Source organism: Aethalodelphis obliquidens, unplaced genomic scaffold (assembly GCF_003676395.1).
Source record: "Aethalodelphis obliquidens isolate GAN/ISIS:26980383/991018 unplaced genomic scaffold, ASM367639v1 scaffold8, whole genome shotgun sequence".
Taxonomy (NCBI): Eukaryota; Metazoa; Chordata; class Mammalia; order Artiodactyla; family Delphinidae; genus Aethalodelphis; species Aethalodelphis obliquidens.
In genome coordinates, this window is record NW_020837952.1 from 14,080,482 (window position 1) to 14,152,570 (window position 72,089).

Below are 72,089 nucleotides of genomic sequence, written 5' to 3' on the forward strand. Positions count from 1 at the left end.
ACAAACCAAACCCACAAAAACAATTGAAAAAGAAGAAAAAAGATAAAAACAAATAGAACAAAGGAAAGAAAAAAAGGAAAAAACAAAACAGTAACACAGAAATAGAAATATAAAAAAATAAAAAAATATATCTAAAAAATAAATAAAAATAAATAATAATAAAAACAGAACAAAGTAAAACATTAAAAAAATAGTAATAAGTATGTTTTCCTGGGGTCTCAGCTGTCAGTGTCCTTGCCCCCACAGTGAGTCATAGCCAACCCCTGCCTCCCCAGCAGGCCCTGTAAAACCTCTAGGAAGCTCTCTGGGCCCTCTGTGGGCACTGTGCGGGCAGTTCAGAGCCTGACCTAGCCCAACTCCCACATATAATAGTCCCCAAAGTCCACAGCTGCTAGAGCTAGACCGCTGTCCATTCAGATATTCCATAGATGCAGGGTTTACCAAGCCGATTGCACGGATTTAATCTGTGGTTTGTGCAGCTGCATGGAAAGATTTTTGTTCCTCTTCCTTAGTCTCTCTGCCCCTAGGGCTCAGCTGTGGTTTTAGCCCCACCTCTGTCATTCAGCCACCCACAGGAGTCTGCTTCCAAGGATGCCCTGGAGCACTCGCGTCTGCCCCGGTGAGGACAGGGCGTGGAGGTGGCATGACTGCCTGGGTCGAAGGGGCCCTGATGGCCACAGGTGTCCGGGAAAGCTGGCAGCCACAGGCACGAGAGATCCAGCCCCAGTGGGAGCCTTTCCTAGCACCTGGTGGCTGGTGTGAGAAGGTCAGCCCTGGAGGGGGCTTTTCCTAGTGCCTGGCAGGGCAGGGAGCCAGTGTGTGGGGAGAGAGAGGCTGCAATGGCAGCTCCACCCCCTGCGTGCCACTCAACTGTGGCACTTTGCTTCTTTGGCAGTCTGGGTTTCCTCCACAAGCATTCCTGGTTGTGGATTTCCTCCCTCTCGTCCCCTCAGGCTGTCTCCTCACAGCCAACAGCAGTCCTCCCCCCGGTTTTACTCTCCAATCCCCACGTTCCAGCTCTCAGCCCCTGTGTGGACTGGTGGACACACGTCCAGTCTGGGGCATGCAGGGCTGTGGCACGGACCATCTGTGTAGGTCTCACTCTGTCCTGTCTGCCACAGACCAGCCGTTTCACAGTCCTCTGACAGCCTCAGATGCTCCCTTTGTGTCCGAACTGATTTCCCCTTTGGTGATGGGGCTTCCCCGGATGCAGGAACCTCTCCTCTCCTTCAGCTCCCCACCAGGGAGCTTCTTTTTCCCTTCCTTCTTTCGTCCTACCTAGTTATGTGGGGATCTTTCTTGTCCTTTCCGGTGTCCAAGGTCTTCTGCTAGTGTTCAGCTGGTGTTCTGTGAGAATTGTTCCGTCTGTAGATGCATTCTTTTTTTTTTTTTTTTTTTTTTTTGAGGTACGCGGGCCTCTTACTGTTGTGGCGTCTCCCGTTGTGGAGCACAGGCTCTGGACGTGCAGGCTCAGCGGACATGGCTCACAGGCCCAGCCGCTCCGCGGCATGTGGGATCTTCCCAGACCGGGGCACGAACCCGCGTCCCCTGCATCAGCAGGTGGACTCTCAACCACTGCGCCACCAGGGAAGCCCCTGTAGATGTATTCTTGAGGCATTTGTGGAGAGAGATGAACTCTGCATCCTCCCACTCCTCCACCATCTTGGTTTTTTGGACACTGTTTTTAAAAGTACCAAAAATATCCCCAAAGTTAGTTTGCCCAACTGGCTTTGAATGTGCAGTGCTTTCTTCCGCCCTTACCCTGGGACAGAACTTTCTGACTACTGTGGACTGTGGTGTGACCCAGCCTCTTGGACTGGTTTCCCCATTAGCTCATTCAGGTGTTCTTGGGTGGCTGGATAGATGTTTCTGAGAACGTACCATTCTCAGGGCCACAATGATTGAGCTAAAATAAATCTTCCAGTCACCTACAATTCTAGCATAATCTTACAGATACAGCAAATGGCATTGAGAAGATTAAATCACCAAGTCTAGCCACCCCACCCCCACCCCAACCAGTGACTGGAGCAAACTTGTTAGAGCTGCATCAGAAGGAATAGAAGAGCTTTCAGTCTTTCATGGCCCCTAAGCATTTGGTAATAAATAATAAAAAGTATTTATTACATGTTACAGTGACATTGTGGAATTCAAAAAAATAACACTTTCTTCCTCAAATGTTAAAAAGAAAGAAAAAAATATTAGGATTGGGCAGGGACGACAGCAGGAGCAGTGGCTTTAAAACCCAAGGAATGTGGTAAAGAGAGCTTTGTGTGTTTTTAATAGTCATAGAATGGGGGAAGAAAGTGGGGAGCTGACATGGACAGGAAGTCAGAAATTAGAGTTTCGGGCCTGGTGTTGCCACTGTCTGGCCGTGTTACCTTGAATAAAAGTTCTACCCCTCTTGATCTTGGCTTCTCATTTATTACATAAAGGGTTTGAGAGCCTTCCTGTTTTATCAGCTATTTTCAGCTCTCTCATAAAACCACTGGGTCAGTCTTCCCTGAAATTCAGGGACACATGCTTCTGAACCACACTTCCTTCCCCCAAGAGGTGGCCAGGCTCAGGATGGGTGATGGGTAAGGGACAAAACAGCCCTGTGTGTCTCTGGCCCCAGTTTACTGTGCTGTGAACTTGACAGCAAAGTCCCTCAGCTTGCCTCCGTCCAACACCACAGACGGCTTCTGGCACTAGAGGGTAGTGGTTAAAAGCAAAAAACTTCTGACTTGGGTTCTAGCTTCAAGTCACCTGTAACCAACTGTGGGACTTCAGGCAATTTACTTAACTCCTCTGAGCCTCAGGGTCCTCATTTGGGAAGTGGTGGCAACTGTAGGGCTTGTAGGGCTACAAACTTGTAGGGCTATTTTGAGTATTAAATCTGAAAATGAATGAAAGGGCGTAGCGTAGTGCTTGACATGTAAACTCTCAATGAATGGTAGCCAAAGAAATCAACAATAACAAAAATATATTTCCCAGGCCTTAGGTTCTTTATGCCGGTAAATGGTGGCCCAGAGTGGGAAGGAAGAGTGCAGTGATCTGTATGCAGGAGCCTCTGCCGGGCATGTGTTAGTTGCTCTGGGTGCTGGGAGCAAGTCTCAGGATCCACACCCGGATTCAAGGAATGGCGGGAGAGGCTGCAGGAGACAGGAATGAGAGACCCATATGAAAAAGAATGTCAATTTTACATTCATTCATTCATTCATTCAGCACTAAGTACCTATTCCAGTTTTGGTTTTTGCTTATTTGCCATGTGCCACAGCTGTGCTAGGCATGCAGCAGGATTCCAGAGATGAATGACCCTATCCCTGCTTTCAGAGAACTGGCTGTTCTAGGGCTACAAGTAAGCAGGCAGTTACAGTAGAAGACCCCAAGTCTGGGGAAGGTAAGCACAAGGAGCCTGGGAGACAGGGTGACTGTCCTGATTTCAGCGCTAAAATCCTCACATCCCAGGAAGTCCCTCAGTCCCAGGAAAACCAGGATGGTTGTTCACCCTAGTGGGACAAGCCAGAGAAGCAGCACCAAACCTAAACTTCCCAAGTCAGGGAAGGCTTCTTGTCAGAAGGAAGGCCTGCAAGGATAAGGGAGAGTTAGCCAGGCAGGTTGATGACGAGTGGGGAGTGGAAAGGGTCCCAAGCAGAAGGAACCACATGTGCAAAGACCTAGATGCAAGAGAGACCACAAGGAAGTAGGGGGGCCTGAGGAGAGATGCTGCAAGGCCTTCCACGGCCGTGGACAGATGATGCCCTGCAAATGTGCCCCTCATCCCCTGGATCTCCTCTCTGACTCATGTTGCTTGAGACTGTCGATATAGAAAATTATTGGAGATGCTGTCCAGGCACCCCTCATATCAAACAGGAGGGCAGAGAAGAGTAATTCTTCCCAAGGTCTCTTCCAACTCTTCTATCCTAAACCAAGAATTCACACTATCAGGCCATCGGCCAGCGAGGTATCCATTCAGTGTACAAGATAAGTGGCCTGCACCTTCCCTATCTATTTTAGCTGCCTCAGGGAGTCACACAGATCATCACTTAATTGGTTTGCCAGCAAGGATGTGTCCACTTTAAAGTTGGCCAGAATGGATGTGTTGGCTGGGCCACTAGCCTTCTGAGCCACCATGGGGATGCAATTTTGTTAATTTTGTTTTTCTAAATGGAAAAGCCCCTCTCCTGGTGAGGCATCATACCCTTTCCCATACTTGTGAGGGCCCAGAGAACCATTTGGTCTTTTTTTTTTCTTTCTTTCTTCCTTCCTTCCTTTCTTCCTTCCTTCCTTTTCATGATTCCCTAAATGGTAATAGAGGAATTTTCTCTATAGGAATGCTCTTTGCTTTAACTTGCTTCTTCTGCAGAGTCTATTCTATAAGTATAAACAGTATTAAGTCAATGATTCCTGGATTGCTAATCCTCTAGGTATGTGTTTCATCTTCTAATATTGGGCTTGTATGGACTTACTGGGAAAAACAACAACTTAGTGTCTTTTCTAAAGCCTCTCCCAGAACAGAAAAGAACATGAAAAAAAAAAAAAGTCTTGACGTCACTTAATAAAGTTTTATGAGTAACTCCTTTGCTACTATAGATAACATTGCTAATGCATATTGCTCAATGGGAGAAAATGTCCCAGGCCACACTTTACAACTGGCAGAAAACTCTGAGCCGTCTTGCCAATGCTTTATACTAAGTGCCAAATTCTTATGACTTTCTTAGGCATTTATTGTAAGAACATGAATCATGATGCATCACTCTGGTATTTGTGTGGCTGCTCAGTGTTAAGTCCCCAGGACCTCCATGGAGTTGACTTTATTTGGTTTTCCACTTCCGTTTCTGAGTGAGAGCCACATGGACTCAGCCTTGAAGGCTCGCAGGAGCCCGAGTGGGCAGCTCTTTTTGTTGCTGTTTTGGTCTGCCTGTACTCGATGGTTGTGATATGTGCAGATCTGAACCACTTCAGGAGACTCGGCTGGAACTGCCCCCACTGCCTCAAGTTTCCACGGAAACAAGAGTTCTGGGATGATGCTCAGGAGAGCCTGGACAGTTGCAAACCTCAGGGGCACTTGGGAGAAATGTGGCTAGAATTTTGGAGCATTGACCTGTATGTCTTCTAACTTCCTATATGTAATCTTGAGAGTTGGGCTGGATGTTAAACCCCGGAGGTGGTGGGTTTTAGAGAAGAGCTACTGTCCAGAAAACAGTCCAGGGTTCAGTGTCAGGTTTTTGACTTGATGGAGAGTTGGGATGCGTGGCTCCTCTATAAGGAAGGTTAACAGTGCCGGCCTCAAATCCTAGATGAAATGTTATGTTCTTCTCCTGCTTGTGGATATTCAACTGGCACAGTCAGGCTATTTACCTCAAAGGTCTAAATTGTGCTGGTGAATCACCAGGGGTGATGTTGCAAATATTTACCCCAGACAACAATGGAGCAGAATGCACATCCTTAGCGATCAAAGGGATGATGGCTGTGAACAACAGATATGTCCATGTCTGTGTTTCTTAGCTGAATGTCAGCCCAGCAGAGCACCGACCACTTGCAGTGGCAGAGACACTGAAACCGATGGTTCATTCATTGATTTGTTCAAAGAGCACTGTGTGCTTACTATGTGCCACTCACTTTGCTGGTCACTGGGGGTACAATGCTGAACAAATCCAGACTTGTTCCTGTCCTAGAGCTGACAGTTTGTTGTGAGAGATATTAATCGAGTAATCATAAAAATGTAGAAAGTGTCTTCAACTTTAAAAATGGTAAAAAAAAGAATTAAAAATTAGAAAAAAAAATATGTAAAACATTAACCTTGGTAAGAAATTGCACAAGGTTGCATGAGAGGCCTTGACCTAGCTGGGGCTATTAGACCTAGAAGATGAGAAGCAATTAACTAGACTACCCCATGACGGAAAAATGCTTCGGGCAAAGGGAATAGCATGCTCATGTGAACGTGAGTGATTTGCCCAGTCACACTGTTAACTGGTTAAATCTGAGATGGGTATAGAGCTCCAGGAGTCCCAGCTAAGGGTCTATCTATAGCAACCCTATCCAACTGAACTTTCTACAGTGACAGACAGCCCTATAGCTGTGCTGTCCAAGACAGTAGCCTTTAGCCATATGAAGCTATTGAACACTTAATCTGTGGCTAGTGTGACTGAGGAACTGAAATCTAATCTAATTTAAATCAGTGTAAATGTAAATAGCCACATGTGGCTACCATATTGGAAAGTACAGACCTGTGTGAACCAAATCCTGAACTAGCCCAGGTTACATGGGGCAGAGGTTCATGTAAAGGGGATGAAATGTTTTTCTGAGATGATGATAAGTGCATTGACCTCAGGGACTTCATTTATTCACTCAGTCAATCAGAAACAAAAATATACTGGGTACCCATTTTGTGCCAAGCACAATTCTAGACCTGGAGACTGCCTGGTTAACAAGACCCTGCTCTTGAGGCATTCACAGGCTAACAGAGGGAAGAGGCTCGGAGGAGTAGTAGCAATCCACTGTGACTGAGGGGACAGAATCGTGCTCTTTTGGGGTTGCTGTAAATGGGAAAAACTGAGGGATAATTCTCCCGTAACTCAACCTTGGATATGCTTAACTCTATAGGTGAAGGTCATGATTTCTGAATTCCACCATTCCCATACCCCAAGGACTTCAGACAAAGGGAGAGGGCTTTAATATAACACACTGCACACTTTTTTTTAATCCCCCAAATTCAGTATAGCAAGTGTTAGAAAAAGAAGTAAATTTATACTTCCCTAGACTTTGGCTTTTCATATGTAGAGCATCTATTGCTAAGTTTGGGGAATTGGGCCCCACTGATAAATATTCTTCAGAAATAGATCATGGGACCTCAAATCAAGGATTTTGGTAAGTGATATCCTATTTTAGTCATGGTAAGAAGTCACCAGGCTAAAGAAGGTGCTAATAATGTTTACATATTTTTAAAAAGCACTTTCTCACAAGCAGCACTGTTCAGTCACTTCAAACATTTAAAGCTCCCTGCTATTTCGAACAGAATGTGAACAGTTATTACATCATTGTAAAAAACACTTCCTGACACTCAATTAAACTCATTATGCCTAAATAGTCAATTCCTGCCAATATAACAATTTAAATCACTTCAAAATAATTTGTTTCCAATTATCAGGATCTACTAAATTACCTCCTTAAACCAATCACCTGGAAAAACATTACATGCCAGGGAGGATAAAGAGACTTTTCCCATTATAATTCCAGGACACTTTTCAAGTGCTTCTTCTTATGGTGCATCAGTTTTTCCAGTGGGATCTGGCTCATAGCTTGTCACTCCATCTCGGAGATCCAAGGGGCAAGAACCTAGAGGATGTGTCCTACTGAGCTAGTTAGTACCAACTATGATTTCCCAGCAAAATTAGCTGGGACTTTGAAAAAATACAGAAGCAAAGGTCCCCTCCAGATGTGCTGTGCAAAAATAAACAACGGGGCTTGAGAATCTGTACTTTTAGAAAACATCTCAAGGGCTTTAATAATGACTAGTTAACAGACTAGAAAATACCATCTTACTCAATTAGCATACTTTATACTGCTACATTTATGATGTATTTTTCAAAGTGTGAAGGTTATCAATGTCAATTTTTCTCCTGAATTAGACCTCAAAACTCCCTAATTCCAAAGTGACCCTCTTTCTCTGTATTATTGCTGACCAGAGCAATGTATTCCCACTGACAATACTTATTTAAATTTCCTTATATGTTTTGTTTGTTTCTTTGTTCACCAATGCTTCTTGAATCTTACTCTTAAATTTTGTTCCTACTGAGGTATGTCCTTTGGTAATTCTTTCAGTGAAGTCTTAGTAGTAAACCCTTAGTTCGTGGAAGTCTAAAAAGGTATTTATTTTGTTGTCATTTAAGAGTGTTACCTTAACTGGTTGTAAAAAGCTAACGGTTGTGTCCCATCAGTACTTAGAAGATATTAATCCATTGTCTTCTGGAATCCATCATTGATGACGAGAAGTCAGCAGTTAAACTGATGATCATTTCTTTTAAGGTAATATGCCTTTTCCTCAGGAGACTATTTTTATGTGAAGTCATTTCAGTAATATGTTTAAGTATGGATTTTTATTTAATTATCATCTTTGGATTCCATGTTCTTTTTCAATATGAGGATTCATAATTTTCTTTATGTATAAAAACATATTGCCATCATCTCCTCAAGTAATACCTCTCTTCCACATGTTGGGCTTCTCATTCTATCTCCATATCTTTTATTTTCTCTTTTATGAGCCCCATCTCTTTATCTCTTTGAACTGTGTTCTGAGTGATTTCCTCACATCTATCTGTAATTTATTAATTTTCTCCTCAGCTTTACTTTGCTGTTTTACTCGGGTATTAAGGTTTTTAAAGCACTTTGTTTTTCATAACTAGAGTATAAATTTGCCTCTTTTTAGAAATTCTCTTATTATTTATCCAAAATATTTCTTTTTGCATGTTTCTTTCTTGTTCTCTTGAATTTTTTAGAAAAAAATTCTAGTTGAAAACCTCTTTCAGATTGCTCAGTTGTCTCTGTTCTTGTATATCTGCTCACAGTCTTTCATGGGAGTTTGTTTCCTATGTGCTTCTGAGTTCGTGTTCAGGGAGAGTTGTTTCTCATGGGAGACATCTTTTGGGGGAGGCCCAAAGTTTGCTTGCAGACCAGTTTTTATGTTAACTTCTCATTCCCATTTCATGAAGGGAGTGTGAATTCAGAACCCACTCCTGGACAGAGTGGTCCTGGGATCTCTGTTTCTTTCAAGTGACTTTCCCCCTCTTCAGAGCCACATCCCCAACCAGCAGGCAGAGTTTTCCTAGTGCTACATCAAGACAGAATGTCCCAGTGTTTGGCTTTAGGCATAATTTGGGGTTCAGTTTTACAGCACACAGGGGTATGTGATTTCAACACTTGCCCTTCAGAGCTGATACTACCCCGGCCCAGTGTATTTCAGCTCCAACACGCCCATGGGAAATTCCATCTTCAACTTCTACATTGAGTTCTTTTTTTTTAGAATAGTCTAGATTCTGACAACCTAGAATTAAAATAGCTCTGCCATTTACTAGCTGTATGACTCTGGGCAAGTTACTTAACTTCTTTGTGCCTCAGTTTCCTCAACTGTGAAATGGGGATTATAATTGTATCCTCATGGAGTTGCTGTGAAGGTCAAATGAGTTAATATATATGAAATCCTGAGAACAGTGCCTGGCACATGGTAAGCATTAAATGCACATTTACCATCATTATTTCTTGCTTTCAAGCTTGCTTAACTATTAATGCATTATACATATAGGTATATATTAACACATTTTTATTATATATTATCTTGTTAAGTATATTTTGGTTTGTTACATGTGTATTTGTTTTATACATTTTCTTTCATAATTAAAAAAATATATTGTACATAGATAGCATATGATTTTCATTCTGTTGGAGAAACTTGCCTTTCTAAAGTGAGGGCACGGTGGTAGCAAGCAGAATATGGGAAGCTTACATTATGCTCAGTTGCTATATATAGGATTTGGGGCCCCTGAATTCTCAATGGTTGAATTCTTTTTTCCTCATTGAAAGCTCGGCTGGGCTCTGCTATCTTTCTCTACTTCCCATGGCTGTCACTGCTAATCTTCACAAATTCATCTTTATTTTGAAGGTCATGGAACTCTAGAGATATTTAGATGTATTTGAGCTGGCAGAAGAATTATTTTACTTCATTCATTCCTCCCTACAAAAGGTTTTTTGTTTTTTTTTTTGTTTTTTTGCGGTACGCGCGCCTCTCACTGTTGTAGCCTCTCCCGTTGCGGAGCACAGGCTCCAGACGCGCAGGCTCAGTGGCCATGGCTCATGGGCCCAGCCGCTCAGCAGCATGTGGGATCTTCCCGGACCAGGGCACGAACCCATGTCCCCTGCCTCGGCAGGTGAGCTCTCAACCACTGTACCACCAGGGAAGCCCCTACAAAAGGTCTTTTATCTTGCATTTTACCTTTTTTTTTGACCACACCAGCAAGTCTGTTTAACTGAATGTGGTATTTTCACAAAGAATAATGATCTGAGGCAAGGGAACCTGTTCCTGAAAGCAGAATTGTAGCTGCTAGTCTTGGCTCAATTTCTGGGGTTTATTAAAAGAGTGTTTATAAAACCACTCTATTTGTATTTACCAAGAATATTAGTGGGGGAAAGGAGCAAAAAGATGGCCTGGGACTCAGAATTCTCTGAGGATAAATCAGTCATTTATTCAGTCATATATATACAAATAGCCAAGACTTGATGCAACGTGTCAGACAGCTCCCAGCCACAGGTCAGCAAGGATTCAGATGGACAATCAACCTTCTCTCATTCCTCAGAAATAAATGAAAAACTAGTCAACTAACCAGCAGACTGCTCTGAGATTTCTTGAGTAGAAGCATCTGAAAGAATTATTTGACCAACCTTTCCTATTCCTATCCTTTCACATTCCAAGCCAGTTAGAAATTCTAGTGAGCTGCTTGCCATTCTGCTGCAGATGCAATAAAGAGCACCACTTTTCATGACCTTCTGTTTCTCTTTACTTCCTTTCTTACCCTTGGAAGCCCAGCAGTAGCCATGTACCCTGTGGGGGCATACAGCTTATCAGAGGAACTTACTATACATTAAACATCCATTTTGGCAAAGAAGCCCCCAAAGATAGTCTTGAACTTGAGTAGGGAGTTTGTGCACTCCATGAAATGGTGTGCAAAATGTGTATGTATATTTTGGGGGCTGGGGTGGGGGAGGGGTGTGTAGCACCACAAAGGGTCGTAGAGTCAAAGCACAGTGAGAAACCCTAATCTGAGAATTCCTTGCCGCACAGCCTTATTCTGCCCACAATACACCAAATGGATAGACTCATTCATATGGGGCACGACTTTGATATGTGTTACACAAAAATGTTTCTAAGCTACAAGACTGAGTTGAGTAAGTGCTTTCATTTGTTCAGATTTCTGTAGATAAATGCACTGTGCTATCAGAGGGAATCAATTCATAGTGGATAGAAAGGTTGGAATTCAGAATTTTAATCTCAATTTCATTAAGTTACAATTAACTCACTTGTTAATTAATTCAAAAAATACTTATCAGAAATCTAGTCTGTGTCAGGCACTGTGCTAGGCTCTGGAGATTTAATGGAGATTAATGCAGACATTGACTCTACTTTCTTGGAGCTTATAAGTTGGATGCCCATCACCAAATAACTTTACCTCTCCGAGACTCATGTTTTTCACCTGTAAAATAGGGTTGTAGTAAGTACTAAAGGAGAAATATATGGGAAAGTACTTTATAAATTCTACTGTTTCACATTGGAGATTACACACACACACACACACACACACACACACACTCACGGCACAATCATCTTCCAGTCCCTGCAAAGCATAGTGAAGGCCTGATGAAGTTTGGTAAAAGAGATTATGACATAAATCTTCATATTTCTAAAAAGGGGAGGCTGTGCGGAGACTTTCTTAAAGCTGATTAGGACCCTGAGTATGACTGAGGCTTCTCTCAAGAATTTTTGGAAGGAGTCAGGTTATAAATTACAAGCCAATCTGAGCATTTTTTATCTTCTTCCGTGTGCGTGCTCTTCGACTCCTGGAGTGGCAGTAGGTGGATGAACTGACAGACCTCAAAGTCACGGATGGAGACAAGACAATGTAACACAGGTCAGAAAGGTGCCAAGGGTGCCACCTGCAGAAATACTTGCCGCAGGCTGGTCTTGTGAGCATCTTCTCCCCAGACCCTAGGAAGCAAGAAAACACTATGGAAGAACAGGTTTTAATGGATACTTTGTGTTTGGGAGGAGGGAGATTGGCCTCAGCTTCTTTTCTCTATGCCCAGTTCTCTAAAACCAGCCTGAGGTGGGTGCTCTGGACAGGGTTGGCAGAGAAGATAAACAAAGAAGGCCAGAGAAGCTCCCAGAGCCTCGTGGGATGAAAGGCCATTGGACTGGAGTCTTGCTTCTTTTCTAGATCAAGGATGACATGTGTCAAGTACTTTTTACAGTGGAAGGGTAAAGGCAAGTGGTATACTATTCTCAGAGGGCTTAAACTATGACTTCCAAAAAAAGAGAAAGTATTGTGAGACAGGAAAGGGAACTGGAATGACAAATTAATATCATAAATCCATCATTCCTTCCATATGCACTGCTACCACCATTGACAGAGCTGCCATCTTATGGGGCCATGGACAAAGGCTCCCTTATTGACCCCCTAAATTTTACTTTTGACTTTGTTTTTTTTTCCAGCTAAATTCAGATTATGTCTCTCTTTCCTGTTTAAAACTATTCTGTGTCTTCTTGTACCTGGAAGAAACCTCAAACCCTTTGCTTTGACCTAAAAGGCCCTGCATGATCTGGCCCCTCAGATCTTAACAGTTATCTCCTACCCTTCCCTTCTGTCCCTACCTTCCATTCACACTGGCCTTGTTGACTTCCCCAAATTTTCAAGCTTCTTCCTGCCTCAGGACCTTTGCATAGGCTGTGTCCTCAACCTCGAAGGCTCTTCTCCAGATGATTCTCCCTCACAACTCCAAGACTCCTCCCTGGCACCCCATTTAAAGCAAACCTACCCACCTTTCTTTTTCTCTACTATAGAACTCTGGTTGCTTCCTTCAAAGAGCTGCTCTCGTTTGTAATTTACGTGCTTGCTTATTTGCTATCTCCATGACTAAACTATAAGCTCCAGGAGAGCCAAATCCACTTATGTTTACTCACCATACCCTAGTGCTTGAAACATATGATGGCATCCGACAAATATCTATCGAAGGGATAAATAAATGTTTGAATTTCTTTCCCCTTAATTCTTTTTTTAAAAAAAATATTTATTTATTTGGCTGCATCAGGTCTTAGTTGCGGCATGCCGGATCTTCATTGCGGCAAGCCGGATCTTTCGTTGTGGTGTGTGGGCTTCTCTCTAGTTGTGGCACATGGGCTCTCTAGTTGCAGTGCGTGGGCAACAGAGTGCACGGGTTCAGTAGTTGCAGCACGTGGGCTCTCTAGTTGTGGCCCACGGGCTCCAGAGCACACAGGCTCAGAAGTTGCGGCACCTGGGTTTAATTGCCCTGCAGCGTGTGGGATCTTAGTTCCCTGACCAGGCATCAAACCCGTGTCCCTTGCATTGGAAGGCAGATTCTTAACCACTGGACCACCAGGGAAGTCTTTCCTCTTAATTCCTAATTCTTAAGTCTTTCCTCTTAATTCTTACCGAGAACACAGGCAATGATATGGGGCACAATTTCCCAGTGCCTCCTTGCCTTTGCACATGCAGGTCCTTCTATCAGGACTGTATTTTTCCCCTTTGCCTGATCTTTAAACTCACTGCGCATTCTGCTTCAAGACCCAACACCACCCTTTCTTCTTCTGTGAAGCTGTTTCTTGTCTCTCTTTTGTGTCTTCTCACTACCCATATAGATCTTTATTAGTGTTTACGACACCATATTGTGATTGCATGTTTATATTTCTGGACCCCTCTCCCCCCATAGTGAACTGTCTAAGGACAGGAAGCACGACTTATTCCTCTTTGCATCTCCAGCGCCAGCGTCTGGAATGCCATAGTCACATGATACACATTTGCGAGGAGCCTACAGATTTTTATACATTCCACAGAAAAAGACAGAGTGCGGGGAAAGCCGGCCAGTCCCGGTGGCTCCTGCCAAGTGGCAGGGCTGGTGGTGGTGTCCAAACTCTGTTTCTCCTGTTGAACAAAGAGCTGTCTATCAACAGAGAGGATGGGATGGCCCCCTCCCCTCCCTGCAGGCCCCATTCAGGAGTGAAAGCAGCCTGTGTCCATGCCTCACTAGGGTTTTCCTTTCCTTTGAGAGGAGACCATTCTTAAGGCAGATTTTCAAGCTGAAGTCATCCAGAACAAAAGCTGCTTGCCAGCTGGGGCCCAGCAGCCTGGTGCCCCTCCCCCTGCAACCCGGGTGCCATTACCGCCTAATGGGAGAGGTGTGTGAAGGCTTCCGGTGCAACATCTGGCCAGGGCCGCTGTCAGCTGGGGAGACCGAGCCCAGCGACTTCCCAATCTGATTTCTTGAGATTGTTGGAGGTGCCTCTGAACCGCAGAGCAAGTGAGGAGAAGGAGAGGCCAGTCCTGGGGTGAGGCCATTAGGAAGGCTGAGGCCAGCCTCCTTCTTCCCACGCTTGCTTTCCCTGCTGGCCACCAGGAGACTTCTGCTTCCCACAGCTGTGAACTCAGGCCCTTGAGAAGGATGAGAGCCTCTGCTTAGGACCCGAGGGGCTGAAGGGCCGGCTAGACGCCACCTAGGCAGCAAAACTGATTTTGTTCTCATTAACTCAGGTCCATGCCCCGTCAGGATTTCCTAACTCCGAATGCTGTCTCTTCCATGCCTTTCCCAAGGACCCTCACATTCTCCCTTCTATTCATGCCTCCCTTCGATGGTAGAGCTGGGACACTTAGACTCTATTCTGGATCTTTCTTTCTGCGTCTTTGCTCTCTGCTAAAGGCAGCTGTTCTGACAAAGATTTCTGATGGCAGCACCTAGCTATGTTCAGGGAAGGTTTTTTTGTTTTTTAATTTTAACAGTGACTTCTGAAGACCAAGAAAAAACTCAGAGGAACAAGTGGAAATTTCAGGTTCTGTGGTAGGCTTTGGCGGGCAGCCTTGCATTTCAATAATTCCTCAAATCAGTTCCACCTAGGCACTGATTCCAGGTCTGAGTTTTTTTCCTTCTTGAGGCCCAGACGAACATGAGTTTGGATTTTTGGAGGGTCCACGTTGGCTAGTGACGTGTCTGTAAACTAGCTGCAGACCAACACAGCAGACGTTATCTTAATGGTACTGATAGATCGGGAGTGTCATACATCATTAAAATAGCTGATTGATTAGAAGAAAATAATTAGCCTGCCCTGACTTGCTGGAAAGCTTTTTGACATACCAAGAAGGAGATATGGAAGGGACGAGGGGTCATCCATCTTTTGATCATTTGTTTTCCCTCCAAGGTGATGAAAATGGCCCTGATAACCCTTAGGAAAGGGAAGAAATATAAACAAGTCCTAGTTCTTCTTCGCCATTTACTCACAGAGAAGCTATCTGCAGACTTTCTGGAGTGTGGTGTGTTTATTACAGTTACAAAGATACACTCCTTTAAATCAAACACTCTGTTAGTGCCTTGGAGTTGTAAATCAGTGGTTCTTTTCAAGTGACTTGATAGAATGTGATATTCTGCTTTCCCTTGACAGGATATAAACACAGAAACCTAAATATTATAATCAAGGCCAGCCATTGGCAGGCAGGGCTATGCAGAAGGGCACGGAGATTCTAGTGGTTTTTCGATGCCCTTCTTGTCTTCTGTGTATCTGTCTTTCTCTGGGTGTTCATAATCAGCCTCTCGACGACTTGGGAGTCAAGCTGACAAACTTATTTATACTCAGGAGTGATACCGTTTAAGGCAATCTTACGCTCAGAGACGTTTGCATTTTAGCTAAAGGCACAAAGAATCTTAAGCCAAAGGATGTCTCTAGAGAGGTAGTCTGCTGATGTGATGGGCCTTCTCACTGTCCTGGAAATCATGCTGCTGACTCAGTGTCCCCCCCATAATACCGCACCCTTGCACCCTTGGGGGACAGAGGATAGAGTAAGAGCAGATCTGGATCACCTGGCAGCCTTCAGCAGATTCTGAGATCTCCCCCCTGCCTCCCTTCCCATTCTTACTCTCCATCATTGCTTCAAAGAGCTACAGACGAAAGTAGGTTATTAGGCTTGTGTTAGAAAATAAAATGGTGGAACTCCATTGGCCAGGAGAACAATGTGAGTTTGGGAGCCAGCTGGAATGGGGCATTCCGCCCTATAACAATCAAGTGATATTGCTCACATCACTTAATGCCTCTGCAGCAACAGACTACTGACCTTACAAAGCCTTATGAAGCTTGCGTCAGGCAATGTAGGACAAAATGATTAGCAAGTAAATATTAGTTTTTTTCCCTTTTAAAAGATAATTAGGAACTCTGAATTTCATCTGAATATAATATGTTGACTTTCAACTGTTAATCAACTTGTACAGCCTTAAAAATACATTTTTCACTTTTTTTCTGAGAATATAAATAATACACACTCTTTGTGGAAATTTGGGGAACTAAAAGAAAAGAAAATCCCATATAACCTTTCTTTAGGCGGGATAACTAAGTTGTTTGTTTTTCAAAAAAATTTCCAGTATTTTTTCAATGCATATGGCCCCCCCCTTTTTTTTGAAGAATGTTTGCCATCATACCACATACACACATTCTGTTTTGTGGTTTTCTTTTCTCCTCTGACACATCATGAGCACTTTCCCATGTCATTAAAAGTGCATGGTGTGTATGTGTTTTATAGTTGCTGCCATCACTAATGAGAGCCTGTTAGTAAGATGACACTTGTTCCTCTAGTACATATGTCAGTCATTGAAATGACTGCTTCCAAGCAGTAGTGGCTGCTTTGGGGTTATAATTTTTAATACCCTCAATTCCAAAGCTGGCTCTTGGCAAGACCCTGGGTTCTTGCTTGGATTTTTGTCTCTGGTACGACTGGATCTGGGAATAGGGATATAGGATGGCAGTGGATTTCAGCCTACTTCTTCCACTGGCCAGAAGTTCCCTCTGCACTCCATGACAAAAGGCCATGCCTCAAAATCAGTTATCAGAAGAGGTCCTTCAATCCACAACTGGCTCCAGGACAGTTGTGGCAAAATGGTTTTTGAAAGAATAAATGCATGCATGAGGCAAGTGGCCTTCCATTCATTCAGATATAAGGATTCCGTATTGGTTATCCATAGTTATTCTCAGCACGATCTTATGGGTAATTTTTAGCATTCTCTTTTATGTTAATTAACTTCTCTGTGTCTCAGTTTCCTTTCCTGCCAAAAGGGGACAATAACGGTACCTATCTTGTAGGGTTCTTGGGGTGTTGAATGAATGAATACCCGTGAAGTGCTTTCAACAGTGCCCAGCAATCAGCAAGCTCTTATGAACCTTAGCTGTCCTTCTCCTCATCATCATCGTTATTATGATTATGTGCTTTTCTACATCTTATAAAATTTCTGCAGTGAGTCCAGCTACCCATACATACAATATTTTTTAAAAGAAATAACACATATGGAATTCCTTGGCGGTCCAGTGGTTAAGACTCTGTGCTTTCATTGCCGAGAGCCCGGGTTCAATCCCTGGTCGGGGAGCTAAGATCCCACAAGCTGTGTGGCACGGCCAAAAAAAAAGAAAAGAAATAACACATAGCCAGGGGAACATAGCCTCTTAGGCCAGTGAAGTGCAACAGAATTGGAGGATTGATTAGATACCAGGAAAAGGAGGTTACCAATGGGGACAGAGAGGGACAGGCAAGAAAACAAGGGAGGGAAAAAGGAAAAGAGTGAGAAAGGAGAGGACAAATGAAGGGCTGGCCAGAATGCAGGGGTGGGGAGGACCAGGCTTGTGTATTTCAAAGTTGCCGCATGGAACTTGAGCTCACTCCTCTAGCACCCTGAGGAGGGGGCTCGCAGAACTGCTACTGCTCTCCATCCCCTTCCCCAGTTCGTAAAGGGGAAATGGGTGGGCAGGGGGGAGCGACAAGAAAGTAAGTGTAGGAATTGGAAGATGAGAAAATGGAAGCTTGGGAAGATAAATCGACTTGTGAAGGTCTCAGCTAACTGCAGGCAACCCCGGGTCTAGAACTCAGCTTTCAGGATATCCAGACTTGTTCCAATACCTCTCCACCCCACCTCCCAATTTCTGTCTGTACCTGGAGGCCAAAATGTAAAACCTGACCCAAGAATTTGGAATCTGCACCTTGGCCATTAGGGTGGCCATAGATTCAGAGCAGAACAAAGATGCTGGCCAGTCGAAGTTTCCCCCAATGACTTGTGGAGGATTAGAAAAGACCCCTATACCACCACCTGCCCCCCACCGCCCTCTCCGCTAACTCCCAATCCTCCTGGTCGTGTTTTCTAGACCTGTCTGTCCTTGCAGGAAACAGTCAGGGCAGGTGCCAAGCCAACTGCTTCATCAATTAACAGCTCATTGTATTCACTGTGCAAAATGTAAGGGAAAGGATCCATTGGATATTTTAGTTTGATACCCGCCGGTGAATGTGTGCTGTCAAAGTGCCCTGGCTGAGCACGACTCAGAAATCTCTTCCACTTCTAGGCTGATGGGCTTGGCATCTGGAATCACAGGGTCTATGACAATACTATATTTACTATTTTTTTTTTTGCATCTATAGAGTATTTGGTGCTACAACTTGCAAACCATGGTTGGACTTAAGAATATTTTTAATATGTAAGGATAATGGTGTTATTTTTCTGCCACTCATTTGACTGGATTGTTGCCTCAGATATGAATGTGTGGGCTTCCCTGGTGGCGCAGTGGTTGAGAGTCCGCCTGCCGATGCAGGGGACACAGGTTCGTGCCCCGGTCCGGGAAGATCCCACATGCCGCGGAGCGGCTGGGCCCGTGAGCCGTGGCCGCGGAGCCTGTGCTCCGCAACGGGAGAGCCCACAACAGCCAGAGGCCCGCTTACCGAAAAAAAAAAATGAAAAAAAAAAAAGAATGTGTGCCCTGTGAGGGAAACGTGTGTGTGTGTGTGTGTGTGTGTGTTTTGGTTCATAAAAGGTGGGGAGTAAACCCTGAGAGTAAACCTGTCACCATACAAGGTCATTCCAGGGGCCTCCGTACCATGCACACCGTGAGATGGCCAAGTCCTTGTTGCTCAAATAAACTAACTTTGAACAAAGGCAATTTAATACAAGGAAGAGGGAAGAAAGTAAAATTGGCACCCATTAATTAAGGCTATTTAGTGATATTTTCTATGGAAAAGGGTGTGAGTTGTGTGATCTGCTATCTGGCAGCTGTTGAACTCCCCCGCCCCGGCAGTGAACAAGGATTGGAGCTCAGGGAAAATCATCGGGTAGGACACAAGATTGCGTACACTTGGACTGGTACAGAGTCTGAGACAGGGTTCCTTAAGAAGATGCCATATTCTTTGAGAGGAGGATTGTTGTATACATCAGGGCACTCTGAATCAGCCTAATTTATGCCTCTAGAAGTGATATTTTCTTCCCATGTCAAAGCTTCATAACACCTGAGAAAATAAGTAGGAATGTCTTTGTGGTTATGAACTTTATGTGAATGATGACAATTTTGAGATACATGCCAAAATAAAATAGTCCTTATTTTCCTCATTCCTCTCAAGGTCGTGGTCTGGACTTGTTCAGGTCTAAAACCTGTAGCAGAGGGCCCGTGGGAGCCTCCCCCTCCCAAGGAGAGCAGAGTTCCCTTTGTTCCCTCTGGAGTCACTGCCGAGCGATACAGCTTAACACCAGCAGATGGCATGTGGCGTCAGGCTCCTGGGCACTTGAACCTGGGAAAGCCATCTTTTCTCTACCATAAGATTCTAAATTTTAGTTACGAATAAAAATGTGATTGTTTTAGCTATTAGGTATTGCGCTTGCATATACATTACTGACACTGTGTATAAAATAGATAACGAATGAGAACTCTACTCAATGCACTGTAGTGACCCGAATGGGAAGTCCAAAGGGGAGGAGATATGTGTACATATATGGCTGATACATTTTGCTGTACAGTAGAAACTAACACAACATTGTAAAGCAACCATACTCCAATAAAAATTAATTTTAAAAAAAGATACTGTGCTTGATCATCTAGCTGTGTCTTTCTATGATGTCCAGTTCACCCGTGGTAGAAACAGAACCAGATATAACTCAGACACCATCTCAGTCATTTCTTAAACTAGAAATGAATAAGGCTCGCCCTGTTCCTTGACTTGTCCAGGACATTCTTGGGAGCCTGATAAGATGCTGAGGAATGAAATAGCAGGAGTAGCAAACAATAGATTCTGGGGAGAAGAAAAGAGAAAAGAAGAGAACGAGAACACCTTCCCAAACATGTTCTGAGCCTGGAAGCAGATGTTCATCACAACCCCCTCCATTCTCCTTTCCCAGCCCAACAAAGATGGCTGGGACCAGAGTGGAGTTTCCTAGAATGCCTGCTGCTGGGGTATAGTTAGAGATGGTTGAAAGCATCACTTGGGGTTTTGAAAGTAGGTTATTCCCACACTTAGCAAAGAGAATTTAACTTAATCTCTTGTTTTCAGGCCAGCACCTTGGCCCTGAGCTCCTCTAGGCCTGGTATCCCCAGTCTGGAACTTCAACAGAGAAGAAACTTCTAGTCCTCTAAGGGGAGAGGAGGGAGGAAGGGACAAGCGGAAGTATAAATGCCTGGCTGCATGGGTGTGGATGAAGGAACCTAGAGGTCTACCTTCCACAGGTCTTCAACCAAATCATGTTTCAGCTCCCTGCTCCACCCTCACTTTCTATAGTACGTCGTGTCTCTAAGGCCTGAATCTTTCAGGGTCTCTTAGGAGCAAATTGCTCATTAGAAAAAAATCTTCTTTAGCAGGTACCTGTCATTCTATTAACCCCCTGCTCTACATGTTCATAGTTTCCCACATTGTTAGTCTTACTTTCCCAGGGAGGAAATTCCCAGCATCTCACGCTAGGGAGCAGGCATGTGACCTAAGGTCCACCAATCAAGCACATCCACGTGAAACTCTGGTTTGGACGTCGGCGACCCGAGGAAACAGACTGGGTTCTGACCACTGCGCATCCACGTTGCAGGCGAAAGTGGCGGCAAAGAGCAGTGGTGGCAGCAGCGTCCACATCGGGTCATTTCTGTGTGCCTAGGAGCCTAGCCTTGCGCTTCTTTTTCTCCAGACCTCCCGCTGAGTCACGGAGCTATGAATAACTCTTAATAAATGCCGCCTAAACCAGTGTGGATGGATTCTCTAGTTTGCAACTGAAAAGGGAAGGAAATAAAGAAAGAAAGAGAAAAGAAACTAATTTTAAAAATTGGTCCATGAAAGCAGGGTAAATCTAGGATCTATCAGACTCGAAAATGTGGAATTGGGCTTGGGGATGGGGGGCGCAGTTCAGCAAAGGAGGCAAGGTGTCTTTTGTTATGCACCAAGTACTAAAAGTAGCCAGTTCTGTAGGGACCCTCTAACTGTGGCCACAACCTAAGCTAGAGGGAAGCCCCATGGTGTGGAGCTTTGAAAGGCTGACAACGACAACTGCTTCTTTGTCCCCCAAAGAAGTAGTTAGAAACCATGACTTCAAAGTAGTCACCTTAGCTAGTGAGACCCCATGCTTTTCTCCCATTAATTAACAGCTCTCTGTAAGACATCTTGTTCAGACCCACTGGAAAACTTCAAGTTCAGTGGATGTCTCACCATAAGAAGCTATGACTTCAAATTGTTTCGAAGTGGGCATTGAGGAAGGACTAGGAAAGGACAGATGACTAATGTCAGAAGGAACAGGAGGAAATCTTCGGGTTTAAAGGCTGTTCACACAGGATCTTTGGCCATTGTCTACATGTACTTGCCGTTGACAGGAAGCAAGGAGAAGAGAAGCCAACTGAGATTTTTAGGAAACCACATTGTCAAAGATGCCTCAAGTCTGCCTGGTGAACACCTATGATTTTATCCTGAAAACAAGTCTCAGGCCTCTAGGTCCACACCAGCAGGAAGAAGTCTATGAAATCTGTATATCCCCCGCTAAAGCTACGTTCTTTATTACTTACCCAGGATGAATTCATATGGGATAATTTACAAGGAGATTACCCCAGAGGGCAGTTTCTAGAATCACCAACCAAGTAAGTGGACTGGGAGTCATTGCTGTCTCTATTCAGCTGGATTTGTTATTTGCTATTGCTTAATGACTGCTGAGTGTTTCTTAGTCTTCTACTTTTTAACCTGAAAGTTTATAAATCTTGGTTATCCTGTCTCTTCTCCACTGCTGTATAATGAGTGTGTTGGGAAATGACTCATCTTTGAGGTTTGGGCTTTCAGTAAATAACAGTTTAAAAACTAAGTGTTTTTTAAAGTCCTTACTATTTAAAATAGAAGATTATTCTGAAGAAGGAAGACCCTAGAATGAGAAGAAACGTGTTCTGGACTCAAAATATTATTCAGCTATATTAGCAAGGACTGAGGTCTTAAAGGGGCTCCAGATACTAGTAAGAATCATAGTGTTATCCTCTTTCTCATCTGTTGGATGTTTTTCTTTTTGAACATGTGGTTGATGAACTGGGAGAAGGGAAGTGGTCTAGAGAGAATTAGGGTGGGTGTGTAGATAGGATACAGGTGGCCATTCAAGATGGGGAATGGTCACCTGTGAACAGAAACCATGTTGATCTCTCTGTTCTGTTTGCCCCTCTTCACTGCTCCTTATCATGCCCTCCTACTTTGGCTCTATCAAAGTGGCCCCATCCTTCTCCTTCTCAACCCAAATCTACGGCATAGTTAATCCAGAGGACAGTTAAGGTGCAAATGAAAGTGGCTCAAACCCCTTTGCAGGTGTGGGGAAGGAGTTTGGATTAGGCAGTGGATGGGCTGGAGGTGGAGGTGAGAGGAGCTTGTGGCTTCCCTAATGAGCTCCGATTCAGAGCTCATACTTCTGCCAATCATCTCCAACCCAGAAGTGCTGTCTCATCCCTTTGGTTCCCTTAATACCTACTCAACCAACCAACCAACCAAATCAATCAAATCAGTCGATCAATCAGTCAAAACCAAGATCTTTGTGGGTGTAGCAGAAGGCAGAGGGAAGTCAAGGTCTTTTTCAAAGTAATGCAAATAACTTAAAAACCTCAGAATTCTCAAGGCTAGAGAGACTTGGCCATTTCTGCTAACTCAGGTTCTAACACTACCTTCCCCCCTCCCCTCCTATTGTTTCTTCGGTCCCTCGATCCTTCTCTTCCTGCCTACCTCTCAAGAGTAATCATCTCACCCTACTAATTGTGCCCATATTTGAACGCAGAACAATTCAGCCTTCACTCTATTCTCCCCTCTTCTTCCAGACTCTGGGTCTGATTTATCTTTTTACACTCAATAACCTATTAAGAAATTATAATAAAGACTATTCCTCCCTAAGAAGAATTCTGAGGTAGCTGTTAATTATCCTTTAACCCTCTTACACACAGTTAAAAGGGTTGTTGTTGTTTTGATTTTAGCTTTTACTTATTGTTAGAATGGCTATTGTTTTGGTAAATAGTACTCATAAAAATTTGTCCAAAAACTCAGAAAAGTACAAATAAGTGAAAAATTTGTAGCCTCTAAAACTCAGTATCTCTTAAGGACAGTCCCCACTTCTCCCATGTCTCATTCATATCTTTCAACCTCCCCTCTCTAAGCAAAGGATCATTGGCTTGACTTTTTAGGGCTGCCTCACTTAATTTTAGAGAAATATAGATCCTGTTTGAGATCCAAGGAGGCATTTGTCAGCATTAAGGGCCTCCCTTAGCTCCACCTATGCCCCCAATATTTAGCAGGTGTTCTTCATAGTTTGTGGTTTGGGATTGTAGCTGTTTCCTTGCTTCATTCGTGATACGGAGATTTTTTCCTTCTATTTTTGTTCCATGTATTGTTTTCATTGGACTTTTAGGAAGAGGAATGGCATAAGTGTTTTTACTCTGCTGTCTTTAACAAGAAGACCAAGGTTTTAAAGTAATTATGTGTCTGCTTTTAATTTTTTTACTTCAAAAAAACGTTACGAGAAGAAGGTATTCAAAACTCCAGTTAATTTTCAGTTGTTTAGGTGGCTGATAAAGAGGAGCTTCCCTGAACTGCAGTCAGTTCCTTTCTGAAGATGGCCTTCCCATGGCACTGGTACCCTGGTTAGAATTTTCCCAGGGAGAGATGGCCTAGCTCCCTGAGAGCTATCACCATAGATTGCCCATGCGGAGAGAGCAGACCGCAAATTACACCAGCTGCAAACACTTACATAGCACATGTAGGGAGGATACATGCCCAGAGAATCTGATGCCCAGAGACTGAGAGGACTCATACCTCAGCTGCAGAACAGCAGGAGCCTGCAGAGGAAGACAACCTGCGAGTTACACGTTCCTCCCCCTGCTCCATGAGGATCCATAAACTTCTCCATCATCCAGATGCCACCTTGAGAAGAAGGGAGAAGGGAGAGCTTCAGAAGGTAGAGAATTGTCTCTGACAGGGAACTTCAATGGTTGAACTGCATGAATACGCCCCCCCCTTTTTTTCACCCTGAAAGAGGCTGTTTAGCAAATTTATTTCTGCCGTCTGTAGGAATGAGAGCTTCAGAGTGAGATTAAATCAGTTATAGAAAACAAATACATAAGCTACTGTTTTGGTACATCTGATCTGTAAGATGTAAATCTTGACCCTACAACATTTGCGGTGTCATCTCCATCTTTCTTCAGGAAGCAGCCTGCTAGAATGAAAACTGCATGGGACTGGGAGCTGACCTCAGTGTAGTCCTGGCTCTGCCACAAACTAGCTGGCTGATGTTGGTTAAAACAATCTTCTAGTTCTAAATTTCATCAACTCTAAAAATGCAGGGGTTGGAGCAGATCCATGATTTTCAAAGGGTCTTTTTATTTATTTATTTTTTTAGCTGTGCCCTTTTACTTAGATGGACAATGTGTAAAACAGATACAGTTGGAGTTTGCTCTGGCAAGTGGGGAGGAGGTGTCTGGGACCACATGTTATGGGGAGCCCCTTGGGCGCCCCCAGGAGTTTCTAAGTCACTACTGAAGACTATGATCTCTGGTCCTTTTTGATTCTAATCCTCAATGATCCAATATCTGCCCAAGGCCAGAAGTAGCTGGCAGCAGCATGCAATCTGTTCTGTGGTCCACGGGCATCTGAGGAGTTTGGTGCTAACTTGTGTTTTGGGGGAGAAGACAATTATCTTACTGTTAAAACAAAAAAATTCCCGGAACTTCATGATGGGTAGAAGTTCCCCCATTTACAACCAGGGGGAAAAAAGCTTGAGGTAACCCATGAACTAAAAACTGGGTCACCATTGTGTGATTAACATGGCAGAGTCATGTCCAAGACTCAGCAACCATTTAGCATTTCATATACGCTGGGTACTCTCTCTGTCATCTGATTGAGTCCTGATAGCACCCCAAGAGGTAGGTATGATACTCATTTTACAGATAAGAAGAGCAGGTTAAGTAACTTGCTCAAATATCACACATTATTACAGAGAATAACAACTTTTTTAAAAAACATTTACTGTCATAAATAAGATGTTCACATATACTATCAGTGAACCCAAACCATGGAACTTCTCATCCCACAGAACCTACCGTTCAGTGACTCTCAGAGCATTTTTGCACATGAAATGGATAAGGAAAATGTTTGAGACAAACAATCTGAATTTTAAATGCAGACCAAAAATCCTTGCAGTGGTGAAGAAAGCCTGTGGGTATTTCAGGGAGGTTTACCAAGAAAGCAGGCATCTTCCCCTCCACTTTATGGACTTACATTTTAAGAAGCTCAGCCATTCCAGTCCATGCAGAAAAATACTCTCAGAGGAATATTTACAATGTGGATCTTATATTAAACATTTGGTTTTATAAACTTAAATATTTGTAAAAGCATATGTGGAATAAATTTTAGTCCACAAACTGAAGTGTGCAAAACATATCAATTTCTTTCTTTCTTTAAATCAGCTTAGTTTTCTGACTCTCAGGCACCATCCTTCCTCTGAGATGGCAAGAATTGCTATGTCCTCCTTGTTGGGAACCCCTCTCCTTCCGAGACTCACACCAGAACCCAGAAGGTTTACTTGGAATGAAGACAATTGAGGAAGGGCCTCTACTCTCCAGTCTTTTAAGGTACCATTGTTGTTGCTCTGTGGAGCCCACAGTGGGGCCCTGGATTTTGGCGGCACCATTTGGGGTTAGGAGACTTTGCAGAGGGTGCCCCCCTCTAGGCGCATCAAGAAGTCATCTCCTCTGGGCAGGGGTAGCTGCATGGCCATGTGACTGTGTAGTTTCACAGGGCTCCATGCTCAGCAGAGCCCTGAATTTGTTCTAGTGCTCTGCTGTGGCCATCTTGAAATTTGAACAAGGGCCACCATGGTTTCATTTTGCACTGAGTCCCCCAAATTGCATAGCTGATCCAGCTCCAGGTTTAAGTCACCGCCGCCTCTGCTCACCTTCTCTGCAGAGCCTGCAGTCTTGTTCCTCTACCTCCTTAAGATGAAGAGCTTCTCTCTCTGACTCTCTGTCCTCCAAAGCCTCATCCCTCTTCCTTAGAGTCTGGAGCACTTGTTATTTCTTCAGTGGCCATAGGCCTTTGCAACAACGCAAGAAGAACTACAGACTTTTCAGGGGCGTCTGCCTTCCGTCCTGCAAAAATCCCTGAGGCAAGGAAGCACACAAAGGACTGGTTCCTACTTGAAATGAGAAAAGAAGACAAAACAAGTATGTGGGGAGAAAAACAATACCTTATTTGTCAATAACTTATTATGTCACATGTATAGTTGTGTTTTAGTTAACCCTAAGTTATTTTCATGATCAGTTTTGATGATTTTGGCCTATAAAATGGGGTCTCTAGGACCAGAGCCCCAACACATATTGCTGCACCCATAAAAAGCAAGGCACAGAGATCTAAAATGGGTTTCGCTATTAGTAGAGCGATCATATACATTCTAGCTTAAACTGGGACATTTTTGAAAGGGACACTATTAATGGTTACACAGGAGCATTAAGAGTGAACTGGGGCCACTATGGACACACAGGGATACATGGTCCCCCCTGTACAGAGTCAGGATTTGAACAAGTCTGTGTGGAGCCCACTGTCTTTTGATATTAATTAGAATAATCTGTAGCCAGTTCAACCAACTGCCATGAGTGCTTTATCTCACATCCATTCAGTTGTGGTCCTGTTGACATGGCCTGAGAAAGACTAGGTTCACAACCAGAGAATTTTATTCATGAAAAGCCCAAGAGCTGCATTCCTCAGTTGCAATTGGCCAGTGCTCCAGGCATGAATGGGGGAAGTTTCATCTTCAATATTTACTAAAAACAGACGCTGAAGTTTGAGAAGCAAATGTAAAGTGCTCATTCCAAAAGCCTTTTTATATACATGTTAAATCAGTTTGTGGGAAAAAGACCACAGAGATTGTTTAAACATTCATACTGATGACACAACTGTTCGAAAATATGCAGTTCCTTGTAGTTATATGTGGAATTAACTGCATATGGAGGAAGTCATCTTTTGAAACTGGATTAAAAGGAAATAGTTCATAACTCAGTGATATCAACATGCACACCATTGTGCCTGGGACTCAGCTTCACCTAGTCTTTCTTATCTCAGCCACTGTCTGAAGACATTGCTTTCTTGCTTAAGGCATCACAACTGAAGTATGTAGCTCTGTGAAGGAAAAAAAAAAAAAAATTCTGGGTCCAGAATGGAAGCGATGTCACTTCACCCCATGTGGTACTGTTGGGAGTCTCTTTCTGACCTTGGATTCTGGAGTTCAGCTCACGTGTGTCCGCCCCTTTGTGGAGGATGCAAAGAGCTGGTCCCTCTCTACGTTTCAGTTCCTTCAGAGTAATGTAGCCAGTGTTTGGGAGCACAGTTTCCTCCCTCATCACACATCACAGTTCAATATTCAGCCTTAAATGAATTACCCAGAGTTCTTAGCAGGGCATCTTGTTAACCACAAAGCAGTTAGAGGGCTATGTTTAGAGAGAAACGGCTTATCTCTTTCACTCCAAGGCAAATCAGCAGTCATTTCCTAGAGATGGTCTTAGCATGGCTCTGGGGCTCCAGTTTCCCTACGATACAATCAGCCCTCAACCAAGGCTACATAAAGTGGTGGCACTCCCCCGTATGTCTTACTCATGGCAGTAATCACACTTTTAGTACATCTGTTGTTTTTAAATTTCCAGTCCCTATTAATTCTTCCTTTTTTTCTTTTTTAAGATATGAGGAGTTGAGAATACCCATATTCACTTTGAAGTACCCTCACTTAAATGAGAGATTTGGGAAAAAAATCGAGACATGAGGCAACCCTGAAAATATGAATAAAAGAATATAAATATTTCTCTAGCCTCTCTAGTCTTCATTAAAATACACAAGAGGAAGAAACTGGTTTGCCCTTCTATATTTAATTTGGACTCTGACCTCTTTGAAAACTTCAGCAATATGATTAATTTTAGCTTATCTTCTGGAATGTCTCTCTACCTATAAATAAGTCTATTCATCTTCAGAAGAGCATAAATATCCCTCCTGTTTTACAGTTATTTTAAAATATCTCTTACATATAATTGTAATGGGATCTATTTCCAGGACAATAGCTAAGTATCAGTTACATTTCCATCATGCTCTATTAGTTTCATGGTTGGAAAACTTAAGGAAAAATAAGTCTCTTTGGATGAATATGAATCCAGCGTTAATCGGAGTAGCATGAATAATTCAAAGAGCAAAGAGACCCTGATATTCGATCTAACAAGACCAAAAAGAATAAGAAAAGAGAAGAGAAGGAGACAGAGAAGGGAAGGGAGAGAAGAAAAAGAAGAGGAGGAAAAGAAGGAGAGCTTGGGAGCTTTTAACTTCAGGTAAAGGGATAAAAAATTCCTTTATTACATTTTTTATGTTATCCCACATAAGGTTGGAAAATCAGAAGAGCCTTTGCTACACTTCATTAGTGTCTGATTTTCCACTTTTCTATCTCCCAGAGCCTGCAGGTTCATGTGAGGTCCACGTAGCCACATAGGAAAGCGCTTTGCCTACATGAACACACTAAACCCAGCATTGCATTATTTGATGCCTTGAGGCAGGGGATGTTAAAAATTATTTCCAGTGTGAAGTTATCTTCAAATAATTAATAGTACTTACAACAATAATCTATGCTTCAAACTGGTGATAAAAGCAGCCTGTTCAAGGAGAGATGGCATATTCAGCTATTAAAAATCATATTGCTATGGGAAAAAGTTAAGTATCTGATATTTCTAGGGCCACAATTCATTTCCTATATTTGAATTCGAACCTTTAAAATGAAAACTTACACATGGAGAATTACACTTGGGACTCACACATGGGAAATGAATTACCAGTTTTTTTGCTTTCTAGGACAATCCCCCATTGGAAGAACGGACTTTCCATCAGGAGACAAAGGACATGCTTTTCTCCGGAGAAATATCTCCCCATTGATAAATAATGAGCAAACGCAGAACACTTAAGTAGTGTTCCCGCCAGTAGTGCGAGCCGTGTCAGCACTAACCAGCTGGTCCTTGTCTCTTTTGCAGTCAAAGAAAATGGGAACTCAGCATGTATCCGAGTTCCCAAGGATAGGAAGATTCGAGCTGCCAGGTGTGCACGTGGGCAGAATGCCCAACTCCAGGTCATCTTACAAAAAACCTTGCTCAGGCATGGCCAGCAAAGGAAAGCAAGCAAAAGGCCACCGTTGCTATTTCTGCAACATGGTTACTCTCTGCAAGACATCCTTGTGGTGGTTTTTTTTTTTTTTTTTTTTTTTTCCCCCCAGTTGTTAAATAAACGTTCAGGGAGCACATTAGAGTCATGAAAGAAGGTTGGAATGGCGGGCAGTTCAAGTGTCGTGATTTCTACCATTCATGAAATCAACACAATTCTTTCAGTAATCAAAGGTGCGTTCAGAGGAACCAAGAATGTGGCAGGCAGGGGTATTGAGTGAGGAACTGCCAAATAACTGTCACCTTTGGCCCATTTGCTTCTATCTACACCATCTAGGAACGGGGATCGTATTTATTAACACACTTTTCAGGCAGAGCTTTCAAGTATTCGCATGTAATTATTGCGGAGCAAATCTTGGGCAATCCACTTTGCTTTTGTCTAACCCAGAAACGTAAACTGGAATGAGAGTGATTTTCTGCATAATTTGATCCAATGGAAGAATACTCTGGCGTCACGTGGTGATGTCAAGGTTCTTGCAGCTCATGCCTTAGAACCCAGTTACATGGGAGACCATGTTTGAACAATGTCCTTTAAAGAATTCAGTAACTAAAACCCACTGGAAATGAGCCAAGACAAGCCTCTTGAATGCCAAATTCCACTCTAGTGGGTCAAGTTATTGGATGGCTCAAATGAATTTGGGCCAGGAAAAAAAGGGCCTCCTTTCCCTCAATAGTTGGTTTTTTGTCTGAATTATCCAGATAATGGCTTTACTTTTCAACTTTCTTTTGCCTGCATGGAGTAGAAAGGCAACGCTACTTTTTTGTCTTTTGTTGTAATAGAATTATTACCTGTAATTCTCAGAAGTCATTCTCATGAAAATGGGTAACTTTTGTATATATCAAAAAGAGCCACCTAATTTATAATAGTGATTTATGCTTTTATAATTTTTTTATTTGTTCATTGTGATTCATTCAGCAAATATTTACTGGACAAACAAAAGACATATTATCCTTATGTATCATGCCCATTGTTTCAGAAATCTACCAGCTGAAAAATCTCTTAAGGATTATGAAGCACCAGGAAAAGGTGAAAAAATTTTGGAAAAGTTTTCCTGCAGAGGCTATGTTTTTTTAAAAACAAAAAATTCACCTCATAAGGCTCATGTATACTTTGAAGCTGACTTGGCACCTTTTGCTTGAAAAGATTTCAGGTATTAACATTTAATCCTGACTTTAGTCCCCACACCCCAGATACACTGTATCTCTCCTTGAAGACTGGAGAAGTGGAAACCTTTATATTGTGACTTTTCCTTCACTGGATGATCATTTAGATCCAGGACACTTGTCTCTGACCTACTCAACTCACCAGGTCATCCTGTAAAGTCAGAAAATATGAAATAAGGCTACAGGGAAGGTGGAGTTTTCTTTCTGTCTCACCTCTCATTTCCGCTCTCCCAATTCCCCTTCCCAAACTCAGCAGACCATTTGAAAAAGAAAGCAACTCATACTCCAAGGTAACCCATATGTTATGTATCTCTTTTTCTGCTTTGGTACTGATCACTGCTGTCTTGGCTCTTATAATAATAACAACAAATAACAAATAGATATCTCCCTGCTGAATAAAAGAAGCTATGTTACCCAAGGGTCAGAGGGAAGGAAGTTATGTCCTGAGGATGCTAAGTTTTGATGTTAGGTTTGAGGATCCTTTTGAGGGCTTTAAATATGGTCTTCAGTGACCTGGCAGTTGGGAATTGAGGGAAGAGGGTGGACAGTCACAGGTACATGACAATAATGCTTGGAGACTCAACTGTTATTTGCCTGGGTGTGTTACTGCTCTCATGAGCGAGAGCTACGCAACTCCAGCTCTTCAGAAGGGGTCAAGCAGAGGACAGAAAATGTTGTGGGGAGATTCAAGCATCAGATGAGTAGATAGACTGGATGATCGTAAGTTGTATGAATTCCAATTAAAATTTTTGTTTATTGTTGCAATTTTTCATCCTTTGTTTATGGGAGAGAATGTAAAATATAATGCACATATAGAAAAGTACATAAATCAAACCCCTGCAAAATCACCATTTAGGTAAAAAACAGAACATAGCCAGCACCTCAGAAGTCTCTCCATGACCCTTAATGATCACATGCCCACCATTCTGACTTTTATGGTAAACCCCTCTTTCTTTTAATAGATCTATTCCTTAAATATGGATCTCTAAGCAATATGGTTTAATTTGTTTGTTTTCTAAACTTTATATAAGCAGAACTAAATACTTGTGTGTTTTGCTATTTTTATTCAGTTTTCTGTTTCTGATTGGCCCATGCTGTTAGATATAGTTGTCCTTCATTCATTTTTGTGGCCGGATTCAGATTAAGTTTGACAGGTGAAGGCTTAGGCAAGTCCTGAGCCCCCGTGACTTAGTACTTCAGCGGGACTGGTTACTTGTGTCCAGGGTTCTGTTGCAGAGAACAGAATCCTCTCTAGGTAGAGATTTACTGCAGGTTTTTAAGTGGCATGTAGATCGTTGAAAGGGCAGACAGTCTCTAGGGGGACCTTTTGGTAACCTTCCTCCCCTCTCCCCAGTCCCACCACAGTACTTGGCACCCACACATCTCCTGCCACTCAGAACTTGGTCACCGCCTTGACCTTGAAGCCACTGCAATCAGAAGCTTACATGAGTAAGAAGGTACCATGCTTACAAAGCCACGAATGCTGCAGATTCCAGACCATTCTATGATACAAACTTCACCAGCAAAAATGGACACCCCTTGCTTTTCTTCTTGATACCTGTGAAAAGCACCTATGCTAATGACTAAACCTCTGTTGTCATTGCCAAGAAAGACCAAACACTTCCATGACACACTTGCCAGCAGAAATAGCAAAAGCAATACAAGAGCATTGGGTGTGCAGAGCCAAAAACACCTGGAACGTTAGCTGAAGTGGGTGGAAAATGCAGTCTTTAGCTTTCTAGCCTCTGTTATACAGGAAAGCACATTACGGCAATGGCTTTCACTCTGGGGATCAGGACTCATCATTAGTGAATCATGAAAGCACTGAAAGAAATAAAATAGAATAAAAATTTCAGAGGGCATCAGCGTAGTAAGGGTAAGTTATGTTTTGTGCAACACACACATACGCATGTACTGCACTGCAATGTAATATGTTTTTCTTTAAAAAAAAGTTTGAAAGCCGCTACACTGGAAGGGGAGTGGAATAGATGCTAAGTGCCAATCAACCATAACCACCACACTCCTAACTGTTGAACATGGATGTAATAAATGTGTTCAATAATGAGACACTTGGCAAGTCTTGCTGGCCAGTGTAATCTAACAATCCACTCTGGAGCATCTTTGTGTCTGGATTACCCTTTTAGCCCGACCAATTCAGAGGCATGAGGCAATGCTGGCAGCTTGGATCAAGTCCCCTCCACAGATTCCTTAACTTCAGCTAAGATCATCTCCAGAAAAGAGATGATCTTGGCAATCTGTGTGTTGGAAAGAACTGGGAGAGTGCTATGACTACTGCCACAGGTGTTTGTGTCTACCTGCCCCCCTTTTCAAGGCATCCTCTGCGAATCCCAAAGTGATCTTTCTGAAACACAAATCTGATTATTTCACTCTGTTTTAAAGTATTCAGTAGCACCCTCTGACTTATAGCAGTGATCTCCAAACTTGAGGTGTTTGTTAAAATACAGACTCCCAGATTTTCCTCAGAGATTCTAATTTAAATAACATTGTGATGGGGTCTGGGAAACTGCACTATTAGTAGGAACCCCTAGTGAATAAAAAATCCAGACTCCTTAGCATGTTTGGTCCCGTACCACGCTGGTCCCGCCTCAATTTTTCCTGCCTTGCCACCAATCCCCCTTCCCTCCTGCACCCTCCCTTCTTGCGGACAGTGAACTACTTCTGTGTCCTTTGTACTTTATGCTTTTATACCTACATTATCACATGCTGTTTCTTCTAACTGGAACATTCTACTTATCCTCACTCTCATCAAATATCTCCCAAGCTTCCATTCACCTTAAAGGACCCAGCTCCAATATTACCTCTCTAGGAAACCTTCTCTTATATGCAAATAAAGTTTATGTTCCTTTGATACTCCACATATTTAATACTTACCTGCATTATAATACATTGTTGTATTATAATCACCTTGAATTGCAATTACTTGTTGACATTATTTTCCCTATAAAAAGCAGGAGCGTATTAGATATAAGCACTGTCTTATGTCTTTTTTTTTTTTTTTTTTTTTAATCTCCACAGCCTGGCACCATGTAAAAGTACTTTCAATACTTACTCAGTGAATGGATGATAGATGGATTGATAGATGGATTGTTAAATGAAAAGAACTGCTTCTCTAAGGTATGGTTTCTCTTTTGATATTGGTCTTCAACAGAGGTTAGAACTGTTGCTGCTGGAACAGCTGATCTTCTGTCAGGGTAGCTGATGCCTTTGGAAAACAAAATGAACTACATGTTAAGACCGCGTTCTATGGATTCAGCGTGAGTCATCCATAGATGTCAGGCTGGTGGGTGGAGGTTCGATTAGGAGCTAAACATTGGTGCTGTCTCAAAATATCTTCCCACAAAATGCTTATCAGTCACAAGAGGAAAAATGGTGACTTTATAGTGGAGAAACTTGGTGGATATCAACTTGATCCAGTGAACAATAACCTCACTTGTTGTGGGACAGATTAACCTTGTGTGTCTCTTGATGTGATATCCCAAGAAAAGCATATCATAGCCTTTCGCTGCAAAGAAAATATGGCCTGATTCTGGACATGAGACAAACTCAGGTAAAGGAATATCTACAGACTGAAAAGGTGGAAAGACTAAAAAATGATTCCAGATTGAGTGATATTGGAAATCCATTACAATTAAATGCAATGCATGATCTTGGATTGGCTACTGGACCAGAAAAAAAGAGACATTGTTGGGATAGTTGGAAAAACTTGAGAGTGTTCTGTGAACTGGATGGTAGAGTTGTGTTGATATTGTTTTCTGATTTTGGTTGTACTGTGGTTGTGTAGGAGACTGTCTTTGTTTTGGAAAGATAGACACTGGAGGAAGTGAGAGTGATGAATCATTGGGCCTGCAGTTACTGCTTAAATGGTTTAAAAAAGAATTATGATAATATATATGTGTGTCTATCTATCTATCTATCTATCTATATATACATGGAGAGAGAGAGGTAGAACAAATATGGTAAAATGTTAATAATTGAGAAATCTGGGTAAAGAGAATATGGGAGTTCTCTGCACATGTCTTAAAATTTTTCTGTATTTTTGAAATAATTTCAGAATAAATTATTGGCTTCCTCTTGTGGCTGAGATAGAATGACAGGGATCAAATTTACCTTCTTGCCTCAAACAACTGCCAAGGCAACTTGAATTTGTAAGATAGAGTACCTGGGTCAGAGGAGAGAGCTGCATAGCGAACTCTGGAGATCTGCAGAGACCCTAACCCTAACCCTAACCCTAACCTTTGAGCATTTAGCAGGGTACTGATCAGCTTATGTATATGAGAAAACTGTCCAAGATTGGAGAAAACATTAACAAAAATGTATTCAACGCTCATAAAGGACCAGTTACAGTGTCTGTTCCCACCAGCCAGACTGAAAAACCTCATAATTCATGGGATATTGGGTAGAGTAGTTAGAAGGGTCTTGCCTCAGTACTAAGGGACACATTACCAAGATTAAATGCTGCTCTGGTCCAGGCTAACAAGTCTTAAAAAGCAAGACACAAAATGATCAAAATGTTTCCAAGAAACTTAACTGCATACCACAACAAAGCTTAAGACTGTTTATGGGTATACAAAAATATTTAGGAGCCAACAAGGTAAAATTCACAATGTCTGGTATCCAACAAAAGAGTAATAGGCATTCTAAGAAGCAGAAAAATGTGACCTATAATGAGGAGAATAATCAATCAATTAAAACCTACACAGAACTGACACAGATGTTAGAATTAGCAGGTACAGACATTAAGTTATTATAACTATATTCTGAAAGCCCCCCAAATAGAGATACAGAACATATGAAAAACAAATACAAAAAATTGAACAACTAGAGCTAAAAACTACAATGTCTGAGATGTAAAAAAAAATACACTGGATGGAATTAATAGCAAATTAGACATTACAGAAGAAAAAATTAGTGAATTTGAAAACATAGCAATAGAAGCAATCCAAGATGAAATGCAAAATGAAGATGATGAGCTTCAGTAGCTTTGAGACAACTTTTAACATCTGAATATACCTCTAATCAGAGTCCCCAAATGAGAGGTTGGTGAGAGAGAAAAAAAAAATAGTTGAAGAAATGACTGGAAAGTTCCAAATTTGATGGCATCTAAAAACTACATATCTGAGAATCCTAATGAACTTCAGCACAAGAAACATAAAGAAAACTACACCAAGACATATGGCAATCAAATTTCTCAAAAGTAGTGATAAATAGAAAATCTTAAAAAACAGCTCTAGAAAAACTATATCACATACAGAAGAACAAAGATAGGGAACATCACAAACTCCTCATCTGACACAATACCAGCAAGATGACAGTGGAGAAACACCTTTAAAATACTGAAGGAAAAATAACTATCTACCTAGAAGTTTATACCCAGTGAAATAAAGACTTTTTCAAAGGGAACCCTCTTACACTGTTGATGGGAATGTAAATTGGTGCAACCATTATGGAAAACAGTAGGGTGGTTCCTCAAAAAACTAAAAATAGAGTTGCCATATGATACAGCAATCCCACTCCTAGGCATATATCCAGACAAAGCTATCATTCAAAAAGATACATGCACCTCTATGTTCATACCAGCACTATTTACAATAGTCAAGACATGGAAACAACCTAAATGTCCATCAACAGATGAATGGATAAAGAAGATGTGGTATATATATATACAGTGGAATACTACTCAGTCATGAAAAAGAATGAAACAATGCCATTTGCAGGAACATGGATGGACCTAGAGATTATCATACTGAGCAAAGTAAGTCAGAAGGGAAAGACAAATACCATATGATACCACTTATATGTGGAATCTAAAATATGACACAAATGAGTGTATCTACAAAACAAAAACAGACTCACAAATATAGAGAACAGACTTGTGATTGCCAAGGGGGGTGGTGGGGGAGGAGGAGAGGAAAAAAAGACTTTTTCAATCACCTAAGAGCTGAAAGAATTTATCACCAGCAGCATCTCAGTATAAGAAATGTTAAAGGAAGTCCTTCAAGCAGAAGGAAAATGTTACCAGATGAAAATTTGGATTTACTCAAAAGAATGAGGAGAACCATACATGGAAACTCTGGGGAAATAGATTATTTTATTATTATTTAAACTCCTTTAAAATATTCGATTATTTAAACAAAAATTACAGCTATGTGCTATGGGGCATACGTATAAGTAAAATGGATAAAAGCAATATCATAAAGGCTAGGAAGGGAGAAATGGAAGCATACTATATAAATGGATAATATGGGAATATGTTGAACAATTCTATGTCAATAACTTCAACAATGTAGATGAAATAGATAAATTCCTTGAAAGACACAAACTACCAAAGTTCACAAAAGAAGAAATATATAACCTCCTTAGCATTATATGTATTTTAAAAATTGAATTTGTAGTTAAAAACCTTCTCATAAAGAAATTCCAAGTTTAAGTGGCATCACTACCAAATATTTAGGGAATAAATAATACTAATTCTACATAAACTCTTCCAGAAAACTGAAGAGAAGGAAATACTTCCTATCTTGTTCTGTGAGCCCACTACCAAAACCAACCAAAGACATTACAAAATAAGAAAACTACAGATCAAGATTCCTCATGAACATAGATAAAAAATTTGAAACTAAATTTTAGAAAATCAAATCCAAGCATATATGAAAGGCATAGTACATCATGACCAAGTGAGGTTTATTCCAAGAATGCAAATTTGGCTTAACGTTAAAAATCAATCAGCGTAATTCATCATATTAACACAAAAAAAGAAAAACCATATCATCATCTGAATATATGCAGAAATAGCATTTGACAAAATCCAGCATCCATTCCTGATGAAAACTCTAAGCAAACCAGTAATAGAGAGAATTTCTGCTTACTCTGATAAAAGACATCAAAGAAAACCTACAGCCAGCACAATACTTAATGATGAAAGACTGAATGCTTTCCCACTACATTCAGGAAGAATAAAAAGATTTGCCTTCTCATACTCCAATTCAACACTGTACTAGAGGTCTGGTCAGAGCAATAAGGCAAGAAAAAATGCATTTATTTTGGAAGGGAAAAAGCAAAATTGTTTTTAATTCAGAATGCATGATTGTCCATGTAGAAAATCTGATAAAAATCTACAAAAACACTCTTAGAACTAACAAGTAAGTTTAGCAACTTTGAAGGATAAAAGACCAGTACCAAAATCATTTGTATTTCTGAATTTCTATATTAATAACTGGAAACTAAAATTAAAAAATGCTATTTAGAATAGCATTAAAAATATAAAATACCTAGGGATAAATCTGAAAAATATGGTAAGCCTTGTACACTAAAACCTATAAAATATTTCTAAGGGAAATGAACTATGACTTAAATAATTGGAGAGATATACCTTATTAATGGGACTTAAGGTTCAATATTATTAAGATGATAATTCTCCCTAAATTGTAGATTCAGTGCAACACCAATAAAAATCTTAGCAAGCTCTTTTCTTTTGATAGAAATTGGGAAAATGATGCTAAAATTCATATAGAAATGCAAAGAACATAGAAAACCCAAAACATCTTTGAAAAAGAAAAAGAATGTTAGATGTCTTATACGACCTTATTATAAAGACTTACTGTAAAGTCTATATAGACTTACTCTGAAGTTAAAGTAATGAGGGCACTGTGGCATTGGTTCACATATAGACAAATAGGTCAGTGAAACAGATCAGAGAATGCAGAAATAGATCCACATATATAACAACTGATGGATTATGGACAAAACAAATGTGGACAAGTAATATTCAACATAGGTGCAAAGGCAATTCAGTGGAGGAAAAATAGTCTTTTCAACAAATTATGCTGGAAAACATTAAAATAAACCCACGAAAACAAAACTTGGATCCACACCTAAAGCCATATTAAAACATGACTTAAATTCATTAACTCAAAATAGATCATAGATTTAAATGTAAACCTAAAACTATAAAAGTATAAAAACATAGACAGGGCTTCCCTGGTGGCGCAGTGGTTTGGAGTCCACCTGCCGATGCAGGGGACACCGGTTCGTGCCCCGGTCTGGGAGGATCCCGCGTGCCGCGGAGCAGCTGGGCCCGTGAGCCATGGCCGCTGGGCCTGCGTGTCTGGAGGCTGTGCTCGGCACCGCGAGAGGCCACAACGGTGAGAGGCCCGCATACCGCAAGAAAAAAAACCAAAAAACAAAAATAAAAAAAACATAGACAAAGATATTTTAGGTAGATACATTACATACATGATCTATAAAAGAAAAAAAAGGTAGTGATGGGGCTTCCCTGGTGGCGCAGTGGTTGCGAGTCCGTCTGCCGATGCAGGGGACACGGGTTCGTGCCCCGGTCCAGGAAGATCCCACATGCCGCGGAGCGGCTGGGCCCATGAGGCCGCAACAGTGAGAGGCCCGCGTACGGCAAAAAAAAAAAAAGGTAGTGATGAATCAGCAGAACCTTCAACATTAAAGACTTGTGCTGTTTACTCAGCTTTACAAGTAAGTATTAAAGTGTTGGACAAAAAAATCCATCCTATGGAAGGTGTCCTGCCCATGTGCTCCATTCCTTCCTGCTGTTTGGGTCCCTGAAGCTGCCCTGGTTCATGTCCTTTCTGAGTCCTGGTTTACATGTTTCTTCAATCCATTGAACATCCCCAAATCTTTCCATTAAGTTCCTTTCTCTGCTCAGAATCTCTTTCCGTTGATTGCAACCAAAAACCCTTAACTGATAACGTCTTGTTAAATTAGATATTCAAATCTTTCCATTTCCCTGGTTAGAGCAAAAGGTGTATCTTTAGATTTCAGTTGAATGAATACAATAACTAAATCTAGATAAAATGACCATGGTTTCCTCTTATGAAACTCAAGAGGAAACAGGTGGTGGGGGGGGAGATATACTGCAATTCCGTACACCCAGGCTGTATTAATGGGAATAATTTGGGGGGAGGGGGTTCTGACTCTGTAAGGTTTTGTTTATCCCCAGTGCCTATCAGTGTGCCTACCACATTCTAGGCATAAAGTCAAAGAGCACACTCACCATATCCTTCCAGCAGCATCACTGCTGTGAGGGTGCCACAATTTGAAGGCTAAATTCTTCATTGGAAAATACTCGGAAGTTATTTTGCCAATTACAGGGAGGTTTTGTTCTTCCGTATCACCCACAAATCATTATCCTTACCTTGCATTCTTGTTAAGTAAATTAAAGTTCTATTGCATGGACTGCCAATGACCTTGCACTGGACTGTCGTTTTATGACCCAACTCTTGGTTTTACTTTCATATGAAAATAATAACCGAGGTTCCCAAATGCCAGATGATTTGAACTAGTACAGCAGTTTTGGCAATTTCTTTTAAAGAAGCATGAACAACATATGCCTTCAAGATTCAAAGCATCTGCTGAAAGCATTTACACTTTGCATCCTTGATCTGCGAGCAGACTGTAGAATAATCCTCTGCCACCTGAGTAGGGGTGGTGTGTCTGGACGCTCTGCAGGTATTATAGAATCTGCATTTCTTGCCCTTAGAATTAGCAAATGCTCTACCTGTATGTGAAAGAGAGCATTTCTAGCAGAAGTGGTCTCTTTAATGTCCAATACACGTAACAATGTAGTTTCACTGTCTTTTGTGAGACCATTACAAATATGAAATCCCATTCAATCAGTAGGTGCATTTTGCTTCAGGCCAAATGTGGCATTCCATCCAAGAAGCCCCTAAAGTGCAGTGTTCAGATGGCAACAAGCTTTCTACCATGAATATAAATAGCAGCCTGCCAACCAGGCTTTTGATTCCTTTTTGGTGAAGTTGATAGCTCTGAACAATGATGATTTTCAGGTAGTCAGTACACTGCTAATAATCCCATGAGCTCATCAAGTAGTCTAGTCTTATGTGAAGCAGAATACTTCTTACTGTGATAAATTGCTGGAGTCCCATAAATGGTCAGAAATGCAGTACACATATATTGAAGGGGCACTAATTTTGTTTGCTTCAAGAGAGTTGAAATGCCTCCCTTTGTCATAGAAATCCCAGAAAACAGGAGAAATGATATCAAGCTTGTTCATATGCCTCCAAACTGTCATTTAAAAAAAATTCACCAGTTCCAGGGTTTGATTATAAGTATTTTTAATGAATGGAATTAATATTCATTGAAGCATTACCAATCATTCTTGAAAATGGATTTGCATTGTCGGTCTTCTAGTTGTGCTTAAGATGACATTTGTGTCCTCAGAAAAGATATTCAACATCTGCAAGTATTACAGGTAGAACTTGACTTCTTCAAAACTCCTCTGGCTCCCTCCATCCACCCTGTAGCCTAAATTTACTGCATCCTGCAAGGTCAGGAAGACAATTAGACCAAGTTTTCCCTCCTTACCGCCAACCCCACCTTCATCGGCCACTGTACTCACTGGCATACGTAATGATAACAGTTCTTTATTTGCCAAGTGTATTTTAAGCCATCAACATATAGAAGCCACTCTTCTGAACCTCCTGTGGCAGCAGTTCCTTAGAATTGCAAAAAAAGGCCATCTGTTGTCTCAACTATCTGTGGAGCTGGAGTGAAGGCTTAACTTAATGCTCTTCAGCAGAGCAATAGGAAAACATCCATCACGCAGTGACAGGTTAGCTCGTCTGCCCCAATGAACGGATGTCTGCAATTGCACACATTAAGGAAACAGAGTTGATCACCCTAAGGATACAATAAAATCTCAGAACTTCAAGCAACTAAGGACTACTGCAAAGGGGCCAGATTCTTCCAGAACGCAAAAGCTATTTGCTAATTGTATATTTGGTGCATTCCACATTCACTTGAAACTCTCAGGCCTTGGTATTGCTGACTGGGTGGGCGCTCTGGGGTCCTTGATGTGTTGGACTTTTGAGTTTTCCATTCCTGAAGTAGAATTAGCAAAATGACTCTGATTGCTCGCCCTGTGGGGAGGCAAGCTGGTTTTGCCTGCCCACATAGAAGACCTGGGAGAGTGGGGAGAGGCAGGCTCCATGATGGGACGGATGCAGGCAGGGTTTCTGTGCAGTTTAGTTTGTAGCACTTTCCTCTGATCTCTGACACTCAAACTTCCTCTTTTTCTCATTTTCTCACTTGCCCAGAAAATAGAAGTCTTCATACAGGATCTTCTTAAATTTCCCACCACTGAACCTGTAAACCTGTTTTTATTCACACTCATTCTTCTCACCTTGTTATAAAAAATAAGCACTGCCAATATTTATTAAGCAATTATGTACCAGGCAGTGTCTTGAATACTTTCCTGATATAAACTCAATTAATTCTCAAGCAGCTCTGTGAGATAGGCAACTGTATGGTCAACAAAATGTTGGTGAGGCCACTCAAGGGCAGAGTCCCAGCAACTTGTTTAGTCACACAGCTGGGAGGTTGCAGAGCCAGGCTTCAAACACAAGTGTTGTGACTGCAGACCCCGTCTTATCTACCACACTGTCCGGAATGAGGAGACCCACCTGCTGTTGATTAATGCCTCGCGCTCTGCTCTCATGTCATCCTTCTGGAAAGATGATTGAGTGTCCACTCCGTGCCAGGCACTGGGCTAGGTCCTGGGGATAGAATAGTACACAAAAATAGGTATTAAAGAAGTAGACACATTAACTCATATGTAATGAATGACAATGATGTGAGAAAGGAATACAAGACTGGGAGCGCACATAATAAAAGGACCTCGACCTAATCGATGAGGCTTCCCAGAAGAAGGGCTATTTATGCTGGACAGTGGAGGGTGGATAGGAGTTACCTTGGGGAAAAGGAGCAAGAACAGTCATTATGGAGGAAAGCAGATGTCAAAGATGAGCCCCCAGCTCACTCACTATTTTTGGAAGAGGACACGTAAGCAATTTCCTGATATTTTCCCTTGACTGGAAGTAATTTTATTATATAGTATTTAATATATTTTGTATATTTAAATAGTTTAACAAATATATAAAAATACATACTAAAATAAATGTATATACAAATATATAGATGAATAGAGATATATGTGCATACACACATGCATGCGTGTGTATGTGTGTGTGTGCATGTGTGTATCTCTATCCAAAAGCAGGAAACCAGAAAACCAACCCTGAAACGTTAAGAAATGTCATGATAGAGAAAAATGAACTAGGGGCCAGAAGTTCATGATTCTAGTACTGGCTCCGCCATTAACAATCTGGGTGACCCTGGCCCTTGGTTTCATGTCTGTAAGACAGAGATGGACCCGCCTTGGTTTAGTCCCCACAGGCACTGCAAGGATTCAATGATATAACCTACAGAGGGGAACAAGCTTTGTAAACATTTCCATGTTCTGGCTAGGAGCTTTGGAAAATGCTAGTTCAGTGGAGATTCCAGGGAAGTTTGCTTCAGTTTCCTCTGCATTATTGGATTTCTTGTTGGAAAAAAAAAAAAAAAAAAAGTGTGTGCTTTGTGAACCAGGATTTCGGAGCCCCAGACTTCCTTAAGAAGCACAGCATACGTCCCCGAGGGTATACGGTACACACTCCCCTTTTAACAACTTTGCATTTCACTTAAGCTCAGCGTTTCTGCTTCAAAATGAATGCCACCCTGCAGCTGGTGTTGGCTGGTCTTAGTTCATTTTGTGTTAGTGATTAACACAGCTGAAATTGGTTGGAAAAGGAGGAGAATGCTGTTCTGCTTGATAAAAATAAAATACATTCTTTCAATAGAGGAAGTGAACAGAAAGCAAGCAATCGACTGGGGAGCAGGAGGGTGGTCTTACAACTTCAGAAGGGAATTTAAAGTTTGGCATTGGATGCCACTGGCTTCCAGTCCTAAATGGGACATATTGAACTGTGTGTCTTGGATGTATACACACAGACGCACACACACACGCACGCGCACACATGCATACACACATATACATGCTTATGTCTCTGTACAGATATGTAAACATGTGTACTTATATTCGTAACGCACCCCTTATAGAGTTCAATGGTTTCTGAACTGCACTGGTGTACAGTTTTATGCTTTGAGATGATTTTTCTGTTATTTTAAGAAATTGGAACTTTTAGCTATTCTAAATTTATTTCTACTGTTTTAAGTCAGGAGGTTTAGTTGTAAGCAGCAGACAGAAAGCCATTCTAGGAGGAGAATTTATTAAAAGGCTTTTGAGTAGCTCACGGATTTGTCAGATAACTTAGCCTGATTCTCAGCTCCACTACCAGGAACAGTGCCCAGAATCCAACTGTGGAACTGCTCTGGGGAGGATGTCACAGTGACTCCGAGGCCCTGCAGCTGGCACGTCTTGGGCTGCCAGCTCTGAGAACTGGACACTGCCTCTGGCATTACCAGCTCCGCTGGCCCAGGACCTTGATTACCCTGTAGCTACCACCACGGCCAGAGTCTTCCTCACCATCCAAGCTCCTTGTATCACAAATTCCAGATTCTAAGTCTGTGATGGATGCATCTGATTGTGGGAGCCTGGGTCACATGTTTGGGCCCTCACTGTAGAGAAATTTGGAAAACAATGAATATACAGCATTTTCAGCTTCTCTGCTGCTTAATAACCTGGCCTTCCACCAAGAATCCCAAGGCAGAGAAGTTTGCAAATATGGGTAAGGAATTCAGATACTTTCTGGGCAACCAAAAAAGAATGACAAATGTCCACTGTGACAGAGTAGTGCTAACAACTGCCAACTCCAAATTCAGAGGGTTGAGCCTGGCTTCCTTCCCGAAGAAACTCTTTGAGAAAGGAATCTACACACTGAATTCCTGGTCTCAGGAAGAGTTGCAGTCTCCCAGGAATACCCTGATATATCACAACAGGAAGAAAGCAATACAGCACATGCCTAAGAAGCAGCTATTTCCATGAAGGTTTAAACAACAGAAACCCGAATAAAGAACAAAAGCAGAACCATTGATATAAAACATATGATACGTTTCAGCTGAACTATCAAAACATCTCTCACTTTTTTTCCAAAAAACAATGTTTTAGAAATGACCCATCTACTGTCTCCAGAAGGAGATGACTTTTATCCAAAGGCAATTCGGTTTCTTCAGGTTCACGAAACGAGCACTTCCTGCCTTCCGCTGTTCCACTACGGTGACAAATTCATTCGGTGAGTTGTAGAAAGCTCCTGGTCCTTCCATGAAGTTTGCTATGCCATAGGTCAAATAAGAAGGCCTGTTGCCTCTGGAATTGTCATCTCTTAGACCATCTGTAGTAGTTCCTCAGTATTCTTGAGAAAAAAAAGGAGGGGGGGACAACAGCCTCTATAAAGTAGTAGTTATGCTCTACATGGAGCCCCCTCGTTGACGCTGGTGAGGAGCTATGTTTGGGTGAGGGGTCTCAGTTAAACAAACCTCTGTGAAGGCCCGGCTCGGGCATACCCGCTGTATCCTCATGCCAAGATCTTCCCGGAAGGAGTCTTCTGAGGATTTAGGTCTCTGAGTGTGGAAAGCTGGTTGGGAGCCAGCACACCTTCTCCGAAGGCACAGAAACATTAGGGTGCAGTATCAAACAGCCTTTCTTTCTTTACCCAGTCTCCGTTCACCCTTTGGAAAAAATATTTTAATATCAATTTTAACATCCCACGATTGCAGAGTGACCACCTGTCACCTCTCACCACAGATCAACAACCGCAGTCCCCCAGAGTCTCTGGCAGAAGGTCCTGCTTGCAGAGGAAGCAATTCGGCCGGCCTCTGGAAGGCAGCCGAGCAGCAGCAGGAGGCCTGTTAAATCCACAATTGTAGGCTCTCGGGGTGGGCATTTTCTTGTGGCGTATTAAGTAACACACCTACTCAAGTTACTGTGTGAACTCAGTGGACAGCTGCCTTTTCAGTGAGAAGCAGAGGCTTGCACTGCACTCTGCCCACCCCGCCCCCCACGTTCAAGCATAGATTCGTGAGACAGGGATGAACGGGAAAGAACAGTGAAAATGGAAGAACATCTGAATGAAGATTCCACCGGCCAGGAGTTACTCAATAATGGAGACCTGCAAGTGCTTGAGGGTTCACCCCAAAGTCACAACGAAATAAAGACTGCATGAACCGTAAGTCAAGATGGAAGCAGTTAGGAAGATCCAGTCAAAATGAAAATGGTCTCTATCTTCACGTTTGTCCAGGAAGAAACGCCCGAGGCAGGATGGAAAATGGTGGTTCAGAGGAAAGATGTTGAAGTCAGAAATACGTGGGTCCGAATTCCTTAAAGAGTCGGCATGACCTTGCACGTGTCTTGCTTAATCTCTCTAAGCTTCATTTTTCTCTTTCACGATGAAAATAGTATCGTGTCATCTCATAAGGTTGTTGTGGGAGATAAACGAGATAGTAAATATAAAACAGGTGATACCTACTAAGCACACACTTTATGGATCAGCTATTTTAATGTTTTCATGGCTAGTGGTAGACTAGTGTGGTTAAGACAGCCCTTTTTCCCCTGCTTGGTGAATGACATAGATATCTTTTCCTTTAAGGTAGTGTCATGTGCTATTCACATTTAATATTCTATTTCATAACATGTTTCTATTTAATGAAAAACTTAAAAAGAAAACTTCCACTCTGTGCCTCTTGCTTTGTGCTTTGCGAGGTAGATGCTTTCCTCATAAACTTCCTGAAATGAATTCTGATGGATTTAAATAGAAGAATTCCATGTGAGAGGGAAAATATAGTACCCAGAAAGGGAACCCGAGAAGGAAGGCAAGTAAAGAGAAGGAAAATGTGTGGAAATACCATTTACAGGAAGACCCCTTACCCTCCTGTCTAGACTGAGTAATATAACAATGACCAATATAGGGTGTCATAGAAATGCTAATGCATGATGGAAGTAATGATCGGACTTGAAGAGAGTTTACCTCTGCTTTTATTGTGTATTCCCTTCACAGCATAGAGTCCAACTTTCTGTGGTGAGGTAGAAGGGCATGAAATATAGATTGTCAGGCCTTTGGGGATTCTGAGGAATGAAAGGTACTTAACAAGGATAGAATTCATCCTGGGCTTATTATTACCTTGCCCTCTTCCGTCTCAGAGTCTCTTGTATCATGAAGTAAGTTTGGCAAGAAAGTAGGAGAGAGAGAGAGAGTCATTTTAAATGATGGAGCAGGAAGTCTGTTCCTGGGCAATTTTTGGCAAGTTTGAGGATAAACAAGGAGTGAGGTAATGAGACTAGCTCAGCAGTTCTCCAACTCTCTTATTTCCTACCCCTTCAGAGAGCCCGTCTGGTTTCTCCTGTTAAGGAGAGAGCTATAGGAATAGGTTTCCTTTGTTTTACCTCAGAAAGAAAATATGCTATGAGAGGCAAGAACAGGACCTAAGAGGACACAGGAGGTGAAAATGAGGGAGGGGGAGTCAAAAGGAAAGGGGGCCTTTGGCAGATGTGTGATTTGGAAAAAAAAAAACAGGAATCGGGTGATAATGTGGAAGGAAAAGAACTAATATACTTTACCACAAATTTCTGTTCAGAATTTGACAGCTCTGATTTCTTTAAACCTTTTGGAATTTCCCTACAGCCTTTCAACATATTGTGGTTCCCAACTTGAAGACATTTGACAAAAGGGTTATGAATGAACAATGGAAAAACTCCGTGCTCCAAACCTGAGATCAAAAAAGACTTTATTTCTGACATTTCCTACTTTAAAAAAGAAACCCCTTTTTTCATAGGGAGCACTAAACAATGAGAACAAATTTATACTTTCTAAATTTTTCTCATGAAAACCCCTTTCAGATGCATGCTCAGATTTACGGGGGATATGAAATGTCTCCAAATGCCAATTTGGAATTTTATGCAAATCTTAGAATCATAGACATCTAGATATGGGAGGTACCATGTAAGTCAACTCATCTGGAGTCCACCTGCCGCAGGATAGCCTCCTACCTGTATAACATCCCTGGTTTTTTTTTAACATCTTTATTGGGGTATAATTGCTTTACAATGGTGTGTTAGTTTCTGCTTTATAACAAAGTGAATCAGTTATACATATACATATGTTCCCATATCTCTTCCCTCCTGCGTCTCCCTCCCTCCCACCTTCCCTATCCCACCCCTCCAGGTGGTCACAAATCACCGAGCTGATCGTCCCTATTAGATGCTAAATGAGCCTCTGCTTCTATACATGGAGAACTCAATGGTTCCCAAGGCAGATCATCCCTTTGTGAGAAGCTATCATGTCAGAAGATTCTGTATTGAGTCAAATCTACCCGCCTCCCTTCACCCCAATGTTTACCAATTGGATCTAGTTTTGTCCTGTGTAACTTCACATCATAACTCTAAAATTAATAACTCTTCTACAAAATTGCCCTGAAAATATGTGAAGACAGCTCTCATTTCCCCCACTAATTTTCTCTTTTCCAGGTAAAGAGATAGCTCCCCTTTCTGCATCCATTCCTCAGTTGTATAATTTCCAGATAATTCTCCATCCCCATAACACTGTAGTAGTTTCTTTCTTCCTTCACTTTTTTTTTTTTTCCCTCTCTTTTAAAGGGCAAACTTTCCTAGAAGAGCAAACAAAATGTTCTTTTCTAAGATCTGATTGGGCTTAACCATTCCATACGCATTACGGCGTATAATAGTGGACTATAAAATGTTTTATTGCTTTGCATTTGAATAGAGGATGACTGCTTTTGTTAAGCAAGCTCTTTCCAAACAAGTCATAATAAAAACTTTATAGCATCCCACTTCAACACATAACTTTTTAATGCTTCTCCTTTTGTTTGGTTTTGGTTCTGGTTTTCAGTCCTTCTTCACTTTTTTTTTTCCCCCTTGATGTATCAGAGTTATTCTGGAAATTCCCATGGAGAGTTTCAAGTTGGAAACCTGGTCCTAAAACGTCTTTTCCTTGAGACCGTCTCCTGGGTTTGGACTGTGAATCAGACTGTGGAAATGATGATGCCATCTGCGTGGTAGGGCCCAGTGCAGTGCATATGGGCAGTATAAAGTCAGTTTATATATGGCTTGAAATTGTATCCCAGGGTTTGGAAAATGCAGAAGTTTATGTGATGGATTTCATGACCACACATGAGGTGTTGTGGAGATACATATGTATCTTAAAATATACATAGCTACAAGAATATACATGTCTGTATATACCTATAATGGAAAGCTTTAAGCTATCAAAGGCTTCAGGCAAATATTTTACAGCTATCTAATAGCAGGTATTTATAACTTAACCTCTTGACTTCAGAAGTTGAGATTTGGCACTACAAACACCAAGTAAATACCAGCCATGATTAGTGTAGGAAATTCATTCCATTGGCACCAGATAATTAAGGTGGCCTTACTTTAAACATTTGTTCGAACGTGTAAAGGGAGTACTAGCATTTTTAAAGCACCAGGACTGATTTTGAGATGCCTCTCTCTGGGATTCTGATTTTAAACACTTATTTTGGGACTTAACCAAAAAAAAAAAAAAAAAAAAATGTCTGTCTATGAAGAAAGTAGGATAAGTTAAAAGATTTAATGAATCCTTTTTCCTCTTCATCACCCACACCCGCTCCCTGAAATATTATCAGTATTTGTGGGTATGCTGGGAATAAGAAGATAAGCCTGTCAGTTTAACTTCAGTTAGAGGGAAGGACTCTGTAACTACTTGAAGGTATCAAATCAGGAACAGTTGGAATAGCAAGCTTGATTAAAGACAGCTAACATCATTTCAGGAAGGGGAGTCGTGCTGAACTAATTTGTTGGAATTCTTTGAGGAAATCACTGCCCCAGTGAGCTGGCTGGGGGAAGGGAGGAGATTATAGACTGAGTTTTTCAGAAAGTGCTCTACGGAATTCTCCACTGTTGGTGAAAATGTTTAAGGTCTGAAGTCATACAAATGCAGGACAATTGGCATATTGGACTAAAAACTGGCAAAAGGGGAGGAAAGAAATGGTAACTATGAACAGAAATGTGTCAGCCTTGAACACAGTATCATAAGAGGGATCAGAGAAGCTGCATTTGGCAGACGAATGGGGCTTTCCCAGGACACCAAAGGTGTCCCTCTGGGAAGTTTATATAAAAGGGAATTGGGGTGGTGGGTGGGAACTCTTGGAAGAACTGGGCCACAAGCAGACAGACTCTTTTTTGTGGGGACTTTACCTCCAGTTGGAAGGACTCTGCATTATCATGTCCTGGTTGTCAGCCTGAGCTACATAGCACATTTCTTTCTTTCTTCTTCTTCTTTTTTTTTTTTTTTTTTTGGAGAGTCTCCAAAACAAATATACTAAGCAATTCTCTTTGATTTAAAACCTACCATAGCATGAACCCAGAGCAATCTAGATATATTCTAGGATGAAACTACCTTTTCCCCTTTGTTTAAAGAGATATGAGAATTCATAAAACAACATTTTATACCTCACTTTCAGTGATTTAATATTCTGTTTCCTACAGAGCCACAATTCTGACTAGGGATTATGTGGCCCTTTCCACTCCATCCACCTCCAAACTTTCCCCTGATGCGGCCGTTTCTCTGCTCGTTAGTGTCTTTGGCAGAGTCCAGAAAGGAAAACCAAGGTTGATCAAAATTAATTTGTTTCTAGGCCTTGTATACTTTCTACAAGACAAGGTGAAACTCTCGGGGAATAGTCGTTAACCTTCCTTTGAGTGTTTTGTTTTGCAGGATTATGGGAAGAAAATCCCCTGCCCACGTAGAGAATGGACTTGAGGACACAGGGAGGTGGAAGGGTAAGCTGGGACGAAGTAAGAGATTAGCACTGATATATATACACTACCAAATGTAAAATAGATAGCTAGTGGGAAGCAGCTGCATAGCACAGGGAGATCAGCTCCATGCTTTGTGACCACCTAGAGGGGTGGGATAGGGAGAGTGGGAGGGAGATGCAAGAGGGAGGAGATAAGGGGATATACGTATATGTATAGCTGATTCACTTTGTTATAAAGCAGAAACTAACACACCATTGTAAAGCAATTATACTCCAATAAAGATGTTAAAAAAAGAAATGCTTTGCTGGGGTTGGGGGATAGATTGGGAGTTTGGGATTGACATGTACACACTACTATTTAAAATAGATAACCAACAAGGACCTACTGTATAGCACAGGGAACTCTGCTCAGTATTCTGTAATCACCTAAATGGGAAAAGAATTTGAAACAGAATAGATACGTGTATATGTATAACTGAATCACTTTGCTGTACACCTGAAAATAACACATTGTTAATCAACTATACTCCAATTTAAGATTTAAAAAATTTTTAAATACTTTGCGGAAACCCTTTGGGGAGTTCAGGGTTGGAACATGAGCCGCCTGTTCTCCTTGCCTTGTCCTGCAATAAACCTTTCTCTGCTCCAAAAAAAAAAAAAAAATCCCCTGCCCACATTTGCCCCAAATAATCTCCCTCACTGGTTCTGGATAAATAGGTCTTCCCAGAGGGAGACAACCTATTAGATCTTTGTTTTGGCTTAGATAATACATTTGAGGAAGGGGGATATCAGAAGAGTAAATTTTGATGAAGAATCTGGGGGCAGTGTTTTCTAGGAACCAGTGCCTCAGGGGGCAGAGAAGTAACATTAAGGAGGAAAGCAGTGAATGCCAGAGAGTGGAAACGGGGTGTTTGTGGTGCTTGCAGAAAGCACAGCACCAAGGAAGGGTGTCCACATCCAGAGACATTTGGAGCACTGGGCTGGCCAAACCATCCCGTCTGATGGCTGGATTAGGCCCTAGGGCTGCAGTTGTGGGATGTCTGGATTAGAGCAATAGTTTCCAAACTGAGAATGAGGAACACTTTTCAATGTAAAAAAAAAGTGAGTTTTCCCAATATTATAGTTTCATATCTATTAAGAAAATTCACAGAAACAAAACATTTTGATGCATGATTATAATATATAAAAATGAGTTTTGTGATACCCACTGAGTCTGAGGCTGTGAATATGAAATCGAACATGAAGTAGCCCCTCCCACAGTCTCGTGGGCTAGGTGACCAAGTCAAGAGGTGATCACCAAAGACTCTGTTTACTGATGGAAGAGATGTGAGCATGTGGTGCTACAGGGTCACATAGGAAGGTATCGAACCCAGTTTTGGCAAAGGTCAGGGAAGACTTCCCCAAAGAGGTGGCAACTCAGGCAAGACTAATGTATTAGTGGCAGGTGGCCAGGACTTGGCATACGTGGGGTACTTTAAGGAAAAGAGAACAGCATGTGCAAAGGTTCTGAGGTGAGAGAACAGGTTTCTCTCCAGGAGATCAGTCCAGATCAGTCCAGCTAGAATAGAGTGAGGAGAGAGAGAAAGTGATGAGTTAAATCTAGAAAGGAATGCAAAGGACAATCACTGGGCAATCTACATGTGTTATTCACACAGCATATTTACTTCGCTTTAAATTAAGAACAAAATGACTGTATAAATCTTAGAGCTTCTGACAAGGCTCACACTTTGGGAACCAAATGTACTACAGCAAGTGGAACTGTGCAGTCCAGTATATTAGCTTGCCAGGGCTGCCATAACAAAGTACTACAAATTGAGTGGCTTAAACAACAGAAATGCATTGTCTTACAGTTCCAGAGGCTGGAAGTTTGAACCAAGGTGTCAGCAGGATTGGTTCCTTCTGAGGGATGTGAGGCAGAGATGTGTTCTAGGCTTCTCTCCTTGGCTTGTTGACAACTGTCTTCATGTTTACGTGATGTTATCTCTCTATACAGATCTGTCTTCAAATTTCCCCTTTTTATAAGGACACTAGTCATATTGGATTTGGTCACCCTAATGACCTCATTTTAACTTGATTACCTCTATAAAGACCCTGTCTCCAAAATATGGTCATATTCTGAGGTACTGGGTGTTAGATTTCATCGCATGAATTTGGTGGGGGGGACACCATTCAATTCAGGTTAGAGTACTCAAAGCGAGTTGGGGGACCCAGAGCATTTGGCAACTTGCGAGAGGTTCCAGGGTACCTGAAGGGACAGGAGAATGGAGAGAGACAGCCAGAAAGAGGAGGGGAGGGGAGGGGGCTGCAAAGACCAGATCTGGCTCTTTCCCTACACTTGCCTCCAATTGGCCCAACTCCATGGTTCCTGACAAGCTGGCTGTACCAAACCACAGGGAGTAATCATTGAATTTCATAGATAAGGAAAAGGTTGAAGTCACTTCCCTTCTCTTCCTTTGCACTGTCTAACGGACCATCTTGCTAACAAAGAAGATCTTCTCCAAATGAATGCCTCCCTCTTGTCATGGGGAAGCCTAATCCAGAGTTAATTTTGACCTTGGCTCTTTGGAGAGAGTCACCTAATCAGAGTATTTCTCAGGAGAGATGTGTTCCCCACAGCCTTGCCTCCCACAGCAAATAGCCTCCTTCAGGGCTCAGAGCAACTCGTGCTGTCCGAATTATGCAGCGTCAAAAAGACCACTTAGAAACAGCCACCCATTCACTCAGTTTGGACAAAAACAAATCAAATGAAACAATACAAAGACGGCAGATTCCAGTTCTCTACGTGGAGCCCCTCAAGAGAGGGCAGTTAATGAAAACCAAACTATTGGGGGTGAATTTTGATACTTTTTTTTTTTAAAGCCTTGTTCAGGCAGAGCAGAATCAAAGTTTCTGTGTGCCTCTGTGGGCAGCATCTTATTGTCTTGAGGAAATCTCTGGAAAATGTCAGTTGATTTGAACCCTCTTATTATTTTTATTTAATTTCCAGATGTGCTCTGATGTTTTTTTGGAAAATAAGCCCTCATGATTAATAGCCCCAGCAGTGTTCAATCAGTAGAGATTCTGGGATTGTAAGTGCTATTTCTCCTTGTTTTCAGGGTCTACTTAATCTCTCTCTTTTCTCTTCAAATAAGAGGCAAGACTTCATTGTAATACCAGGCAAGGGAGAAGAAAGCAAGGTTTTAAAAAATGAAGATATGGCAACTTTCTGAAAAGCAAGTAAGGTGGAATGGGTTTTCCTACCCTTTCCTGGCAACTCCTCATACTGAAGGTAAGACGAGAGAGGAAGCACTTCGGAGATATCACTCAAGGCTGCGAAGGACTCATCCACTCTTTTAGAATAAAGAGGGAAAGGAGAAATGCTAACTGGAGACTAATTTTCTCAGTGAAAAAGGTGTGATTAATTTGTAGATGCTTCCCTTTAAGGCCAATACACATAAGTGTTTCTGCCCCTTCTCCCCTTCCTCAGCAGAACTGAAGTCCATTTCTACCTCTCCACCCAACAGTGGATTTGGACTTGTCTGAGCGTGACTGTCCGTGGTCATGCCTGAGGCCGTCTGAGAGACCAGGTCTCAGAGAGGATTCCTTTCTAATATTCAAAGACACAGCTAGATGGTGTTTCCCTAGAGCCGAGGACTAATGCTCCCCGCTTAAAGGAGTGAGCACACAGGTGAGCTGAATAATCCGGAAGAATCCCTCCTAAGTCTCCAGCACTGTGAACTCTGGATGGATTGGGGAGATAATGTTTAAATTTGAACTGAAGGACAGATTGAACAATTTTCAGGACTCTCAGCTTGTGATTGTGTGTTGACTGCGGGACCATTTTGTTGCTGCCTATATTTAAATGAGCTGAAGGTATGTAGAGTTTAAGACAGTGCCTGGCACATGGTAACTATAAGGCCACATTTTGGACAGAAAATTGCCCGGAAATAGGTCAAAACCATAAGCAGATCATTTGGAACTTGGTTTTCCAGCCTCCTATCTGACTCTTAACTTGCAATTCTATGTAAGTAGGAGGTTATGAGCCCCTCTGCAGGGTGAAGAATACTGTCCACAGAAGGTCATTTTCATCTTTATAATTTCATAAGCCATTAAAATGGTGATTGAATTACTTGCGAGAGAAAGTGGAACAATTGACAGTAACAATGTATGAGGGGCTTACCATATGCTAACTCTGCTGGGCTCTGTGCAAAACATCCCATTGGATTCTCTTAACAACCTTGAAATGCAGCCTTAAAAAGGTAAAGCGATTTGCATCGTCACCAAGTTAATGGGTAGACAGAGTTTCAAGCCCAAATCCATCTGACATCAAAGCAGCTGCTGCATTATCTCTTGTGTGGACTAATGGCTTGTCAAACGCTTAGTCCTCATTGTGGGGAATCAAGAATTATGGAGCTTTTTAATCCATGTGCAGTTAATTCTTGTTATTCACCATAGTCATGTGCTATAAAGTCACCACAAACACTGAATTAGCAAATCCTGAATCACTGCTTCCAGAGGAAATTTAGGGTTAGGTTCCTGTGAGTCTCTGATCACAAGCTTTCTGTCATCCAATCAATATGTAGACTTTTTTTTTTATGTGTTTCTGTTTAAAGATACCTTATTTATTATATGTTATTGATTCATTAACATTGAACTCCAGGCCTAGAAGCACTATAACTTATTCCTGAACAAAGCTTATCTAACATACATGTTTTCTCCGTAAGACGCTTCACAGCCTTCTTGTACTTAGGAACGTTAGACAGCATTACATTTGGGGGAGGGGCATTTTAAAAAGCAAAATTTCCAACGAAAAGCACAAATATGCAAAAACATGACCTAACTATACCACAAAAAGTACAATTTTTTCACTGTATCGGAGCTGAAACAGAAGGTGCAGGGTATCATCTTGTTTAACCTCAGCTGGGCATGTGTATATGGAGCAACTCAAATTTTTCGCCATAATGTTGGTGAATAACTGCAAAAGTGCTCTGAATATTGGTTTTAGGGTTACAAATAAATTGTAGCAAGTTGGCAAATCTGTAATTACAAAATCCATGAATAATGTGGATTGACTCCTTCCTGATGTAGTTATTAAGCTAGTCCAGGCAAAGAAATCCTACATTTCAGCAGAAAAATGAAACGTTGCTCTTTCAGTCTAAATGTTTGAATGAAAAGAACAAAATACTTGCTAAATACATTCTTTTAGTTTTTGCTTATTTAAGTTCTGTGAGTCCAAAGATGCAACTCTTGGTTTATTGCATTGTTCCATGTAGAAGAGGAGTTTTCCAAAGACATTTACTTTCAAAGTTGCTAAAATTTCTTTTTAATTAAGTTCTTAATGAAATTTTTGCCTATCAAGAGAAGAGCTCATTAAACGTAAGATTCTATAAGTGCAATACTTGATTTTTTATTCTTTTGTCAATTTCTTCCAAACGCTTCTGGATAGCTGCTTTTTCAGTTCAGTCACGAGTAATATCATCAGCCATTTCAGCCCTGTCCAAATCTTGGGTGGAACACAGCTGCTCAGAAATCTCATGGAGACCACCAGACTCAATCTTTTCCAATAAAAGAGAGAGGAGGAATTAAGTGCGGCATATTTAGTTAGCCACTCACCTAACTTTCCGGAAACTGTGGAACACAGAAATCAAGATGCTGAAAATCAGAGAAGGTATTTTCTATGTTTTTCATTTTCCAGGATTTTTCTTTATAATGAATGATTGGTAAGCACTTGGCTAATAATGGTGAAGTATCTGTGGAGAAGAGGATGCTTGCCTTTCCTTTGACTGACATGGTGGAACATTTTGTTACTACTGCCTAAAGGCTAAAGTCTATCTTTTTTTTTTTTGCGGTACGCAGGCCTCTCACTGCCGTGGCCTCTCCTGCTGCGGAGCACAGGCTCCGGACGCGCAGGCTCAGCGGCCATGGCTCACGGGCCCAGCCGCTCCGCGGCATGTGGGATCCTCCCGGATCCCACGGCACGAAGCCGTGTCCCCTGCATCGGCAGGCGAACTCTCAACCACTGCGCCACCAGGGAAGCCCTAAAGTCAATCTTTTAACCTGGCTTTCAAGGTTTTCCATGATTTGGACATAGTTTTCCTTACACTCTATTTTCCACCACTGCCTTATTCAGAATCTCTGTCCCAGCCAAGTGGGTATTTTATGTAGATGCACAATGAAGCATGAACCGTAGCTGTTTAGAGTTTAGAGTCTAGTTGAGAAGATAAGACGAACATCCATAAAAGTGAAAGATGTTAGGCGGTTATATAATTGAGTCATTGATGTGACATAGACTGTAGAGTTTATATGAGCTTGAAATTGCGAGTGCACACGCAAGAGAAAGACGGAGAGAGAAAGGGAATGGATTAGTCAGGGAAAGCATGGTGATGGCAAAATGGTTCTTGAAGAATAGTGAGAATTTCCATAGATCTGGGGGAGGCGTGGATTGGAGAGGAAGAGGAGAGAAGAGTGAATCCAGAGGAGGGAACCCAAAACAGGGAAGGTTTGCCAGTGGGAATGCAGTTTGTGGTACTGGAACTGTAAAGAAACCAACCTGTTTGGCAAAGGCAGTTCACATGAGAGAGTAGGAGGAAACAAATTTGGAGACACAGGAGGAACTGAGTTGAGATGGGCATGTTAAAAATAGGTAGAAGCACTGAAATTTAGTGAAGTAGAAAAAAGATAGGTAGACACATTGAAATTTGGTAAAGTAGAAAATAGAAAGCCAATGAAATCTTTTAAGAAAGCATGCCAGTAAACCAACTTGCAATAAACTGTGGGTGACTGAAATATACAATTACTGATCTTTTTTTTTTTTTACTCTGTATAGCAGGGATTCTGTTAGCAGGGATTTCAGTAAATATGAGACCTTCACCTTTCTGCATTTGTAAACATGTTTGTGTTGAACTTAGCCTTCCAAGAAGCTGGTACTTTAAAGACACAACACTCTTACTGAGGAGAAACCTTCTCTGTCCTCTCCAAACTGGTCAGGAGCCCCTTGGCAGTGCTCTCAACATCCTGTGCTTCTCCTTGTTTCTAGATAGTATTTAGAAATAGCCCACTCTGGTCATAGCTACTTTCTTGGCATGTTCTGTCGACTTACTCCAACTAGATTGTAAGTACCCTGGGACAGAATCTTCCTTCATCTCTACATTACCACTGGAGGTGCTCAATAAATGTTTAAATAAAATGAGTAAATGGAGGCATGAAAGTGAGTTTTCCTTATCTGGATTTTTTTTTTCCCTTTGGGTCAAGTTTTTGAGGGAGAAAGGATATGCCTAGTGCAAGGCAGAAAGATAAGGTCCACCTTTATCTTCTTTATATATGAGATAACGCTTTTGAAATGTGTTTGGTTGTTCTTATCAGGCTAATTGGAATGTGGTAACAGAACTGGATATCTTGCCTTAAGGTGATTTAAAAATGACAAACCTCATGCATTTTTTCTTTTCCTTAATGGCTGTAATATTAACCCACCCCATAAATCACAACAGTTGGTTCTGTCTTAATGCCATAGGTATTTCTGTAATATAGACTGTTCAGTACGTTATCAGGTAGTTATTAGTAAGACCAAGGCAAATTTGATTTAACTGTAGGCATCTTCTTGGAACCTTCTAGCTCTGAGGTTTGGATTTAAAACACTTTGGATGTCACCATGAGACTTGCTACTTACAATTGATTGTCTATAATTCTCCCTGGCAGCTTTGCAAAACAAATCTTGGAAAGCGCCTAGAGAAAGCCATTCTTCCTAGAAAACTTGGAAGTCCTTTTAATTCAGTCTGGATGCCAAGGACAGTGAATGAAAGTTTTTGTCTTGTTTGTGTATTTTCCTGCTGCTTTTCTCATTCGCTCATTCTTTAATTTTTTATTTGATTATTTATTTATTCAATTTTTTTTTTTTTTGAGGTACGCGGGCCTCTCACTGCTGTGGCCTCTCCCGTTGCGGAGCACAGGCTCCGGACGCGCAGGCTCAGCGGCCATGGCTCACGGGCCTAGCTGCTCCGCGGCATGTGGGATCTTCCCGGACCGGGGCACGAACCCATGGCAGGCAGACTCTCAACCACTGCACCACCAGGGAAGCCCTCAATTTTTTTTTTTAATAGCAAATATCCTAGGTTTTTAAACATCATTGTACTCTATGGCTATGGGAATGCCTCAGTCAGACTCTAGGAGGCGCCCCACAGTGAGCCTGGGAGGGGAAGGAAGGAGCTCTCAGACTGGAAAAAGAACCACAGAACATCCAGGCTGATCCTGAGACACGGGAGGGAGCTTCCCGTGTGGGGCTGTAGAGTAGGGCAGAGCAGGACCTGTGCTAGGGTTTCGTTTGGGGAAAAACGTACACCATCTTGCAATATAATTTACTTCTAGGGACTTCCCTACTGGTCCAGTGGTTAAGACTCTGCATTTCCAATACAGGGGGCACAGGTTTGATCCCTGGTAGGAGGGCTAAGATCCCACATGCTGTGTGCCCAAAAAAGTTTAAGAAATTAAATAAAAATAAAATTGACCTTCTCGCTTAAAAAAAAAAAATTTACTTCTAGATTTCAATTTGGAAGATAGTATGAAAATATCCAACTTTTGTTCAACACCACCCTCCTTACCTCCTGGATTAGGTGGAGGTTCCTATATCTTCATTGCAATTGTATCACAGTTGTAACTGTAAAACTATTTGTTTATTTGTTTAATATCTTCCTTCCTTGGACTATAAATTCCATTTAGCAGGAGGACCTGGCTGCATTGTTCACTGCCGTATGCTTGGTACCCAACTCAACACCTAGCAGATTACAGACACTCAAAATATATTTCATTTTGTTGGCATGTTTGCCTGCTGCTTTTTGCTTGTTCTTTCATTAGGTCTTTTATTTATTCTTTCCTTTATCTCCACCCTTCCCCTTCCCACACCAGCCTGCCCTTATCTTCTATACCCCCACCCCCACCCCAATTCCACCACTCCCAGTCTTCTACCCGGCCCCTTGCCAGACCCCACCCTCCCTCCCTCCCATTCATCATGAGTTTTAAAAGTTAACAAGCATTAAACTAAATATATTGAAAGCTATCTTCAAATAGTGAGACCTTCCAGGGAAAGAATATTTAAAGTTAAGCAAAAAGGCAGCCTTGCCAACACAGAAGAGAAAGTATGCCCTCCCCAGCAGTCATTTCCCCTGGAGCGGTGGCTTTCCTGAGCAGATGCTGCACCTCCTGGATTTGGACAGCTGCTGGCAGGAGATCGGCACAGCCCTTCCCTCTGAATGGTCTGGACTGGGGACAATTGGCTGGAATCATAAGTGGCTTCTTGGCTCACCCCAGCGGTACTTCAGCTTTCATAAATGGCCCATTTCTGGAGTTGCAAGGCTCCAGCGCATGGGGATTTCCCTTTGTTAGATCTTGACCTGCAGAGCTGTGTTCCCAAGCCAAGACTGTTGTGTCTGCCTCTTAAAGGCAAAGAGAAAGAAGGAAGGAAAGAAGGAAGGAAGGAAGGAAGGAAGGAAGGAAGGAAGGAAGGAAGGGAAAGGGAGGGAGGGAGGGAGGGAGGAAGGAAGGAAGGGAGGAAGGAAGGAAGGAAGGAAGGGAGAGGGAGGGAGGAAGGAAGGAAGGAAGGAAGGAAGGAAGGGAGAGGGAGGGAGGGAGGAAGGAAGGAAGGAAGGAAGGGAGAGGGAGGGAGGGAGAAAGGCAGAAAAAGAAGGAAAGAAAGTCAAATTTTGGAGACTATTGATTGTTATTTACAGACACCTAACTTGCTATTTGTTAAAACACACTTTAAAGTTAATGTAAACTGAAAAATAGTTATTGTGATATCAGTTGTTCCTCTCTGCTCCCCACTGAAGCGATGTGAGTGGAGAGACAAGCTTTTGGAAGAATTTGTGCCCTGCATCTTTTTTTTTTTTTTTTGCGGTACGCGGGCCTCTCACTGTTGTGGCCTCTCTCGTTGCGGAGCACAGGCTCGACGCGTAGGCTCAGTGGCCATGGCTCAAGGGCACAGTCGCTCTGCGGCACGTGGGATCTTCCCGGACCGGGGCACGAACCCATGTCCCCTGCATCGGCAGGCGGACTCTCAACCACTGCGCCACCAGGGAAGCCCTGTGTCCTTAACATCATCACCCACCATGGAAACAACACAGGGCTGGAGAGGAACTTCAGGTCCTAGATGCAAACCCCTCACTGTGCAGGTCAAGATAATGAGGCTCTGAGGTGAGGGACTTGCTTAAAGCCACTCAGTTCAGGATCAGGGCCAAATCTCAGGGCTTCTGACAGTTCTGGGCACTCCACAGGCTGCAGTTTTTGTTTCAGTTAAAATAAGTTTCAAACAGACCATCCACCATACATACATGTATTTCCTCAACTCATGCTCCTGTGTGAAACCTCACAGGGGACCCACCTTCCAATGGCAAAGGAAAAACATTGTCTCCTTTAGAAAATGGTCAAAAGGACAGGAAACTCGATAGCACAGACATGTCACATCACCCTGTGAGTAGGAACCATCATTATTGTGTGGGTCATAAAGAAATAATTAAAGAAGCAGATTCCAGTTAATTCCACACATAGCGTGTGCCTTTGAAAAAAGGAGTCGAAAAATATTTTCCAAACGTTCTCACGTAGACTGAGTGCATCTGTCCTTTGTAACCTGAAAGTGATTTACCCTTGTGAAATCATTTGTGCAAATCTGCCAACGATATGAATGATTTTGTTTGTCTACTGTCTCAAAATAATTGATCTTACATACATTTTAATCAGCTAATTAAAACAGCCAGGTCCTTTCTTTGCAGAAAATCCATAAGCCCTCTTTTCATTGTACTTCAGAGGTCAAGAAAGCAACTCTTATGGAAGAGCCTAGAATTTGCTTCAATCTATTAAGATAAAGCCAAAGAATGTGTTTTTAATACATTGATAAAAAATACATAAAAATATTTGGTATTTTTAGTCAGTCTCCAACTTACTCAAGGATCGTATCCCAAAAGTTAGTGGGTAAATGGGTTGTCTGGAATTCAGAGTGCATTTTCCCATAGAAACAATGTCACCCATAGGAGTTAGTTCCCAGACTACCCTCTAAGTGCTTTTTAACCCATAGTGTAGCAGACTGTTGTAGATTTTTAAATGAACATTTTAAGTTTAATATTCTTAATTAATTGGCACAACAGTAATTGATTGATTTACACATAAATTAAATGCTAACATCCAGGAAGATTAGTTTCAATTCTAGATTTTTGAGATAAGAGTTGGAGACTTTTGAGTCATTTCTGTAGAAGGCTTTGGGATACTTTCAAAACTCTAAAGACAGATGATGCTATTAGACCTCTAGTTGTCTAATCCCATCTGATCGCTTATGACGAAAAGGGGAAACAGAAATGTCCCTGGTCCCCATTCAACTTTCACCACCAGAAAGGTGACAGGACAAGAAATGGGAATGAAGGAAAGGAGTACAGAGGTTAAAATTATGTGCACAGAGAGTACCTGGGCAGTGAACAAGGAGAGACGAGAGACTTTGGGAAGTAAGACACACACAAGAGAGGGGAGGGGAAGGGAATATTGGTCTGAGAGCTCTCTGTGTTGTTCATAAAGTGGTAGTGCCGGCCCGGGGCCTCTGTGTGATTGTCCAGAACGTTCAGGAGGGAAAAAGAAAGTGTTAGGGGTAGTTTGTTTGTGATTGTACACACTGATGCTTAGGATATTTGGCAAACAGATGTTTGTTCCTCAGGGACAAGAATTATCTGACATAGGAAGAATTGGCCTCCCAGGTCAAATCCATACACATCTACCGAGGACCTGAGTGTTCCAAGAACTGGGGACAGAGAGCCAACTGCAGAAATGATTATATCTTTTACCTTGTGGAGCTAATAGTAGCTAACATTTATGATTTGTTTTTACTCATGTAATCTTCACAATGACCCTAAAGAGTAGGTATTGTTATCACCCTATTTTACACTTAAAGACACAGACACAGAGAAGATAAGTAAATAGCCCAAGGTCATATGTTTAGTAAGTAATGTTTGAATCCAGGTAGTCGGAAGATGGAGCTAATACTCATGACAATCATGCTATCCTCTGCCCTGATGTTCCTCTGGTCAACATTCTTGTCTCTCAGCGAAAATGGCTCCTGCCCTGATTCCATCTAGAATTTGGAACGTGCTCAGAGAAGTGGCTGTGTATAAAGGCTGGAAATGGAAGAGGCATCCAAGGTCATGACTTTCAGGCTCCCTTAAAATTCTACAGCTACTGTGAAGAAAGTTTCATTCCCACAGAGAACATGTCAGACTTGAAGAAAATTATGACAAAAGGTCTCCAAAAGGACTTCTGAATCTTGGATTTTATCTCATTCCACAAGCTGAAAGTTAGTTTCCTAAATCAAAGAATGAAACCAAGGACATCTTTATCAAGTATTGCTTTGACATCACTCTCCTTTGACATCACTCCCCTGTCAGGGACTCCCCTGACAGGCACTCCCATTGTCTCTTTAAATAATTTTTCAACACTCCTGAACTTTGGCATGGAAACCCTCCTTTGAAATGAATTTACCTCCCTAGACATACTAGCTCATATTTTTTTTACTTCAACCTGGCAAAAGTTATTATCCCTCATAAAACTTTACCCTCTCTCTCTTCTCTAAGCCATCACATAAACCATTCCTCCTGATTATACAAGCCTCTTCTCAAGCCATATCCATTACTCTGTCAACTTTCTATGGAGGTTAATCTGCTAGTGAGACTTTAAGTGGACTTCTGGGGCAGGGTATGCTCACAGTGGATGGAGCTTGGGCTCTGAATCAGCCAATCTATGTTCAAGTCCCAGTTCTGCCATATACCAGCTGTGCCATGTTGGGCAAGTAATTTAGCCTCTCTAACTCACTGTTTCCTCACCTGTAAAATGAATAGGATACTTCTCGTACTGGCATAACAGTTGTTCTGAGGATTAAATGAGTTATTGCCTATAAGGAACTTAATTCTGGGTAAACACATCATAAAATTCAAGGAATGTAAGTTCCCATTTATGACAACTCTTCTGAAGGGCAAAATAACAGGAGATGTGTACAGAGATGGATACTAAGAGACGTTGAACCCACCATTTTGTTGTTGTTTTGCAGTACGCGGGCCTCTCACTGTTGTGGCCTCTCCCGTTGCGGAGCACAGGCTCCGGACACGCAGACTTAGCGGCCATGGCTCACGGGCCCAGCCGCTCCGTGGCATGTGGGATCCTCCCGGACTAGGGCACGAACCCACGTCCCCCGCATCAGCAGGCGGACTCTCAACCACTGCACCACCAGGGAAGCCCAAACCCACCATTTTTTGTGAGTGAAAAATTTAAAACAATTTTTGCCCAACTGTAGTTGAGTATGCAGACAGTTAAAAGTCATGTTCTGAATATTGGGATCTATTCAGGCTATATTAGTGAGTTTTTAAAAAATTAATCACAAAACCTGTAGAATATGATATTGGGGTGGGGAGTGTATGCTTAGAAAAAAGATTGGAAGAACCTATATGGAAAAGTAAATTATAATATTCTCCCCAGAGATGATGTGTATGGAGGGTGCATGGGTATTGGGATAATGGGTGATTTTTTAAAATGTTTTGTACTTTTCTGTGTTTTCTAAATTGTGTCCCTTTTAAATTAGGAAAATTATATGCTATTGAAAAGTACTGTATAAATTTTGACCATAGCCTTCTCCAATGCTCTCCTCCTCATTCTAAGTCATTCAGACATCCAGCTCAAACTCTTCCTTTACTGCCTTTCTCACTGTCTACAGATTTATGTGTCCTCCGCACAGATGCAGTTGGTTTTGAATATTTGGCAGGGTCTGTAGTTGGTGTTTGGATATATTTACGTGGGTTCTCTCTCCCTCATCAGACGGCATTTCCACCAGAGTATTTTCCCTATGTTTTCTCTATAATTGTGCACAGTGATTTGGAAGCTCTTTGTCCCAAATGTCAAGTAATTGAGGTCGTTGTAAATAATTCAAGGAGAAAAACAAACTGTTTAAGTTGCTTCATTATTAGCACTAACACTTATTGGGAGTTCAGGCTCAAGTGTTAAGAATGGAGGGACTTAGAGACAGTTGGGAATCAGGCCTTGTGTCTGAGACAATGTTATATATTTATGCAGATGTCTCATTTCCTCCCAAAGCACAGAAATAACACATTCCCAAGGCCACTTGCATTGAAGAGGGGGTGACATGACTAGTTCTGACCAATAGAACGGGAGGAGAAGTGGTATATGATACTTCTGGGCCCTAAATAATGTTGTGTATTTCTTTATGAAATCCTACTTCCCCTGCTGTCTGCTGGCTAGATAGTGCCAGGGTGACCTTGAAGCCACAATATGGCAGAACCACAAGATGGAAAGGCCCTGAGTTTCTGCTTAGAAGTGAAATACCCAAGAGAATTACCAGAACAGTAACATCTGAAATGAACCGTATCAGGGAGAGAGGTAAGGTTTTTATTATATAATGGCATTGAGATTTGAAGATGATTTGTTCTGGCAACAACTCTATACCAACTTATAACAGAAAATTATATAAATAGTAAATAACTCAAGATAATATATTCTAGGTGTCAAACAAATAGAATATAATTTTTTAAAAAATTAATGCTTTACTTTTCCACAAGACCCTTTACTTCATTGCTTTACCCAATCCTTTTAGAAATATTGGTGAGTGGTAATATATCTATCCTTATGTCATGATATAAGAAGCTGAACTTCATCCTTTGATGTAAGCTAAAACCAAGATTTTCTGACTCCAAATATTGTGCCCTTTCCTCTATTGCATACGGCTCTTTGCCTCTGGGCAAATACTACTAGAGTTCAGAGCAGTGACTAATGATTGTTACTTGTACAAAAGATGTTTTGCCTAAATTGCTTAGGCAGTATTTCTCAAACATTGGTTCTATAAGAAATTAATATGTATCCCAAAGAATAGAGTACCAAGGACAAATGAGTTTGGGAAACACTGGGCTAAATAAATGTGACCAAGTCTTCTATTTGCTGCCAAGCTCTCAGAGCCTTTAACTTATGCCTTGGAAGCTTGCATGGAGGTTGTATGCCATGTGTTCCTTACGTCTGGCTATGGAACACTCACGGTGAAGCAGTCACCAGGAGTACAGTGCGCCCAAATATCCCCTGAGAAAAGCTGTTGTAGATAACTTCCTCAGTTCTCCATTGCACCTGCTTCCACTTTCATTTGTTCACTTTTTCCCAGAGTATATTTCTTAGCTAGTGTCGGGACAACAAAATCTCAAATAAGCCCATTTAACCAAGATCAAAGGAAACTCCCAGGGGATTTTTTAATGCATTTTTAAAATTTTTTATTTATTTATTTTTAACAACTTTATTGGAGTATAATTGCTTTATGATGTTGTGTTCGTTTCTGCTGTATAACAAAGTGAATATGCATTTTTAAAGCTTCTTTCAAATAAGAACAGGGCACATTCATTGCAACTGGAAGATAGAAAATACAAACAGACAGGAGAAAGAGATGCAAATCAACCAACTTCTTTTCAACCCCACCAGCATAGTCAACCTGTGGCATTTACTACCACTGGGGGCTGCTGAGGCAGGGGAGAGCAGGATCTGAGGAAGGATTAGATAATTTTATGAGTGTGACTAGCATTTAAAGCTATGTGAACTAGAACAAAAAAGATACAAGGAAATGAAGTCTCAAGTTCCAGGATGTAAATTGATCACATGTGGAGGGTGGGAAGGAATTCCCACCTCGCAGTCCAGTGTGGGATATTACACAATGGGCCAGGTGCAATAAGCTTGACTTTCCCTCTTTATTTTCCTTTTCCTTTTCTCTAGTACAACTGATTCAGGCTAAACAGGAGGTGGGGATGTTAGCCCTGACAAATAGCGATTTGATCCCACAGGGCAACTCCTATTGAAAACCAAGATAACACAAATATTTTCAATTCTTCAAGTTGAACCCAGACTAAGTATTTTGTTTTATGGGTGATCTCTCTGTTCTTTTATTAAGAGAAGATCATTTTATGAGAGCTAAAAATATTTGCATTCCTACCATGGGAAGAATTTAAAATTCCCAACCAGCATTTTGTTCAAGCAAATAAAAAGAATGGCAACCTAGAGACAGTCATACAGAGTGAAGTAAGTCAGAAAGAGAAAAAGAAATATCGTATATTAACGCATATTTGTGGGATCTAGAAAAATGGTACAGATGAACCGGTTTGCAAAGCAGAAATAGAGACACAGATGTAGAGAACTAACGTATGGACACCAAGTGGGGAAAGGGGAGGTGGGATGAATTGGGAGACTGGGACTAACATATATACACTAATATGTCTAAAATAGATAAATAATGAGAACCTGCTGTATAGCACAGGGAACTCTGCCTCACCTCACTGTACAGTAGAAACTAACACAACATTGTAAAACAACTATACCCCAATTAAAAAAAAATAATCACAGAATTTTTAAATGTTAAAAAAAAAAATGGCAAAGTTTCTGAAAGGTAAGGTAAGATCATCTTAATTAGTTGAGACTCCTGAGCAGGGAGAAACACATTCTTGAAGTACTGGCTATTTCAAAATACTCCCTTCATCTTAAGCAGAAAAATAAAATGTGTTTTTGAGCCGAAGTATTTGAAGCTTGGTCATGATTAAAGGTCCTGGAGGAGGAGATGGCAGATTTTATTGGGCTGGGTGGGTTTTCACCCACCATCTCTCTATGGGAAATTTTGTGAAAATATTCAACTCCAGTGGTTCAATGAAAAACATTTGGGCCCCAGGGAATCAATGAAAGCTAAGTTTTATAGAGTGAATCCCATCTGGGACCAGAAGAATTAAGAAACAAGAATAGCAAAACCAGCCTCATGGTACAAAAGGTTCATCTTTCAGCTTATAACCAGTCAATCCCTCAGTGTTATGATTTTCTCTGTTAAAGCTAGAATACATAATCAATCTGATCAGATCAGGAATGGTAGATTTTCACTGTAGGACCTTTTCTCCAAGTCTGAATTATTTGGTTGTGTGACAGTCCTGTGTCCCGGTAAGAACTCTATCTATCTTTTGTGTCAGGAGGGATTTTTTCCTCTGGATACCCATCAATCTTTCTGAACTTATGGCAATAGCAGACACTGTTGTCTATACAACTCCACTCTCCTATGCCTTCTTTCTTAGCAAAGCCCACTTCCCATGATTAAAAACTTGAAATTCCAGATAGGCATCCAGTGTTCCAGCTATATCTTGTACCTAAGGTTGGTCATGTGACTCAGTTCTGGCCATTTCTGGCTTGGGGGATTCTAGGAAATGTTTTCCTTTTTGATAAAAGAGAGGTATGGGAGGAGAGGTTTTTTGGTGTGTTTTTTTTGTGTGTGTGTTTTTATTTTCCTGCCACCCCTTCTTCTTCTCTTTGATGTAACTGTGAAAGAATATGATGCTTGGAATTGTGGTTGCCGTTTTGTGATCCTGAGATGACAAGCCTGAGGATCAAAGATATCTCAGTAGGATGGACAAGATGAAAGGGCAGAAACTTCCTGATGTTGTGATTATATCATTGAGCCACTCTTTTAATCCTGGGACCAGGTACCTCTTGATTTCTTGTTGAAGCCACTTTCAGATGGGTATTCCATTACAATCCAAAGCCTTCTAATTAAATACATCCAGTGAAAAGGTGGCCGTATGTTCCAATAGAGCACATAACCCTGAAAAAAATCATGTGGGCTGTAGCCTCTGGTCATCTCGAATCTCTGGTATTCATGGATGTAGTCTGGCATATTCCTCTTGGCAAAAGTAGAAAACCAGTATTTGTTTGACTGTGATCTGAGAATTCGTTGGCTAATCTTGGCAGAGCCTAAGGCCATGAACACTCTGTTTATTTCTAGGAAACAGGAATTATTGATGTTACAATTCAGTATGAGAAAGGAAAGGAGGATTTTACTCCATATTTCACACCATGTTTCTTTACCTCCTTTTTCTCATTTTCCACAATCTTACCTTTCCTTTGTTTCTTACTTTGACTTCAGAGAACTTCTTTTCCTTTCCTATTTTGTCAACTCTGAGGTTACTTACTTTTTCAATATGGTAAAGCAATAAAAAGAAAGCTGGCTGATTGATTTGGAGCGGTGCCAAAAATGTATATATAGAATGTTAGAATATGCTCTACTGAATAAGCAGAAATTTAGTTAATCTCCAGAGTGATCCAACTCTTCTCCCCCTCCTCACTGCCACCACTGCCCAACTTTTACATCCTCTAGTCCTAGTAACTTGCCAGACTGGCATGTCTTTCACTCTGCATATCATAAACTAAAATCTAAACTACTGTTACTGAAAATGGTACAACCCAATGGCCTAGGGGATATTCTGCTCTAGGGAACATATCCATTTAAAAAATTTGTTTGTTTCAGAAGTTCCTGTCCTTATTTCTATTCTGGAAGAGTCTGAATTTCATTATACATGAGCAGGGAATTATGCTGTGTCCATATTTTTAGTTAACTTGAAGATCTACACTTTTTTCTTTTACATCTATTGGATTTTTGATTAATCCTAATACCATCCTGAGCTCAAAGTACAAACAGAGCTGATTAGGCATTCAAATTTCAGTGCTGAAAGTAGTGCATAGGAAATTCAGTTTTTGTGGCGTTCAAAAATTTAGCATTCACATCTGAAATGTTTAAGAGAAAAATCAAAGCCTGACAGAAAAGTGTTGTTTGCAAATGCTGTGAGGGTCTATTGGGTACTCTAAAAGGTGCTTCATGTGTGAGGGACTCAGTATGAGTTGTTTATGTGTTTTTGGTTTCCTTGGTTGTTTTTTGTTTTGTTTTGTCTGAAGGCTTTTTTGCTTTTGTTTCTCAGATGAAAGAAAGAGGGGTTTGCCTGAAAATAAGCAAGCACGGTTTTGCCCAGCATGATGTGCTCTTGACAGCCAACTGTGTTCTGGTCAATGACTGCTGTTTCTTTACAGGTGTTGATTTACCAAACATTACCCTTCTTCTGTATTACACAGGCATGGCCAGACATAGCCATTGCTCAAAGTGTTGAGACAGCTTCTTGGTTCCCATTAAGCAGAGGGAGCAATCCTTGGAGGTTCAACAACGAAGCCTCCGTTAGCTGGATGGCTCAGAACACTCACTATAATTTCCCATTCCTTACCTGTAAAGATTACACAGACAATCAGGAAGTTTTCTGGGTCTGTCTCCTCTGCGGCTAGGTAGGGGTGGTAACAATGTAACCTTTCCTCACAATGTTGTCGGAAGGAATGGTTATTTAAAATAATTATAAAAATATACTCAACATCAGTTGTCATTAGGGAATTGCAAATGAAAACAACAAAATACCAGGAACTCTCATTCACTTCTGGTGGAAATACAAAATGGTACCACCACTTTGGAAGACAGTTTGATCATGTCTTACAAAGTTAAACATATTCTTACCATACCATCCAGCCATTGTGCTCCCTGATATTTACCCAAAGGAGTTAAAAACTTATGTGCACACAAAACCTGCTCATGGATGTTTATAGCAGCTTTATTCATAATTGTCAAAACTTGTAACCAATCAAGACGTCCCTCAGTAGGTGAATGGATAAATAAACTGTGGTATTATCCATACAATGGGATATTATCCAATGCTAAAGAAAGGAGCTATCAAGCCATGAGAAGACATGGAGGGAACTTAAGGGCATAGTATTAAGTGAAAGAAGCTAATCTGAAAAGGCTACATACTGTGTGATTCCAACTATATGACATTCAGGAAAAGGCAATATTATGGAGGGAGTAAAAAGATCAGTGGGTGTCAGGGGCTTGGGAGGAGGGAAGGAGAGATTAATAGGTGGAGCACAGGGGATTTTTAAGGTAGTGAAACTACTCTGTATGACACTGTAAGGATGAATACATGTCCTTATACATTTGTCAGAATCCACAGAATGTAACCAATGTATAACCAGAGTCATCCACAATAAACGTGAACTTTGGTTGATAATGACATGTCAGTGTTGCTTCAAGGACTGTAACGAAACAGAGTGTGGGATGTTAATGATCAGGGAGGCTGGGTGTGGGGCGAGGGGTTCTGTGGGAACTCTGTATCTTCTGCTCAATTTTGCTGTGCACAAAAATTGTTTCAAAACTAAAGTCTATTAATTAAAAATAAATGAATTTGAAAACCTAAATAAATTATTATACAGTAGAAAGTGGGTGTAATTACATATTAATCATTTATAAATGAATGAAAATCATTGTTGAATGCATGCTTTAGGATTATACCTGACAGAAAAAAACAACAAAATCTTAGAAAAAAGAATATTTCTATCTCATGTAAAATAAGAAGTTGGCAGTCCTGGGCCAGAGTGGTGACACCATAAAGACTTTGTAGACCAAGGCTTCTGGCTTTGCTGAGGCTCTCGCACCAGCACGTAACTACTATCCCATGGCCTGATATGGTTGCCAGATCTCCAGCCATTACATCTGCCTTCCAAGAAGCAGAGAGTGAGAAACCAGAGAATAAGGCCTGCTTCCTCCCTTTAATGGAGACTTACTGGAAGTTTTATATTATACTTCTGCTTCAATCTCATTGGTCAGGCACGTAGACAAATGGCCACACTTACCCCTCAAGGAGTCTGGCAAATTTTTAGCTATTTAATTTATATTGAATTAAAAAAAAAATAGAGAGAGAGGCTTGGCTAAAAATCAGGACTCTTTTTCTACATAAAAAGGGGGGACAGGATGTTGGAGAAGGCAGCTAGCAGTCTGAGACACTGAGCAACAGTTGCTATGTTGAAAATACAGCTAGATGCAGAGGATGCAAAGACATTAGATCAACAGGGGAAATAAACATGTAAGCACATAGATGTCACATATGGCAGCAACTTGTTAATGACACAGAAATTTCAGAAGAGGACATGAGCATGCCCAGCTGGGGTGATCAGAGAAGGCCATCTAGAGGGAGGATATTTCATAAGGACCTAGAGGATGAAGAGAATTTGGATAGTAAGAGGTGGGACAGAGGGCAAAGCTGGTACAAGGATGGCACGAGAGAAGGCAAATTGTTGTTTGATAATGAAGGCTGTGCCGGTCATTGGCACGTATTATATCGTGCACAGGTACAAAAATTTTCCAGGCCAGGAGAAATTGATGTCTGTAGTTTGGGTACATATCCTAATGACATCAGTTTCTCTCTTTATAATCTGTCCATCATCCCCATAAAGTGGGGAGTGAGGAAGAATTTCATTCAACAACACACACTTTGAGTGTCTCAGGCAAAGAGACTTTTTTTTTTTTTTGTATTTATGATAAAACACCCAAATATATATTCAAGTGGGATTACCAGCCTGGGTTGGATCCAAGAGACTTCGGTTAACAGAACTATTTCTCATCATAAATCCCCAAACAAGTTGAGTTTTTCACTTCCTCTCCTAATCTGCTATGGAGCACAGCCGAGGGGCTTGAAGTCATCTAATTTTTGGCAGTGGCTACAATTCCAAGATGATGGAATGATTCTTTTCCATATACATCATTATTATTTCTAGTATAAATATTTATGAAGCACTCACTGTGTAATAGAAAAGAGCTCCTGCTTGGTGGTCTTCCCAGCTGAACAAAACAAACATGAGTAGAGGCCAAGGGAAGAGGTGGGAAGAGAACCTCAGCTGGTGGGAAACAATAGGAATTGATTCTTCACCCACCGACTTTTATTCACGCTGGATATTATTTGGAAGTGGCCGCCATATTTCAGATTTGTAAATTGTGTGTTTGTATTGGTTTAAGATACACTTACATAGGGCTTACCATGTGCCGTGCATTGTTCTAAGCTCTTTACAAATATTAACTCATTTAATCCTCATAGGAATCTTGTGAAATGGGCACTATTTATTCCATTTACAGATGAGGAAACCGAGGCATAGAGGAATTTGCCCAAGGTCACCAAGTCATAAGGCTCCAGAGCAACACTGTCCAATAGAACTTTCTGTGATGCCAGAAGCATTCTATATTTGCATTGCTCAACAGGATAGCCACTGGCCCCATGTAGCTATTGAACACTTGAAATGTGGCTAGGGTGACTGAGAAACTGCACTTTTAATTTTATTTGATTTTAACCTAGTTGACGTTTAAGCAGCCACATGTGGCTAGTGGCTACCATCATTGGCATAGCAGCTAAAGTCCAAG

At 41.5% G+C, this 72,089-nt stretch overlaps 1 long non-coding RNA gene across 2 annotated transcripts; it reads right to left on the reverse strand.

Annotated features, from left to right (window-relative positions):
• Positions 1-9,954: 9,954 nt before the first annotated feature.
• On the reverse strand, positions 9,955-42,050 carry LOC113620698 (uncharacterized). 2 transcript variants are annotated; one of them, XR_003432881.1, is made up of 5 exons: positions 41,896-42,050; positions 33,498-33,650; positions 25,978-26,217; positions 23,841-23,948; positions 9,955-11,734 (listed from the first exon to the last, which is right to left on the reverse strand). It is a non-coding gene; the product is annotated as an uncharacterized LOC113620698 (long non-coding RNA). The 2 variants fall into 2 exon arrangements; XR_003432880.1 differs by lacking the exon at positions 9,955-11,734 and adding an exon at positions 18,621-19,835.
• Positions 42,051-72,089: the final 30,039 nt, after the last annotated feature.